The sequence below is a fragment of the Apis mellifera genome, linkage group LG1 (genome assembly GCF_003254395.2).
Source record: "Apis mellifera strain DH4 linkage group LG1, Amel_HAv3.1, whole genome shotgun sequence".
Lineage (NCBI taxonomy): Eukaryota > Metazoa > Arthropoda > Insecta > Hymenoptera > Apidae > Apis > Apis mellifera.
In genome coordinates, this window is record NC_037638.1 from 17,868,424 (window position 1) to 17,939,461 (window position 71,038).

The following is a 71,038-nucleotide window of genomic DNA, read 5'->3' on the forward strand; positions in this document are numbered from 1 at the left end:
ATATCATTTGAAGCTTTACGATTATTTATTCCTCATCGAATATAATAATAATTTCTGTTAATAATAATGAAAAAAAACAAATTCCTTTTCTATTTCTTTCTTCTCTCCAACGTAAAAGTAAAACTCTCACCTGGCCTATCAAAAAACGATATATTGAATCCCCTCTCCTCTCCTCTTTATTTCCCTTTCGATACTCGTCGTAATAAAAAAAAAAGAAAAGAAAAGAAAAGAAAAAACCGCTTTCCAACAGTAGTTTCTCCGGTTGCTGGAGAAATGGAACACGATCGTCGAGGTAGTATCCCCTTACAGCGCAACCGTCTTCTTCCTCGATATCAACTGCTGCCAAATATAAAGAAAAAAGAGACAGAGAGAGAGAGAGAGAGAAAAAGAAAGAGGTAGGGGAAATAAGAAAAGAAAGAAACTGATTAGCCGGCATCTTGGATCCGGTCCTCGGAGTCCTCTGGGATTACCTCTGGTAGCGGTTGTCGGTCCCGGCCACGGGTACGAGAGAGCCGATTAGCCCTGAGATCGTGTTATATTCCTGGTGGGCGAGGGCGGTCGCGGGCAAAACGGACGATCCTGCTCGAGGACATAATTTACGCTGGGAAAGGGCGAGTAGCGACAGCATTAGTAGCTAAGTGGGGTCCTACGTTATCCTATATCCCGAGCGTGGATTGCGCCTGTACGTGTACACACAGTGTGCCCCACGATACGCGGGGATCCTCCAGGTGATTCCTATCTGCCGCTGGCACCCGCCACGCCGGCAACAACACCGAGGCCCATTCAGATTACGATCTTCCTTTCCTAAGCGACCGAGAAAGAGAGAGAGAAGAAGCGGCCGTTTAAGGCACACGGAGAAAAACGAAGCGGCTAAAACGATGCTTATTGTTGCGAGGACTCTTCCTCCAGAGGTACAATCGCGTTGCAAACTCGCCGCGACACCTTCTCCAGCTTTTGCGGTCTACGGGTTATTACCATTTTGCCGGCCGAGCTGAACCCCTTTGTCTCGGGGCGAATCGTGAATCGTCTAGTGAAAGGAAGAAATAAACGTTGTTAATCAGAATTCCAACGAACAGAAAAAGATCGTGGATATTCTTCGTAGGCGAGAGAAATTTTGGGATTGTTCAAAATGGATGGTTGATCAATCCCACGATTTTAAGTTCAAATCGTTGTTGTTCTTCTCCCTGTACGCTGTTCCCCGGGGACAATCGCGATCCAGAGGGAGGAAAGAAGGTGTGAACGGCGAGGTATACTCCCGACACGTATCGCGAAGCGCGAGAACAGGCGTCGACGCGAGAGGCATCAAAGAGTATCGGGGACAAGCGTCTCGCGTGGAGACAAGGGTCGGTGACACGCGATTGCTATGAGCGTGGCGTCTTCCTCCCGGCCGGCAAGGATTTACATTTAAGGGCGGCCGATCGGCAGCGGCATTGAATCGTCAGTCAATGTGAAATTTAAACGTAGGAGCTTGTCCCGGCCAGCGAGGAGGCGACCAAAGAGGCGAGATAGGTATCCGAATACATTAAAGCGGTCGAAGAGGATATCTCGGGAGGCTGGCCGAGGGTTTTTGGTGGCCGATACCCCGAGAGAGAGAGAGAGAGAGAGAGAGAGAGAGGGAGAGAAAGGAATAGCCTCGTCAATTAATTAGAGGCAAAATGGCCACCACGGGGACGGGGACGGTGGACCACCATTTTATCTGTGGCCATGCAGCACCGGCCGGATTCGACGTTAAGCGTCGAACGTAGTCAGTCGTAAAGTAGAGATAAGTCGCCGCCTACCAGAAAGGATAGCCGAAACGGCAGCAGCAGCTGCGCCCGCAGATATTATGGCGCCGAAAGGGGGCTGGAGAGGATAAATCCCGGTAGATTAGATCGTGGACCCTCGACTCTCTCGACTTTCCAGCCTCGTGAAACTTTCGGCTTTAACGTTTAAACTATCACCCCTCCTTGCCCCACCTCCACCTATCGTCGAGGTTTCACGCTGATGGCGGTGGCCACCTGGAAGAACGAGAGGACCTCTTCTCTGCGGTCGCGCCGCGTTTCCGTCGTCTTGCACCTTGCGCCCACAGAATGTCCGCCAGCGATGGCGGACGATAGGCATTAATTTTTCTTCTTTTTTATTAAAAGTTGCCGAGAAATAAAATGTCGAAGGCAGGCGCACGGGTTACCTCGAAATTCGTTTTATTTCGATCGAATTTTTGGAAATTTGTAACCGCGCAAGGTGCGCGAATATAAATGTATAAATTTAAAAGAGTTTAAAAGAGCTTCGACATATGCGTTGAACGCTCGGCTTCCTTGAACGTACGCGCCATTTTAACGTGGTCTGCCGATTACGCCCGTTAAAGGAAAGACGTTTCGCGTTCACGTAATAACGTGAGCAACTATTGCAAAAGGTAACGCGGCAGATTTTCTATGACATGAGCGAATACCGATCGGTTGGCCATCGCCATATTCGCGAGCAATGATGCTTGCCCAATCGGAACGGTAGCAAGAATTTCCCCGTTCGCGGCAGCAATTACGGCCAATTACAGATAAACGAGGATAAAAGATCGATTAAGAGAGATTCTTGATGCAAAGTTGAAAAATTCTTTGTGGAAACGCGTCAGTTTTTTTTTCTCTTTACCTTCTCCGATCCAACTGTTTATAGAATAAAGTGATCATAGAAGTATGATCGGAGAAAAAGAGTAAATTACAAAGTTTCTCTCTCTCTCTCTGTTCTAACGATAAAAAGGAAAACGGAAAAAAAACTCGGATGAATCTTTGCTTTGCTTTCCATTCGTATATAAATGAAATGATTACGTTAAAAGAAAAAGTTAATGACAAGTAAATTACAACAGATTACAAACTGGCGCTTATTGCTCCAATATTAAAAAATGTAAACTTTATCTCAGATAAAGTGATTATAGAATTATAGCGAAGAAAAAGTAAATGACAAGTAAATTGCAACGTTTGATTCGATGATTAATGATTGTATCATTGTTTCTGAGGGTATATACACGCGCCTCATTCACTCTGTTTATATATTACGAGCTCCAACGTTTCTTCAACTTGATCTAATCGCGTTTCCTGCAAAACGGAGATACCATTCAGAAAATACAATATAACACCGTGACGGGCACGAGTTTAGTAAAAAACATTGGAACGAGATTTATTCACATTCGTGCTTGCCCTCGGTTACGGTCTTGTTACTTCTCCACAATCCAAAGAAACCTCGAGTTAAGATGGAATGTTTGCAATTATTGCTGTTAGAATCGATCCAAGGATATTCTTCTTCGTCGCAATGACGTCAATTTGCCAATATCGGAAGTCAACAGATTGCAATTAACAGTGAGTATTTTTAGCTAGAATTACTCTGCTTAAAATACCAATTGTACATTCATCCAATATAATTATTGACATGGATCGATTAATGATAAACCAAGCGTTTCTTCGCCATTAACGCGATCGACACTCGAGGGTAAAAGCATGGATAAATGTGAGGAAAAATCATTCGTGATCTTCTCAGTTATTTTCGAGTTGAAAATGAGGAGAGGGGAGAAAAAAGCGGGAAAAAGGAAGTTGGAGATGGCAGGAAACGGAGAGGGGAGGGAAAAAAAGGAGGGAAGGGATGGTGAGCGAAAAAGGGGCAAAGGAAGAGGAAGAAAGGGGAGAGGGGTGGAAGAAGGCGAGGCGAAGTGAAGCAGCACGCACAGTGGCTGGAATAAAAAGCGACAAAATAATTACCGGCTTAAAGTGGCTCGGGGACTTGCATAATTTCTCACGAAAGCGTCGATATTCGTTGCGCTTGGCCGGGAGGAAAGTCGGAGAAAGAGGAGCAAGGAGGATATAAACGGACGAGGATAAATTGACGACTAGTTGAGATAATTTTTAATTATCACGGTAGACACACACACGTACACACACACATTGTGCAATACGTGCACACGAACGGTCGAATATTATAATATTAATAGGCCGTATGAAAATTTATCGGCCGACCGATCTAAATGCGAAAATAATTACGCACAATGCTCCTTAAAATTCCTATCTTACGCCATCCGTGTCTGGAATCGTTCGCCATCGCGCTCGCGTGAAAAATACACATTTTTGCGGCCATTTTTTTTTTTCTTTTCCAATCTTTCAACAACCTTTCCATCTTTCTCAAAACGTGTAGGCCTCTCCAACATCTTCGAGTAATTTCTCACGAGATCGACGAGCCGTAGAAAAATCGGTGCGAGAGAGAGAGAGAGAGAGAGAAATGAGACGGGAGAGAGAAGGTGGGAGGAGGAGAAAAATCGGTCAGCTTCGCGGTAGAAAGAGGAGGGAGGGGCAATTTGTTCGCTAAAAGGGAGAGCATAATAATGCAATTATGCGTGAGGTACATGCACTGCCGGCGCGATTCTTATTAGCAGGCAATATTTTAATGCCAAATTGAATTTAATGATCCCGTAATTCGGGCCGCGTTGTTGCCGCTCGAGGGTGCCCCGAGATCTCGAACGCCCCGCTTCCGTCGATCGGATCGATCCGCACGCTCGCGAAAAAAAAAAAAAGAAAGAAGGAGAGAGAAAAAGGAAAAAGGATGAAAAAGGGACGGGGACGCCGACAGAGATCTCGGCGCAGGATATCTCGAGTTGGCCGTAATTTACGCGGCCGAGGCGCGCAATTAATCGCGATTATCGCGCCATGGAAATCCGTGATTATTTTAATATCGCGAGAGATGATGGCTTGGCTTCTCGAAGATTTACGAAAACTTGAAATCGTTTACGCAAAAAAAAAAGGAAACGCGTGATTATTGGCCTTAATTCGAGTATCTCTCTCTCTCTCTCGAAGAGAAAAAGATTAAAATGAAATAAAGGAGATGAAATTACCCAAGTATCATTACCGAAATATATGAAATATAAGAATAAACGTTACCTAAATTACATACTACTTTCTCGAGAAGGATTTTCTCTTGGATTGTTCTCTTTGCGAGACAAATATTTCTCCCCCCAACCCCTTAATTACCTCAACTAACTCAGCCTCTCTCTATAAAATCCAACGAATTTCCCGAAAGCAATGGCGCATATATATAGTAAAAATAACGAGAGAGAATCGCTTATTACTCGTAATAAGTCCGTGTGCAGCTGTTGAACAAGCGTTCAACAACCCTCGCCTCCGTCTCCATCCTTGGCTTGTTCATTTCGGGCGAGGATCTCGAGGGCGTGACGGGGGGGATGTGCGGGAGAGGAGGTAGGGGCGCAGCAAGGGGTGGGGAAAAAAACTGATTGCAGGTACCCACGAGCAGCACTCAATTCAGATAATGGAATGACTTGATCGTGGCGGCAGCTTCGTCTTGCCGAGGTCTCAAGGCCCTTTTACCGCGCCGGAATAAATTGGCCGCGCGGGCTGCGTCACTCCCAACGCCTACCAAACACGCTCCGCGAATAAATTTGTATCCCGGCTTCCTCTTCGCCCCCCTCTTTTATCGTTCGCAACGCTTCGCTATTCGATATTAACCCGATCGATTCCCGATTCACCACGCTTCCGTACGCGAGCCGAATCATCTTTCCTTTGTCAATTTTACGTTAGAGAGAGATTGGAAATATATTCGAAGCTCGAACGAACCGGTGTGAGAAATTAAATTGCAATTAGAGAAATTTAGTTCTGTAGAAAGTTTTGCCAGTTTGAGCTAGTTTGTAGAAGAAGATGTTTGAAATAGATTGTGGATTGTACGAATAATTCTATCGATAATTATTTAGCTAATTGGTGTAATGTACATTGAATGTATTAATAGAAAAAAAAAAAATGAAAGGAAATTTCGTTTGGATATTCGTGATATTTCTCAGATGTATAATAGACGCGAGCAAGATCTCCAAGACTCGGATAGGTTTTAATAAATGTAATTAGCTTCCGCTTTTATTGCAAGTTGTTAAACCGATGCAGGTCCGAAGGCTGATTTCTCATGATCGAAAACAACGAGCTCGGTCGTTATTCACGATTACCAATAATAAATTCACCCATCACGAGCCGCGTGTCTTGCGCAAAAGGTTTTTTTAGAGAGGGAAGATAGCGGCGCGCGATACATCGATTTTCGCGAGAGGCTTAACCGTCGATGGTGATTAATTGTGCTAGCGTTTAATCTTTGCGTCGAGTTTTAAGAGATATTACGTTTAACCGGCCGGCCTTGAGTTATTGCCTTGAAAATAATCGTTCCCTTTATTCTTCTGTACACCTCCCCCGGAGAATCCCTCGATCCGTGTTCCGTGGCGTGACTTATCTGCATCTGCGAGAAATGTTCATCTTGCAATTTTCTTTCTTTCTCTTCGCGGGGGAAGAAAAAGAGAAATTGTGGAGAACGATTATCGATTATCTTGTGATTTCTTCAAACTTTATATATATATACAAAAAAGAAAGAAAAATGAATCTTTGAAGCTAAGTAAGACGAATAGAGGTAAGACGGTAAAAGAGGAGAAGAAGAAAAAAAGAACAAGCAATAACCCACGTGTTAAATTTAGGAGTGAAAGGCGTATCAGAGATACGTAGAGGCAAACGTATAGACAGCGATTAGTTAGCTTCATGTTTCTCGCGAAGGCGTTAGAACAAACACGAAGCCGCGGTTGGCATTCGATTACCGGCGAACTTGATGGCTCGTTACCACCTCGGTGTGGGAGTTGGAATTGAAAACGTTACCTCTGACACCTCTGCAGGCTCAATTTCGTCAGTGAAGTGATGCAATCGATACGCCATTACCGCCGTTGTTAATGCAATCTTTGTTGACATATAAACAGATGTGTAAAAAAATATGCGCCTACTATGTAGCGCGTGAAAAATTGCAAAGCAAACAAACAAACAAATTGGCGCGCAACCCGATATGTTACGTAAAAACCTTTTTTATCAAATGAAACGACGAGGCAATTTTAACGTTCGTTCTCTATTGTTGAATCACGTATTGTTATAACCACGGGGAGGGACGTTCATCCCGATTCATCATTCATTGGAAGAGAATGGAAAACGAGGGAAGATAAGTAATCGCACAGTTTAAAAAGTGCGCCACGGCGATGGCGGACGGAATCGTTATCCAACCTCGGCTTAACTACATAAGTATATCTTTCTTTTCGTTCCTCGCGAACAGACCCTGCAGCCTCCTTTTGCTCTGCATTTTTTCTCTCTCTCATCCATTCGATTATGCCTACTTTTATCTCCTTGCGTGGCCCTTCTAGAATTCTTGTTTGCACCATTTTTTTGTTAAACTTGTTTCTTCGATTATTTAAATTATCTAGAATGAAATGAAATGAATTAACATATATAGAAGAATCTTCATCGTTTTTCAACAATTGTCAATAATTTTCCCACGTTCCCCAAAGAAATATATATATATATATATATATCCATTTTCATCGACGCTTTATTCTTTTCCTTTTTATCGGCAACTCGACGCTTTTCCTTTCGAAGCGTGCCTCGGGATCCTGTTCGTCCCTCATTCTCATCTTCCACCCCATTACCCTCGATGAACACCTTCTTCACGTTTCTTCGATTTCTAAATTTCTCTTCGAGTCCATGCTCCATTCTCTTTCTCTCGTTCCCCCCCTTCCTCCTCCCACATTTGCCTCTTTCCTATAAAGAAGCGACCCCCCTTCTTCCACCCCCTTCTTCCTCATCTTCCTCTTCTCTTCCCTCCCGTTCTCTCCAACCTTCCTCCCGATTCTCGTTTTCTCTCCTCGTTCCAGCAATCTCCACCCTGTCCTCCTTTCTCCTCGATCTCCTCTCTCCATCTCTCTCTCTCTCTCTCTCCCTCTCTCTCCCTCTCTCTCTCGACCGTTCGCGCCGCCTTTCTGCGTTACGGTACGATCCGGCAGAGCCGCGCCGCTTGCGGCACGGAAAAAAGGCGGCCCTAAAAGAACTTCATATTTTTTATGCTCTGACAGCGACTTGGGTGGTCCAAAATGGCCGCCAATGATGTAATATAGTGCTCTCGCGCCGGCTATCCCACCACCACGGGGACGTCACGCCAGCCTATATAGAGGTAAACCCTCTCTCCCTTTCTCTCTCTCTGCTTCTCGTCGTCTAACTATCCTCCTTTCTCTCTCTCTCTGTCCCCTTCTCCCTCGCCTTCCTTTCCTCCTCGGTGTTGTTTCTTCCTCTCTGTCTCCCTTCCGCGGCACACCTAAACCCTTAACCACCTACTTCTAACCGCGCGGGTTCCTCGGATCCCATTGCCGGCCTCTCCCGGGGCATGTAATTACTCGACGGACGATGTCTTTCGGCCCTTTTGCTCCTCGACCGTATTACCTTCTTCGGCCGTCTCGCGCTCCACCGCCGTTGTCGCGCGGCCGGATCGCGTGGCCTTTTTCTTTTTTTTTTTTTATTTATTTCTTCCTCCTCCCCTTCGACGAGACCACGATTTTTGCTTTTGATTAAAACGGACTCCTCGGGGTGTTTGAGTTTGGTAAGATCGCGTGGAGTTTTCCATGGGAAAAGGATGTAGGATTCTTTTCTTCTCTTTGATTGAAATGATTTTATTCGGAAATTTTAAATTGCAAGGTATAGGTTCTTTTATTGGGCGATGATTTTCTATGTAGTTTTTATAGAGTAATTGGTAATTTAGGTAAGTTATGGAAATTTATATTTATAAATCAGTATTTGGAGGAAAGAGTAAGTTTATTGTCTCCTTATATTCATTTTCATTCATTCAACATTGAGTTTATTTTAATCCGTATTAATTATTATTACTTGTACGAAGTGTAGTGGCATTGAGAGAGTATCGATTACACGTTCTTTTTATTCTTTTTTTAATTTAAGATATACAGGAGGGAGGAGAGGATAAATTATCGGTGGGTAATCGAATTTATAAACGCTAAAGGTATCGAAGATCGAAGAAATTTGCTTTATTTGCTTCATTTATAATTAATTACGATACAAAAGTGAAAGGAGGATAAACTCTGCTGCTCCATCATCCTTCAACATCCCGCTTTATATTTATGTATGAAAATTTTAAATTAATACGTCGATATCAATCTGAAACGTCGTACAGGCTTCCGTGCTACAATTATCTTCTGTCGCTGGGGGCCAACAAGCGAGCGTCGTAATGGCGGCGAAACCCTCGGGCAAGTTCGACACTTCCATCGCGAATTTATGAACGCATTGTGCCTCCCACGATCGCAACGAGTTTATCGAGTTGTCATCGAACCTAAAAAAAAAAAAAAGAAAAATTATTATCTTCGAAAAAGTATTACAAACAACATTCTCGTTGATCCTTCTTCCCTCTTTCTCTTATTATTTACGATCCTCCTCCGCACACGTGCGCCAAAAGGGCACACGCTTTCGAAACGAGGAGAGCTTTTCCCGTATCTCGAAAGAAAATCTTGCGAACCGCCCTCGAAACGGACAGGTATCCTCGAAACGCCGCAGAGCGGCACGCGATATTTAACGGAGGAAACGTCGAATTTGAAAACCGATGCTCCAACGATTCGTCACACGGCTGAAACGGTTAAAGGAGCCGCGGGTTTCTGCCAGGTAGCATTCGAAAAATTCGACGTTTCGCGATCGGCCTTAAATATTGTGACTTGGCCGACTTAGTCACGCCGAAGAAGGTTTGTTCCGAGGTTTTCTCATCTGAAAATCTCCGGGCAGAAATCGTTACGTGACGAATCCCCCCAGATTTTCCCCCACCTCGTCTCATCCTCCTCCGAGTAACGAATGCACACGGAACAAATGGCGAGAGTTTCAGAAAATCGATTTTCAAGGAGAATCTCGTTGCAGTCGATAATCAGGATAATCACGGAGGAATTTTATACAGTTATAATTTCATCGCGAGCCGTTTTCTGGAACGGACGGGGGTTCACGGGGCGCGTAACGTTCGGCGTGGAAGAAGAGGATAATCGTGGCAATTTTCTTGATTCCAGGATCATCGATCATCCAGTTCGAGGTAAACGAAAAAGGGGGAAAGAAGAAATTCTCGATTGCATTCTCGGTGGACAACTGGTTAATATCTTGGGCGGGGAGGTTCTCTCTCTTCTTTCTTCGCCGCCATATTGGCCGCGGAAACGGCTACTTCCCGGGATAATCCGGGGAAGGAGCCGAGCTGCGCCCGAATCGTGGAAGCACACCACCATTTGCGGCTGTTCGCCAATTCCACGCCCATCCTAAAGTTTTACTGCCCGACCGATGGATCCGGGGATATTTCTTCGGGCCAACGTTTTGGGAAATCTCGAGCGAGCGGAAACCGATATTTCTGAACGGCCGTTTGCGGTTTCAGCGGCTCGTTTCTCGCCAGGAAACGGCTGGTCGCCGGCAGATTTTTGACGGCCGTTCGATCCACGGAAGTCTATTGGCGAGTCCGGCTTTTCAGCCTCCAGCAATTACGGTACGCAGAAACCTTACCTTTTTCTCATTTTGTGGGGGGGAAGCCGAGAGAATCCGTAATTGGTATCCGTATTTTCTAAAGAATTCGCTTTTTTTTCTCTTGTATATATATGTATATGTATATGTGTGTGTGTGTGTGTATACGATATGTATAAGATATAAAACGTCACCGCCTTGTTACGCCATCGTTGTCGTCGTTGGTAAAGCGAAGGAATGAAACAAGTTTTGAGAATGGTCATGTTAGAACGGTTCTGTTTATTGAGAAAGCGAGCAAGGTGGTCGCCGTGAATCGTTGGTAGCCATTTATGAGAAGCCCTACCGATGCTTCTTATACCTCCTTATACCGACCGGTTGTCCTCATTTTCGCAAAGAACTTTATCCAATAATGCAATTAAGACCGCGGCAATGGAACGTTCGCGTGTAACGATCGAATTAACCGCGCACTCATGTATTCTCCTGAAAGTAGCGCCTTTGCAAACGCGTCACAATGCGTCACTTTTGCAAGTTTTTCTAAATAAAGAAGTTCGGCTCGCGTGAAATTGATTTCGAAACTCTCGTTCAATATCGAATTAAAATTTATACATTTACAAGATAACCCGCTGTTCTTTCATTTATATAAATTTCGCGTAAAACAAATAATATCCAGGAAAAATAATTTTCTTTCTACATCTCTCGTAAAAATATCATTCTGTTAAAATAGATATCGCGTGTAAAGATATCGAATATATATTTTTTCGAAAAAGAAAAAAAGTATCTAAAATTACTCTGCTAGATAAATCTAACCACAATCTACGACCAACCTATAACACACATACCTCCACCCTTCCCTCCATGTGAGTGTATAATATAATACACTCTCAACGACACGCCTAACGAAATTATACGCGGATAGAACACGACAATGGAAGAAAGAAGAAAAGAGAAGGGAAGGAGGAGAAACGGATCGAAACGGTTTCAATCTCTGCCCAACCTGTATTAATATTTATCGAGCGTTTTCGGGGCGCAGTAAATAACGGAGCGAGGCCGAGGTTGGCCGGCGTGTACGATAATTTCATTGCTTAATTCAAGCACGCCTCTGTGCCTCTGGCCAAGAGGGTTCGAAACAGCGGTTCGAAGAGGAGAGGAAGGGCCCGCCGTGCACGCGCGCTCCTTCGTTTTTCGTGGGCGCGCGAAATCACAAGAGAGCCCTCGAGATCATCCTCGAGGAGGTGGCCGTAAACGATCGTTTCGTACCGGGTGGAAAAATATTACGTCTTCATGGACACCGAGGTTACGCCGTCGGTATAATTTCGTCGTTAAACTCATCCCTACCCCGTTTTCATCCCTGTATCGTGGCCGGTTATCGTGTGGTAGCGAGGGAGAGATGATTTAAAAGTGAGAGAGAGAGAGTCGTACACGAAGGCTGTCGTTCGATCGATGATAATGATCCCGTTGATGATAGCTTGGAACGCTTATTATACGCGTCTCATCGATGCGAGATAGAAGAGAGCGAAATATTGAGAGAGAGAGGAAGAAAAAGGGGGAGAAAACATGTTGAAGAGGTGCGTTCGTGTTTCAAGAGCTGGAAGCGATTGGTCGACGCCATTACTCACACCGTTCGCGCCTGCCACATGGCTCTCGATGGATCTTTTCTTCTCCGTTCGCGCCCCCTATTCTCCTTTATTCCTTCTTCTTTTCGAGAAGAAACTCGTTGCTTTCGCGGAAGGATCCGTGTTATTTGTCTTATTTATCCTGTAACGAGAGATTGATTTAATAAAATATACGACGATATTCGTCGAAAAAAAGAAAAGATTTCCAATTTCTTTCTCTAAAGTCTTTTACCTTTTGTTTCAATCAATTTATCCAACATCCTCCATTCCCTTTTTTTATATCTTTCATTCTTTTCACAGTTTCCTTTGAAACCTCTGGCAAACGAATCGTCAAGAGGATATCTTTTCAACGTATTTCCGATTCGTTGCGTCACATCCACCGACAAAGGAGCTATGCTGGTTAGATAGGAAACGATCCGTCAAATTGGCCTTATCGCCTGTGTGTCCGTGCGCTTATGCAAACCGACCCATTAGCGGGAAACCGACGCGCGTCAATCCGTTTTAAAAGTGGCGCGTCAAACTCGCACGCCAACACGAGATCCAAAGGTGGTGGAGCGCGTGTGCACGATTCGTCGAAGGGAAACGTGTTCATACGACTCGTCGACGGCTCGTTAAACGCGACGGTGAACACGAACGGAAAGTTCAACGAGAGTTCATCGATTGAAACAATGTTGCGCTTCGAATGTACTCGCGTGCAACGTTTCGAGGATTTAACGATGGGAAGATGTCTATTTATTTCGAACAATGCCCATTGGGAAAAATTCGCGTTTAAGATGATTGTCCCTCGTTTCATTACCAATTTCGGAGGCGAGATTTATAATGAAGATAATTTTAATGTGAGTATTTTATTTTCATTGAAATATAACAATTAACATTAATTCACGAATCACTAAATTTTGATAATTTCAGGTAAATACCAGACATCCAAAAAGAAACGAATTCAAAGTCAGAGGAAGAGGAGATGGAAAGGAAGTGAGTAAAGGAAAATAATTACGACGCAAGTAATGTTAAAAATTTTTCTTTATTAAATTTTCATTACAGTTTCATCGTATCAGAAGTTGGAAATCGGAACGGACGAAGATACGCGCACTGTTCTTCTCGATCAGATAAAAGGTGGAAAAAAGAGTCGGACTCTGAGCGCCACGATTTCTGGATCGTTCGGGAGCCCCGGTCTGTGCTCGCGAGGCATGACGCGACATGACAGTCTCTTTGTCCAGGACGTTATGAAGATGTCGTCGAACAAACGCCGCCACGGAGACGTGCGAAGCGTTTACAAAACGTTTACGCGTACCACGGGTCCGCGTACACATCAACGCCGCTCGCATTATCTGATGGCACCGACATACGTCTTCGCTGTCAGCCGATCGTTAAGGGAACAATCAGACGTGCCGGAGACGGATCGGCTGCCAACCATTTCCACCCCTCTTCCTCTGCATCTTCTTTTTCCTTCTTTCCTATTTCTTTTTATACTCTGCTTCCTCTCTCCATCCTTCCTGCTCCTCCAATCCTCGTCCTTTTATCCTCCCCTCTTTAAAATTGTGAATAAAAGATGAAGAGGACGACGTTTCTCTCTTCGTGATAATTAGTTTTGATTGAGTGCAAAAATAATAATTAAGTGATAAGTAGTTACTTAAGTATATGTAATCTAGATATGAATAAAATAATGCATATAATATATTGTATTGTATTGTATAGTTTTATAATATATTATAAAATTATTTTATCATAGATATACATATTTGTGCATTTTTTTTGCAATATCTAGAATTTAGACATTAGATATTTTTGTTATAGATAGTAAGAATTGTAATATTGTAAATTTATTTTGTAAAAAATTAATTAAATATTATATATTGTATTTATATATTGTAATTTTAACAAAATTGTATACCTTTGTATTCTCTTGTAATAATTATAATTTGTTCTTATCAATAAAAATTTTTAACGCAAAATTCGTTTTATTTTAATTTATTCCTACCTTTCTTCCCAACATCCTTTTTAATTTTCAGCATCACAAATCAAACACCATGGATATTCCATGGAAAGGATTTAAATTTTGAAATTATAAACGGACATAATAATTTTTCATTTCGTACAGTGTGCTTTTCTTATAAAACGATCTACGACCATTTTGGACAGCGGAATGATCGAATAACGGACAGAATGGAAATTCGATTACTCGTGTCCTGCAGGTGTTTCCCTCGCTGTGTCCCTTTATTACGTGACAATATTGCAAACGTTTCTTGCTGGCAATAAAACGTCTTAAGATCCACGCCAGATGTCACAGTGGGAAGTGTCATATACGAGACCGAAATCTCAAATATTAGCGAATTCCTGGTTAGATAGAGAGGGTGGTGCACACCCACGTTCTAATATCGTGGTTTTTTTCCCGGCCCTTCCGACATGTGCGCGAAACGGCTTATAAAACTTTTGTAGAGTATGGCCATCGCGATGAGTATCATCCAGATATCACTTATCGCAATGCGATGAAATCATGTAAACTGAAAAAGTTAAAGAATAGATATATATTTCCTTAATATTTTTAAAGTTTTTAGATGTTTTTGAAGTGAAATTGTTAAAAAATAAGTAAATATATAAAATAAATCAATCCTATAAAATAAAAATTAAACAAAATAAATATATAGAAGATGAATATTCGCAGACTTAAGAACACAATCGAAAAAATTATTTAAAACCATAAATTATTTTACCAAAAAATAAGTAAAGATAAGTACGTACAAATAATAAGAAATAAAGAAAAAATAAAAAAATTATTCGAAACATATAAAAATTACCGTAATAAAAAGTAAATATATGATACCTACTAAAATAAAAAAATAAATACTTTTACAATAAAATAAAATAGAAAGTTAAAATTTTTCGTGCCACCTCTTTACATATCATATTCTCCTGTTCAAAAATCGGAAATTTGGGCGAGAAACTTAGAAATCATTGCCTCTGTCTCGGAATTTTTCGTGCCACTTCTTTACATATCATATTCTCCTGTTCAAAAGTCGGAAATTTGGGCGAGAAACTTAGAAATCTGCGCCTCTGTCTCGGAATTTTTCGTGCCACTTCTTTACATATCATATTCTCCTGTTCAAAAGTCGGAAATTTGGGCGAGAAACTTAGAAATCTGCGCCTCTGTCTCGGAATTTTTCGTGCCACTTCTTTACATATCATATTCTCCTGTTCAAAAGTCGGAAATTTGGGCGAGAAACTTAGAAGCCTGCGCCTCTGTCTCGGAATTTTTCGTGTCACCTCTTTACATGTCATATTCTCCTGTTCAAAAGTCGGAAATTTGGGCGAGAAACTTAGAAATCTGCGCCTCTGTCTCGGAATTTTTCGTGCCACTTCTTTACATATCATATTCTCCTGTTCAAAAGTCGGAAATTTGGGCGAGAAACTTAGAAATCTGCGCCTCTGTCTCGGAATTTTTCGTGCCACTTCTTTACATATCATATTCTCCTGTTCAAAAGTCGGAAATTTGGGCGAGAAACTTAGAAGCCTGCGCCTCTGTCTCGGAATTTTTCGTGTCACCTCTTTACATGTCATATTCTCCTGTTCAAAAGTCGGAAATTTGGGCGAGAAACTTAGAAACCTGCGCCTCTGTCTCGGAATTTTTCGTGCCACCTCTTTACATATCATATTCTCCTGTTCAAAAGTCGGAAATTTGGGCGAGAAACTTAGAAATCTTTGCCTCTGTCTCGGAATTTTTCGTGCCACCTCTTTACATATCATATTCTCCTGTTCAAAAGTCGGAAATTTGGGCGAGAAACTTAGAAACCTGCGCCTCTGTCTCGGAATTTTTCGTGCCACCTCTTTACATATCATATTCTCCTGTTCAAAAGTCGGAAATTTGGGCGAGAAACTTAGAAACCTGCGCCTCTGTCTCGGAATTTTTCGTGCCACCTCTTTACATATCATATTCTCCTGTTCAAAAGTCGGAAATTTGGGCGAGAAACTTAGAAACCTGCGCCTCTGTCTCGGAATTTTTCGTGCCACCTCTTTACATATCATATTCTCCTGTTCAAAAGTCGGAAATTTGGGCGAGAAACTTAGAAATCTTTGCCTCTGTCTCGGAATTTTTCGTGCCACCTCTTTACATATCATATTCTCCTGTTCAAAAGTCGGAAATTTGGGCGAGAAACTTAGAAACCTGCGCCTCTGTCTCGGAATTTTTCGTGCCACCTCTTTACATATCATATTCTCCTGTTCAAAAGTCGGAAATTTGGGCGAGAAACTTAGAAACCTGCGCCTCTGTCTCGGAATTTTTCGGGCCACCTCTTTACATATCATATTCTCCTGTTCAAAAGTCGGAAATTTGGGCGAGAAACTTAGAAACCTGCGCCTCTGTCTCGGAATTTTTCGTGCCACCTCTTTACATATCATATTCTCCTGTTCAAAAGTCGGAAATTTGGGCGAGAAACTTAGAAATCTTTGCCTCTGTCTCGGAATTTTTCGTGCCACCTCTTTACATATCATATTCTCCTGTTCAAAAGTCGGAAATTTGGGCGAGAAACTTAGAAATCTTTGCCTCTGTCTCGGAATTTTTCGTGCCACCTCTTTACATATCATATTCTCCTGTTCAAAAGTCGGAAATTTGGGCGAGAAACTTAGAAATCTTTGCCTCTGTCTCGGAATTTTTCGTGCCACCTCTTTACATATCATATTCTCCTGTTCAAAAGTCGGAAATTTGGGCGAGAAACTTAGAAACCTGCGCCTCTGTCTCGGAATTTTTCGTGCCACCTCTTTACATATCATATTCTCCTGTTCAAAAGTCGGAAATTTGGGCGAGAAACTTAGAAATCTTTGCCTCTGTCTCGGAATTTTTCGTGCCACCTCTTTACATATCATATTCTCCTGTTCAAAAGTCGGAAATTTGGGCGAGAAACTTAGAAACCTGCGCCTCTGTCTCGGAATTTTTATTGCCATATTTTTATATATCATGTTGTTTTTTTAATAAGCGAAAATTTTGCCCAATTATTCATTTATTTTTTTTTTTAATTTTCGCCTTTCTTCGCCTCTTGAATTATATTCCCCAAATCAGAAATCGGAAAATCGGACAAAAATCCTGGCTGGCTATCCGAAAATTTTGAATCTTGGAATTCTTGGAATAATTTGCCGTTTTATCTCTTTATGTTTTATATTCTCCTAATGCAATGTCGAAATTTCAGCAAAAATATTGCCAAATATTTCGATTTTGTGATAGGAGAATATAATCATAAAGGAGATAGCACGAATAATTTTTCCAAGATTTCCCCAATTCATAATTTTGTGCCATTGGCAGAAATTTTCGATTATGTTTTACGATTTATTAAGGGAATATAATTTTATTGGAGGTGTCAGGCCATAATCCTTTCTATATTTTTATACTTACCTTTATGAGTGTACCATATTTTCTGGACCTAGATATATGTAGGTTTTTTTTTTGTTATTTTTTGCAACAGTTTACTTAATTCTAGATTAATTAAATGAAAATAGTGTTTTACTTACCTTTTACATTTTGACTTCTTTATTAAAAAGTCAAATATTTCTTGATTATTTTTTTAAGTTTGTGAAGATGTATAAGATGTTCTCCAATTAATTAATTATATTTTTTGTTACAATTAAAATTTCAATAATAATTTCTAAAAAAAAATGTTACTGTTAACAAATAAAAATTCAAAAATTGAAAAAAAATTCAAGAAAAATATATAAACATCTTCTCACATCTTCTCATATTCTCCAAATAAAGAATCAGAATTTAAATTAAACAGTTTCAATTTTCCGGAAAATTTTAATTACTATATCTTTGAGAATTATATTTTCCTGATCAAAAATCGCAAAATTGATCGAAAAAGCTTGCTGGCTATCCGAAAATTTTAAGTGTTAAAATTCTGAGAATAATTTTATACACTATCTTTTTACATTTTATATTCTCATAATCCATAATCGAAATTTCAGACAATAAAATTTTTGCCCGAATTTACGATTTTGATAACAGAGCAATATAATTGTAAAAGAAGTAGTATGTAAAATTGTTCCAAGATTTTCATAACTCAAAACTTTGTGCCATGAACAAAAATTTTCGACTGTATTTTACGATTTTGTATAAGGAAAAAATAATTTTAAAGGATGTAGAACATGCGTGAATTTTGTAGAATTTCATGTATTTATTTTTTGTATACTTATCTCTTTACAGGAATTATCATTTTGATTAATTTTTAAACATTTCTTTTAATATACTTATCATTTTAATCGATCATTATATTCAATTCTTCTCTTTCATTTAGATTTAGATTTCCCATAAAGTCAAATTGATTAAATTTATTCAGAAAATAGAAATTTTAATCAAATATGTAAACTTATATATAAACTATTCTATAAAGTTTTCTATCTCTTTATCTAGAATTGTATATTGTTTTTATAATATAAAGTCAAAATTTTTAGTCAGAATCTTTTTATTTTTTGGAAAATTCCATCTGTTTATTATTTATTCTTTATTATTATTTATTTTTTCTTTATTTATTTATTGTTTAATATTTATTGCAAATTCAAAATTTTTGCTAGTAAAATTATTTATAATATTTTATATATATATATATATTTATTGAATTCTTAATTTTTCGAATTATTTTACATACTATCTCCTCTGATTTTATTTTCCTACAGAATCAATGTTTTTCCGAAATATTTCTCAATCCTGAATGTTTTCGAAATGTTTCACGTGATTAATTATATTTTTTTAATATAAAATCGAAATTTTAGTTGATAATTTTTGTTCAATTTTAGTTAGAATTTTGTGTATTTGGAGCATAATTTTAGAAAGATGAAAAAAATAAATAACAAGATAAATAGGTATAAAATTAATGTGAAGAGTATTGCAAATGAAACACATAATAAAAATAAAGAAATATTAGATAAAAACAGAGATGAAATAAGAATTGATTATCAGTACCATTTTTTAAATATCAAATATGAATTTTTATATTATTCTTTTTCCCTTATTTGTTTTCTTTGTCTATGTTTACGAATCATGCTTTCATTTTCAATTAATTATTTTTTATATTATGCTAAATGGATAATGTTAAGAATGATACTAAAATTGTAAAATTAATATGGGATAAGAAAATAATTACATGTTATCTATTCTGTACTTCTATATTTATGGCAAAAGTATGTAGATGTTTAAGAATGTACAAAAAAATGATTTTATAATATTTCTGATTTTAGCAACTTCAATAATATGATTGAACTCATCTGTACTATTGCATAATAATTAATCAATATTTATACGCAATATTATCTTGCATATTAATTTTAGTATTATGTTATACTAATGAAACTAATTTGAAATTTATAAACTTTATAATGAATTTATCCACAATAACACGCAAATAGTATCCTTAGTGTATTTATTTTTTTCTCATATGAATTATTTATATACATGTAGATTTTTTGAGACAAGCATCATGGTCTCCATGCGAACTCTGGCCTCTCAATATTTGAGTTTAATTCTTTTAATAAAATGAGACAAAAAAAGATGAAGTTATTCTCGATGACGCAGATGATAAAATAAAATGATGTCGCAGTGCGAGCTATGATGTAGCACAACCTATTCTTAAATAGCTTCATCACATTGTCAACTCCTGAAAAAACAAAAAGTAATTTCTTTAATTTTCCAAACATAAAACTATTTTTATTATATAAAGAATTAATTTGCTAAGATTTTCAATATTTTAATTCGAAAAATAAATGCAAAATCATTTAAATCATTATATAATAATTTTATATATATGTTTAAAATCTTACCATAATAGCATTGACAATATCATTCTGATTATTTTTAAGAGCTTTAATAGCTTTCCCTCGAGACACATTGGCTTGACACATTACTAAATCAATATCTTTTTCTTCAACACCCGTTTCATCAACTTCCTCTTCTGATTCCTCTTGTATTGGTGCAACAACCTTTCAAAATAAAAAATTATACAATAAGTATAAAATTATAAGATATTATTATTATTACATTATCTATTGCAATCAAATATATCTTACTGTTGTACTACCACCAGCTTCAGTTGCTGGAATAACTGGTGGTTCTTTGAACTTCTCAGCTGCTGCAACTTGAGCTTGTTGACTGAGATCTTCAATCTACAAAATGAATAAATAAATCTAATAAACAAAAAATTATAAAATATATATTAAAACAATGTAGAATTATTAAAAACATCAGTCTGCCAAGGAATTTTTCATCAATTGTTCAGCTTAACTATGCGAAACTCTAAACATATCATCATATTTTTTAAACATTATTCTTAATGTATTACTTTAATTTAAATTTTCAATATTTGTTACCTTAGCTTCGCCAAATACTATATAAGTATCTGAAGCTGGATTTTTCAACACATCAGGTTTATTAATTACAAAAAGAATATTTTTTGATTTACGAATAGTCACTCTGTTAACTCCTTGAACCTGCACAAAATAATTAAATAATTAATTTATTATTATTGTAAAAATGTATTAAATCTATTTCACATACAGGTTTTAATCCTAATTTGCTCATAAGCTTCCTAGCCTTTTTCTCTCCTCGACTTTGTTTTGCTTTGGAAACCATATCAATAGGAAGACCAGTGACAGTTGTTCCTGGGAAACCAACTGTACCACCAGCACCTGCATCATCCAATTCTGGAATAGTATCATCTGAATCTGTATCAGTTCCAGATCCAGTTGCTGCAGCTTCAACCTTAGTAGGTTCAGAGCTTGCAGCTTTATCAAGTTCAGTTAATTCTGGCATATTTCTTGATCTGTAATGAATAATTATATCAATTTGTATTTATCATATATTAAAATAGAAATAATTTATAATATATAAATTATAAAATAATTAATATTTCTTGCTTTTACAAAGAATATAATTTTCAATAATGTTAATAAGTTTGTATTTTAATATAATTCATAAATTAAAACAATCATTGTATAAAAATTAATTGCACGTGTTCTATATCAGGTTAACGAAGCTGCCCCACCTAATATACTCTTGATCGTACTATGATTTTCAATGAATATGCATTTTATAAATGGGGATAAAATAATTATGAAATTGATCAATAAGAAAAACGTTATTATATATAGAGTATTATATATATATATTTTTGTCTAATACAATATATATATATATATATATATATATATATAATAATAATAAAAATAATATATATAATAATTAAACAAAGAATAAACACTCATCACATAATGATTGTATCAGACAAATGGATTATTATGGCGCCCACTAAAGTAATCGAAAAATACTTGCAAGAATACAATCGACAATTCCCTTTGTTATTTATATTTAATTATACGACAAACTATGTTGCGTTAATTGTAAGTGATGTTTTTCATTCTTTTTACATTCTTATACAATGTTTTATATTATTATTAAGCACATGAATTTCATGTATAAAAATCGTTGAAGCATAAATATCTCGCACATTCATTGTTAATAATAAATCATTACACGCAAGATGATTTGCACAAAAAGATATGTTTGTTACTTGTCTCTATATATTCACGCTTTTTTAGTATCATTACTGAACGATGCCGAAAAAATCGTTAGATTTACCTCGAATGATAATCCGTCCACGACCGAGCACTATTTTTACCATGTAAACTGAGACCAATTCACACATGTGCGTGAATGAGTACAATTTTGTATTTTTAAGAACACAAAGCGCAAGCAAACAGTTTCTTAAATCAGTATCCGCAATTGGCTACGTAAACCGAGGGAAAAAATATTGTTATTTTATAAAATTCATTTATTAAATAGTTGAAATATGTTTAAAAATTATAAGATATATTAAAAAAAAAAATTAATGAAAATTTTTACGTATATTTTTATTGAAAAGTATATTTCTTTTAACAATTATCCAAACATTTTCTTGTCATATTAATATAAATTTTTAATGAAATTTATTTTATATTAAATACAATAAAATTAAATAAATTAATTTTTAAGTACAATTGTAAATAAAAATTTTTAATAACTAGTTGAAATAAATAGAAATCATTTTTAAAGTTTTTATTATTTATGTAATTATTGTTTGAATAAGAATTATGTACGTTTCACAAAACAGATCTTTCTTCATATAATGTAACTTGAACTATATTCTTGATAAATGTTAGTAAGACACTAAAAATGTATTACAAAATTATTTAATAAACTAAAAAATTTTACTAGGAAAAAATTTAGTGAAAAAAATAAATACTTTTTCCTTTCTCATTTTCATTTCTTACATTTTAGATCATGGATATAAAAAAAAATCCATACCTCCCATAATATATATACATGTGTGTATGTGATGTATGTATGTGTTATATTATATATATATATATATATATATATATATATATATATATATATAATATGTAAAATTTTAAAATATATGTTATACTTTATTGTAAAAAAAGGGGAGAGGGGGAGATGATATTTTCTAATATAAATACTAATGTCCACTATTGATGAGATAAGCAGTCTTGCATAAAATGTATTATTGACTACAATTTTCAACGTGGGCATTTTTGTATATATATAATATTAAAGATAATTTAAAATCTTTAAAAGAATAAATGGTTTCTAAACATTTTTCAATATATTATGAAATTTCATAATTTTGCAATGATAGATGAAGCAAAAACTTTTTAAGAAAATTAAAGATATTGACATAACAATATCTTTCCTAAGTACTTGTGATTATTTTGCTTCATTTTATAGTTATGTTTTTTATAGTTATGTTTTATAGTTTTATAAAATTTCAACAAGAAATAGACAAGAATAATTTGGAATGATTTTTCATTCAAATACGAGAATATAGTATTTATGTAACTTTTGTAAATACTATATTACTACCTATTGTCAAATATGATTTTCTTTATTTTCATAAATTTGTTTGTAAGTAATATAGTATTTACATTTTCAATATACCTATATAATTATATGTATACTACAACGCCAATTGTAGTACATTTGATAAGATTTCATGATGCAAATAATTTCAAAATATATTTTGTTAAGACGAAGATTCGTCAAAATCCATTTTTTCAACGCTTTCTTCATAATTTTGTTCTTCTTTTGTTTCAAGTTTTTCTGGTTCATTTCGCTCATCTATGATAATAATTATATATTTATAATAATAAAAGAATATTACAGATTAAGAAACGTTTTTCTTACCATATGATTTTTTATTTAATTCAGTAATATGTTCAGCCTCTTCCAATGCTTCCATTGGTCGTTCAACTACTTCGATATCTGAATCTAAAAATTATTTTCAATTGATAATTTTTTTCTTAAGTTCAAATTATGTTTTTTTTTTTTTTTTTTTTTTTTTTTTTTTAAATATTCAAACCTGAATCTGATGGAATTGATTCCGTCCGCGTAAGTTTTATCTGTTCTACATTAGCATTATTTGATAATTGTTCAGAAGTAGTTGAAGATGGACTACTAAAACCCACATTACATTCTGGTTTTGGAATAGATGGTTTCTGTTTTCTTGCAGGATTCCAAAAGTTGCAATAACAACATCTGAATCCTACAAAATAAAAATACATATATTTTGAATATTTAATATTTTACTTATTTCTTCATACTTAACTCTTTTTGGCAGATTATGTGACAAATGTTTACCAAAATATTCAAATTCCTCCTTGAGAGCCATTCCATTGTGGGAATCACAATTTCGACAAATTAATGCATATCGATTAGATGGACCATCTCCAACAATATAATCAATTAATCGATCCAAGTGAGTTCTGTGCCGAGGTAATATTGGACGTGGCAAAGGAATTCCTATTATATAATAATATACTTTTTAATTTCTTAATATAATTTCTTAATATATATTATATATATCATAAATTATTCTCTTTCTCTCTCTTTATCATATTTTTTATTACCAAAAAATTGTTTTTAATAAATTAAGAGTAAAAGAAAATAATATATATATATATATTAAATAAAAAAATATAAATTAATAATTTTAATTTTAAAAATACTAACGATAACCTCTAATTGGAGTATTAACTGGTTTAATACCACTTTGAAAGGAGGCATTTGATGGATTTTGAGTGGGAGTTATGCCAACTGGGACAAGGCCAGTGTTAGCAGGTGTACCACTTTGTAGATTTAATGGTTGATTTTGGCTTGTTATTACACGTCTTCTCAACTCTCCAGAAAGAGATACTGGAGATATTATATTGTGTGGAGAACTAGATTGTTGAGGTGTTTCTGTTCGTGATGGTACTTTATAAGTTGGCTATAATAAAAGTTTTTTTTACCAAATATTTTATTTTTTGTTTTTTTTAATTTATTAAGTAGCTTATTAATATACTAATATATTAATAAAAAAATGTTATTATAAATATGATATGTATCTATAGAAATAATTGAAAGATAAAAAAAAAAATTTAAATATTTCTTTTATATATTTACAGGAGATAATTGATCTGGAGCAAACTTTAATAAAATTTCTTTAGCTTTTTTATATGTTTCAGTTTCTGTAACTTCATCTAAAATTTTCTTTTTTTCTAATTGCATAGTACTTAATTTCTCTTCATTTTCAGAAATTTTACGTTTATAGTACCATGTTACCATCTTTTTTGTAAGTAATATTCTATAATAATAAATATATATGAATAATTTTTGAATAATTTTTTAAAGAAAATAAATATAACGTAATATATAATAAAATGGAGACTTACAGAATTGGAAATATTAAAAGTGGAATGATATAGAATATTTGATCATATAGTGATGCAGGGAAAAAATAAAAATAAAAAATGAATGCTGTTATAATATAAAGTATCACACTATATAATATTAGAGTTCCAACAATTTTCTTGTGTTTTTGTTCCGTACTATGTCCATATTTTTCTATTTCTTTAATTTTCTGTTAAACAAAAATATTTGTTATCATTTTGAAATCATTAATATAAATTTAAAAAAAAACATATAAATATTTTACCGCATCAAGATCTTCTAAAATTTCAATTGTTGTTTTCTTTCTCTGAAAAATAAAAAAATAAAAAAATAAATAAATAAATGTGTGTATATATATATATATATTTACATAATATTGACTCTATATGCATTTATTAACATGCAAATATATATTAAATTAAAATGTAATTCAAATATTAAATTCAAATGAATTCAGAATTATAAAGTAAGTATGTTGATAGAATAATAATATGAAAGTTTATAGGAAGTTGCATGTATAGCATATTAAATTATTATTTTTGCTATTACATATATATTATTAATTTTTATCATATTGTATAAGTATACAATAAATTTATAACATTTTTTTTAACATCATTATATAAATATCTAGACATAATGTGTTTTAATTCAGAATTTAAAACAATTAAATAAATTAAACATAATGTCATTGAATGGTAATTTTGTATTGCATGACAATTCTGCTGAATAAATTATAGATCAAATAATTGATGATATTCAGTATTATAACTTTTATTGAATTTTTTTTTTTAGGTTATAAACCTATAAAAATTGAAGATTACTTAAATTGAAAAGTTATAAAATTTATGCTATTTATATAATATAATATGTTATAAAAAATTATAAAAATATTAATATTTAATAAAATTTTCTTATCTAACCTCGAAAATTTAATAACTAATATAATATGTTTAATTTAATTATATTTAATTATAAAAAAAAATTTTAATGCATTCTGTTTAAAAAATTTTGTATTTTTTAAATAAAATAGTATATTAATTTAAATATTCTTAATTATACAACAAAAAAAAAGTATAATATGATAGATTGTTAACCTTAATTGAATAATATTAATATTACATTGTATTAATGTTAACATACTGATAACTAATGTTAACATACTTACACGAAATCTTGATAATATGATTCCCATGATATTAAAATTTTAACAAATTGTTCCACAAAGAGACAAATTTTTTAGTTATCGAATATAAAACTGTTTAAACATAAAATGTCAAAATAAAAGATTCACGCAATTTTAAAATAGTCTAGCCGGGCGATCTATGTGCACTCGACCCAAATTTAAATCCCTCTGCGTTTTGTTTTGATATTTATAGATCGAATCATTTATAAACATTCTTTGAACGGCAACACTGTGTGATTTGTCATCATTTTTAGAAAAAATGAATATTTTATTTTCACGCACGAAATATATATATAAAAATAATGAATGTTATGAATCAACAGATGTCAATAATTCTTTTTTTTCACTTTAAAACGAATAAACCAATTGATCGTAAAAATATTATCTTCGATTCAAATATTTTACTTATACTGTGTTATATTTTTGCATCCATAGTTCGTATTCATGCCAACAAGCATTAACTAGTCGAAATACCGTTCAGTTTGAAACTCCAAATCAAACTGAGGTTTATACGAACTACATATATGTCTTATGTATAAGTTATTGAATATATTTTAAACGAGAAATATCCGTTTCACGCACGAATAAGAAAGAAATATAGATAAATAAAATAAATATTAATGGTAATTTTATTTAGAATTTATTTATAAACATAATTTTTATATCACTTATTATCTTTAAAATAGCCTAAAATAATTTAAAAAAAAAATATATAAATAAAATTGTTATAATATCGAATATATATATATTTATATTATTTTTATTAAATATAAAATATTATAATTAATATTTAAACTATTTATTTATTTATTAAATCATTCATATTAAAGAAGATAATTTATACCTAACAATAAAATTTTTATTAAATAATGTATTTTATGTACAAAATGATTTCTTCTTTGAAAAAATTAATTTATACAGTTTTCAATGTGATATGTCTATTATAATGAACTGCTTTTGTTGCCATTCCAATACATTTATTAATACAAGGAATTGCCTGTTCGACAAGCATTATTTCCGTAGATGACATTTTCGGCAATCCAAAATTTTTTTGTATACCGCCTGGACCGAATTGCAATTCACTCGTAAAATATCGACAAACTGGCAAAACATTTGATCGTACATAAGCAGAAGAAGTAATATTTTTAAAACCACTAAGTCCTCCAGCAAGAGCTAGAATTAATTTGGCAGCTGCTGCTCCATCAGATAATGTTGGACTTTTCAATTCAATATTTGCCATTTCTTTGTCCGCACTACGTAATGATTGTAACAACATATCTTGTTGTGCCTACATGAATTTTTAATATTCATATTAAAAAATAAAGTAAAAATTTTTTTTAATACAATGGTAGATGACTATACTTTCATACATTAGTAAACCGATTGATTGGAGTAGCACATGATAAAAGAGGAACAATAGTATTTAAATCTGCACCACCAACCAATGGGACCGATAAAAAGGCAGGATTTAAATCCAAAAGATTCGCGGTTAATGCTTCCATTCGCATACGATCAAGCGCTGTAGAACCAATAATTCTATCCGGATCCCACCATCCAGCAAGTTTATAAATTTCTGATACTGTAGGAAGCGTAGCTGTAACTGGTCGAACGAAAACAGCTACCAAAGATTCTGAATTAAATTGTGCCATTTGTTCAGCCATTTCACATACATATGGGGAGACAGCCTCAAATTGAGAAGTGAGATTTAAATTTATATTGGGATTTATCTCATCCATTAATGCAATAATGTTTATCTGGAAATAATATCGAATTCTATGAATTTTAATCTTAATGGTAATAATATCATATCAACAATACAACATTGTTCATTATTCATTTATAATTGTTTAAATGATTATGATTTTCGAAACATTATGTTATAAAAATAGAATGATAAAGATATACTTCTTTAAGAGCTTGTTTCAAATGTTTTCTCTTAAAGCATTTTATACGAGTTGACGTATCAATGTGATTAATATCTAAAATTGCATTAGAAAGTGAATTTTTTGTGTCTACCACATGTATCTGTTTTATAAGACGAAATTGTTTCAAAAGAAGAGCCGCATACATCAATGATTCGCTGCCTCCTATCATACAAACTTTTATATCACCTTTGTGATCTGGTAGAAAGGAATCATAATCTTTGAATTGAGTTTTAATGTTAACATTCATTTCTTCTTTCGATTTTTGCTCATTTCCTTTATCCTTTACACATTTTGCTTTTTCATCGTCAATCGGCATGTTTGAAATATTTCGATAAAAACGATGTAAAATACATTTCTTGAGAGATTTCAAAAGATATTGTTGTGTTCCAATCATATTTAAATATTTGTCTTATATGAATCATTGACGATAATTTTTTATTACTTTCAAAATAGTAGGATGCGGGAATGAAGAAAATTCGAAGAATAGGTTACTGACTTGAAAATATTGATCGATTAAAATGTATAAAAAACAATCGAGCGATTTTATACAAATCAAATGGTTTATAAATCTATATGCTAAAAATATAATTTTATCTTGTTTTATTTTTCATTATTGATTCTTCAAATGAATTGATTTAGATTTTTCAATAATTTTTATATTTATTACTTATTTAAGATTTCAATTTTCATAAAAATTATAGTTACAAATATAAAAATTTCGATGCATATTACATATCGTATCTTATAGTATTAACGAAAAATAATGACAGAAAGCATATAAGAAAAAATAGAAATTAATAAAATTCTTGAATACGTAAAAAAGACTTATTTACATGTATAAAATTAATTTGTTTCTATAAGAAGGTCAGACATATCTGGGAGAGATTGTATTTTTAATGTCTTTTCATTTGCTAAATGTAACAAGGATACAAAAGAAATAGGAAAACTTAAAGCTTCTATATTAGTTTTTGTTAATATATTAGGTAATGTTTTATAAATTTCACTAAAAGATTTATTTCCTTTAATTTTATCTTCTTCTTGATTTTCTCTATTTTCTTTATTATTAGTCACAGTTAGACTTTTCCAAATAGATTTTTTTAATTGTCTCATATCTATTCTTTTGGCAAATATACTATATGCAATAGATATTTTATTTGTTAATTTAGGAGCAGCTACTAAATTATCTCCAGCAAAAGCCATTTGTGTTTCAACTTCATCGTTTTCAATTTCATGATTATGTTCATTTTTATTATTGTCTTCATTTATTTCATAATCATTTTTAAGAACATAAGGACAATAATTTGACATATCATTTTCATTATCATAATTATAATTCTCTATATCAGATATATGAGTTACATTTAAATCATCCTTATTTTTAATATTTATATGTATTAATTTATGTAGATATAATTTAACTGCATTTGCAATATTATAATGCATATCTCGTGGCAATGTTAGTCTTCCTTCTGACCAATCTAATTTGTTACTATCAAATTTTATAGCTTTACTTATTACAAATTTTGCTATTACTGATTTTTTAATATTATCATCATAGCATATCTCTATTTCTTTTCTTTTTTTAACTGGCTCTTGTGCACAGGCTGCTATAATTTTTCCTTCTTTAGAATATTTTGTGAAATTACTCATTCTCCAATGAGAAGGACCAGCCCAATGTAAATTAGAACTTTTCTGAAGAAAAGAATATTCGGATGTTTTATTTGTACTAATATTAGATAAAACTTTACATAAGTCTACAATTTTTTCCACTGGTTTTTGTATCTCAGTACATATGTTTGTATTTTCCATTCCATCTTGAATATCTAAATAATTTATATTATCATGGATTATTTCATCATCAGATTGTACAGAAGCATTTAAATTAAATTGAAATTGATTTTCATTAATTTCATTTGTATTTTCATTTTCATTTTCATTTTCATTTTCTTCTTCATCATTATCATTCTGAAATTTAAAATTAGTCAGAGGTGGACATATTTCTAAGTTAGAAAAATCTTCTATCTTTGAAATAGCTATTTTTGTGTTTTCAGTACTTGTTTCATGTTCTACAATATCCACAATAACATCATTGTATAAATGTAAATAATATTTTGAATTTGCATGATTTGACAATATTACTTGATATAATCCATCTGTAGTTTGTAAATCTTTATCTTCCATCATCCACAATGAAGGTTTCATAATTTCTACAGTTCCTTTTAAACTATCTGCTGTACTAAAAATCTGTCTGTTTTTTTTTTTTGTTCTTTTTTTTTGTCTTTGGAAATTATTTATTTGATTTTCTTGCTCATTACTTAAATATTCATTCGTATTATCAATTGAATTATCTTGTTTATCTGATGCTCCTAGCATCTTCATGATTTCTGTATGAATACCATCTACACGAAACCCATAGATTTTTGTGCTTACATCTAAAGATGTACTCGCTGTTTGTAGATTAGACATATTGTCATCTTCTTTTTTTATCATATAAGACATAAAGTTAATCATTTCAAGGCTAAATGCATTTTTTATATTAATTTTATTTTCAGTACTAAGTTTTATACATTCACTTATATGATTTTTTACTTGAACTGATGACATTTGAGCTATAAAACCAAGTCCCAAAGACTTTCGTTTATTACTTGTATTTATATTTTCTGTTGATGTTGTAGAAGCATTTATTTCAAGACGTCTAGCCAATTTTTCAGCCTCATCATTATTTTCTGGCAAATTAAGGGATAATTCATTATGTACTTGAAAAGATTTTCTTCGTAAAGATGATGAAGAATTTAAAGATAATACTTCCATTGGCTCATCTTTTTCCATTTTGCAAATTTATTAAAATAGAGATATGTATATTCAATATATTCATATATGTATATTCAAAATATTTTTATATATTCATTTAGAAGAAATATTATTTATATATTTCTCCAAAATATTAATAAACGTATTAATATTATAAATAAGTAAATTATGAATAATATTGAAAATATGAAATATAAAAATTATTTATCACTTAACGAAGTGAAGTTGTTTATAATTTTTTCTAAATCAACTCTCATTAATCGTAACAAAGTATAAAGTTGTTGCAATTCAAGTTGCATTTGTCGAAGTACTTTCAATTCGTCTAAAAGTTCCTGAAAATGATACATTAATACTCATATAAATTTTGAAATTGTAAACAAATATTTTTATAAAAATACAGTGAAATTTTATTTTCACGTACCTTATCTGCCATTTGAAATACAAATTTTTTAAAGTAAATATAAGAGAAATGTTTAAAAACATTACATTAACATTACATATTCAATTCTTTGGATTTTCTTTTGAACAACCGAAAATATATACATTCAAAATAAGTTTGAATATAAATGTGTTCTTAAAACTATTTTATTTATACAATAATATAATAATCAAATTTTGTTTTTATTTTATATATACATTTTTGTAAATATATTTTATTTAATAAATAAAAGAATAATATATATGTATATATATGATTTTACACTTGAATAATAAAGAAAGCTATGTAAATATATAATTTTTAAGAAGCTAATCGAAGTTATCTTTTGATAGGAGAATAACGTATTTTTATATTGTTGGCAGTGCTGTTAAATGTGACAGGTCAATCTGTAAGAATGGCGACTATGGTGGAAGAACAGAATTCGGTTGATATGGGCGAAGATAAAGAATCACAGTAAGTTAAAATATATTAATTGTAATGAAAAAATTATCTACAGTTGATATAAGATTATATGAAAATATTGAAAAATAAATATTATGATTATAATTAGGCTAAAGAAAAATAACCTAGCGCATAACATTATTTATGATTCTTGCGATATTTTTTAATTTTTACATCTATTTACATTGCAGATTCGATCAAGTTACTTACAATTGGGTGGATATTACCCAAGAATTTTTCGATGCCATTACAGGTGCTTATTTAGAAACTTATTTTCTTTATAAATTATAAATACTTGCTTTATAATTTTTATTTCGTTTCCTTTCTTTATATATTTCTTTATTTTATCATTTTCATATTCATCAAAACGATTTAGTTTTAATTTATACATTTATTTTGTACAAATATTATAATTTTATTTAATAAAATGTTGGCATTTAAATATTATTACTCATTAAGATTTTTATTTATACTTATTAATAATATAAATTAACAAATAATATTTTATATAATACAAAATATTTTTTTTTTATTATTATAGAGTTGGAATTGGGTGAACTGTTACGTGATGAGTTATTTGGATTATTTGAGGCCATGTCTGCAATTGAAATGATGGATCCAAAAATGGATGTTGGCATGCTATGCAATAGAGGCAACAGCAAACCTTGTACTTTTACACAAGCCGTTGATTCTGGTGCATTGAAATTGGACAATTTAACACCATCAGAAGTTATAGGAATAATAGATTCAACTTATGCGTGTATAGTGTCTTGGCTTGAAGGCCATAGTTTGGCTCAAACAGTTTTCACAAATCTATACCTTCATCAACCAAGTCAAATAGTGGATAAACCTTTGAAAACTTTTTGTTATGCTGTATATAAAATAATTGAAATAATTAAAGATTGCATTAATAAAGCATTAGTTTTTGAAGAAGAAGATTTCCAGAGTGTTACTTATGGTTATAGATTACAACAAGATATTACAGAACAAAAAATCATATCTATGCTCAGAGAAGTAGAAGATGAATTACCTAGGAAAAGTAGAATAAAACCAATTCATGTAATATCCGAGAAAGAAGTAAGTGTATATTTCAAAACATATTTAATTCTTTGGAATGATTAAAAATATAAATGATTGTTTAAAAAATATTATTTTTTTCAGTATAGTGATAGATTAGCACTATATGCCAGAATTAGATTTACTAAATTATTTTATCAGATTTTATCATTAATGGGGAAAAAGGAACAGTTGCAACAAAATCTAAATGATTGTCATACATTGTTATCAAGATGTTCTTATATGATTCAAATTATGATTAAAACAGTAACCAGTGGAGAAAAAGCTGATGAAATATGTAAGTTTCAAAGTTCATAGTTTATCTGAATATATATATATATATATAAATTACATGTTATGTAAAAATTGTAGCAAATTATCCAAATATTATGGGATTTGATCCTATGGTAAATCAAAGATTATTACCGCCAACATTTCCAAGATATACAAAAATAAAACCAAGATTAGAAGCATTAAAATATTTGGATGAATTATTAAATAGGTTTCGAACAGTTACTATGATCACTAATCAGAATGGTTTTCATGCAGCTTTGGTAAGAAAAGATTTATAGTTCATTAGAAATTTTTGGCATAAATTCCAAGTACACTGATTTTTTTTTAGGACTTTTTTTTAGAATTTTCACGACAAAGTCCCTGTATATTATCCAGATCAATGCTACAAATAGTTTATTTGCCTACAACAAATCGGGTATTTGGTGTGCAAAATTTTGCTGATGTTTTGAAAGATGCAGCACGAAGTTTTATAGCTCCTCCAGTACTAATGCCAAAGAGTACACTACTTCAAAATCATCAAGCAAAAGAATATGTCGATAGTTTTATGTCTCATTGTGTAGGCCTTTTTGGCAGTTTATTGCAACTTACTGGTCATAATAGGGCAAGACAAAGAGATAAATTAGCACATTTATTGGATGATTTTGCAATATTGCAAGATGAAGTAAGAAAGAAGAATGAATTTATGTTATATAATATTTAAGATATTTTTTATTATAATTTCTAAATTTTAATAGGCTGAAAGAGTTGATGGATTTCTACACACTTTGTCATGGAAAAGTGATACACCTAGATCACATTTAGCCTGTTTTGGAACGTGGATTTTGTATCATACATTACGAGTTATGGTCATGTATTTGTTAAGTGGTTTTGAATTGGAATTATATTCAGTACATGAATATCATTATATATTTTGGTATCTATATGAATTTCTTTATGGATGGCTTGTATCTGCTATCACAAGGGCCAATACATTCTTAATGGAACAGGATGTACATAATGATGCGCACAAAGGCAGAGGTGGTAAAAAAAGTGCAAAAAACAAAAAGAAAAAATCGACATCGAGACCATATAACTTAGAGATATTGATGTATCAAGCTATGCAAAATATATGTGGAGGATATTATAAAGTAAATATATGTTTGTTTTTAAAATATTATTACCGTATTTACTGTATAATTTAATTCAATCTATAAAATTTACTTTATAGGCTTTAGTTGGTTTTCGAATGGATGGTAAAATACCTCTTCCCGAGTCGCCATTTGATTCAGAACGAGTTCGATATGAACATAGGTTATTACCTTTTTCTTCCTTATTGACGCCACCTCCAGTACATTATCAAGAATTCTTAGATATGACAAATGCACAAATGCATAAAAGAAACGTGAGTATAATGATCCTTTTTATATTTTTTTTTTAACTTAGAATTTCTTTTCTTAACTTCTATTTTCCTAGGAAAAGGTTACTAGTGAAATGCTGTACTTAGCCGGTTGTCGTCATTTTCATCAAGCCAGAAATATGTTGGAACGAGCGTTGTCTCTTTATCCACCAAATGCTAGTACTGTAAATGAGGTAAATAGTTTCCAATTTTTTTATATTTTTATTTAACTTGTTTTATTTATTATTTGTTGCTTTGATTTGCAGATTAATGATCTGTTAAAAGTGGCAAAGACAAATTTTGTGGTTCTAAAGTTACTTGCAGATGGACATAAAAAGGATTCTAAAGAACCTCCAGTATTTGATTTCTCGTGTCATCAACACTTTCCATTGATAAAACTGATCTAAATCATTTATAACGGCCATCATTTCATATAAATTATATACTATTTATTTTAGCTTTAATCGTGCAAAAATATTTTTGTGTTGTTGACTTTGGATGCCTTTTTTTTTGTCTAATACAATCTTTAAAGCCTTCCCCCCGCCTCCCCCTTTTTTGTTTTATTAACGATACATCCTTCATTGTACAAAATGTATTATTTATCGTGCATATTTTGTGGATAAATTTCTATGAAAAAATGAAAATGATATTTGTATATAGTTTATTATAAATCGTATGTTTTAAGTGAATTCATGTGAAGATTAAGAATGAATGCGTCGATTGTTTGAAGATAAGGTTCGTGAAATTTACAGATCGTTATGAAATGTAAATAACAAAAGTATAGAATGTATACTCTCGAAATGTTGTATAGTAACACATCAATGAAATTGTTAACAGTTCTTGTTACCGATATCTGCAACATTTTGAATATATCAGCTATACACATTCTGATAACAATCTTTTTTATAATAATATTCGATTAATCAAAACGTGATTTAAGTTGTTTGCGTATATGAGTATTATATTCCCTATATTTTAGGAAAACATGGTTTATATGTTATTAAACTCTGTATTGTACAGAAACAAATATTGTAACACTAAATCCAATGTAAACATTAAATTTCAATGTAAAATTAACAACTGAAAGATTAAAATACTTGTAAATCACAAAATTCATGTGAAAGAGTGATGTATGTCTAATAAAAATGATAATCTAATGATTGTATTTAAATAACTTTACCCAATAATTATATATTATATTGTATTTTATTACATATGTATTAACATATGTAAACACATAAGTATTGATTTAAAAAAAAAAATGAATAGCATTTCTTTTGAACAAAAGCTATGTTCAACATTGAATTCATTATTTTCTAATATCACAATCGTTTCAATTAAACGAATACTTTTCATTTATATAACATTTTGGACAATATTTAAAGAATTTCAAAATGGTACGTTATGATTCTGTAGAAATAGAGGATCGTAGAGTAAAAAAACCTTATTTGGGAGGATGGAAACATAAAATTACCCAAGTAGAATATTTAAATGCCGAGTCGCAAACAGGTCCATTAATAAGGAAACCACTAAAAGAAAAATGCAGCAAAGAAGTACAATATATTTCTTGGACGGAAATATCCACGCAAACACCATATCATCATTCGACCCAGATGGCACGGTGCATATTTTTATATTATATTCTTAATATAGATAAAAAAAAGTTAGAAAAATTGACATTAAAATAATATAACATCTTTAGTTTTAATTATTAAATTTTATTAGAATATTAAAATTATTATATACATACGTTTGCTTTTCTTTTATTTTTAATCCTAAAATTTCTTTCTATTCTTTATTAATTCATATCTCTTTCTTTTCGTTCAGACCAGATTGTTTTATATCGAGTGAAACAGATACATATATAACATCAAAACCGTACGAAACGTACGAAGAAATGATGAAACGATTGGACTACGACGGAAAGGCACGAATTATTCAAAAAAATTACAAAATATACAAATTGTGGAAATACGTTAAACAATACGCGAGAGAATATCGAGAGCTTGCCAAGCAATGTAGATTTTACGAAGCAGAAAATATATTATTGTACAGGTGTGTAATTTCTAAAAATCTATAAATCCGCGCTTCAATCGAAATGCAATAATACCATTTTCCCATCTCAAGGAAAAGGCATCAGGGTGAAATTATTCGGCGAATCGATCCGAAAACGCGACTCGATTTCGATCTGTTGTACGATTTGGTCGAAAAATGGAGGCGCGATCACATCGAGTGCACGAAACAACTTTTCTTCAGACCCGGAAGATGCGCAGAAAATTATATGATATTGGAAAAAATGGTGGAGATGTTGAACGTGATCGATCAGAAGAGACAGGCGGTGAGAAAACGTTACAGGAATAAAAAACGCGTGAAATTCGTCACGGCGAATTGCAAGCCTATTCAGTGGAACGGCTACAAGAATATATTGTTGGAAATGGATACAATGAGAAACCAGAAGGCGAGGGAATTGAAGACAATATACGATTCGTTGACGAATTATCATATTACTCACGGTGAACGTATGGAGATACTTACGATGCTGAAGAAATCGTTGGAAGTGCACGATTGCGTGCCTGCGTTCAATTTGATACGACTCTTGGACGAAGAGTTGATTTACCTGGCAAAGGGAATGAAAAACATGCCGCTCGACTACTTTCGGGAGAAAATAATTTGTAAGAAGAAAAAAAAAATAAATATTCTTGTCTTCAAATTTGAAAATCGTCAATAAAATTTTCTTTCTTCCTTTCTTTCTCTTTGACGATATAGACAGTTACTTGAACTTTTTACGCTCGTCACACTCGTGTTGTTGCGCGAGAAACGACGAAAACTTTTGCAAGAGCGTAGACGATGAGAAACTTCGCGAACCAATTGAACCCAAGACGAGATTATGCTCCGGTTGTTTAAAATTATTTCCCAAGCACAAGTTCACTGTCCATGGAAGAATGAAAAGGATATATACTTGCGTTGGTACTCATCTCATAACACATGATTGATACAACATTTTACCAAAGGATATATCTTACACATATATATATTTTTTCAATATATTATTTCAAGGATGCACTTGGCTACGTGAACGGAATATTAAACACATAAATTATGATCATTACGTATTCCTCTTAAATTGTGTGCGTTCAGAGGAGAGAAAAAGAGGATCAAGCTCTGCTATCTCATTCATTATGCAAAAGCACGACATGTACCATTTGGTGAATAATATTTGGCACGGGCACTCGGCAGTTAGCGAAAATGCAGATCTCTTCTTATTACGAATCGTTCGATACAATATGAACGAGGAATGGTCACCGTGGAATTGCATTCTTTTGACGGAGGAGGAGGCCGCTGTTCACTCCAGGATCGAAAATCTAGCGGACGTATACTCGAAACCACTTATCGAACGTGTCTTGTTGGCTCATCAGTTGGCGAAAAACCAATTCAAGTACGTGCGCACACATAGTTTCGTAGAAGATCGGAGAGAAATAATATATATCGATTCAACTCGTTGCAGGCACTTGAGACAGTTCGAGAAGGATTTCCGAGAAAAGTTTCATAAGATCAGCAGAGAGGTGATATATAAGCCGGCTATCAAAGTGGACGATTACCTCTACTCGTGATGTATTTCCCTGCGTCTAATTGCCCGTGTATTTTCACTCGAATGTGAATTTCCCATAACGATTTTTCATTGTAACATTTTCCCCCGATATAATCGGATTAAAACATCGATTTTCTCGAATGCATTTAGTTGTGGAACAAGTTCACGTGAACGACAAAACTTTTTTTCCGTTAACAAGATGGATGATCCTCGTTTGGATTTCGTTTGTTGCGTTTGGCACAACGAAGAGGGGGGGGGGGAAACGATTAGCGGAAAAGTTCGTGGAAGTTCTTTTTCTTTTCTTTTCTTTTTTTTCCCAACAAAGGATATAATAAAATCGAAAAATAATGGAGTAGAAAGTGCTTTCGACCGATCGACCAAACAGGTTGCCATTGGCAACGATGGATTTAAGGTGGTTCCGAGTTTTCAGACGGTGTAGAAGTCTCTTGTATGGATTGCGTCGCATTAAAAGTTCCGTCAGTCTTCTTTGTTCGGAGTTGGCGATTTGTTTCTTCCTTCCTTCCTTCCTTCCCCCTTGTTATACGATGTTATTTCAATAAATCTAATAGCGGATTGTTTCGAGGCACGACATCGATATCGTTCTGTAATCGTGATCCTGTTTGTCAATTTGGAATGGAACGAGATAAATTTCAGTGACAAATCGCGATGAAACAAGCGATAAATAATGATGGTTGGATCAACGGAATAAACAGAGCAGAAAAAATAACTTGTGATGATGGTGTTATGGGACACGAAAAACAGAAGTGATTTCGGAACTGAGGGTGAGTTGGAATATAAATTATATTTGTGATTATCAATCGAGAAAGAACATTTCCCATATGTTGCATTAATTTACATTCGACAACCTTCGCGTCTTTATGGATTCGCTTTGATGAATTTTCCACGGGTAACGGGTTACCAGTTAATTCCTTCGGGTCTATCTACGTGCGCAGCGAGACTTAATTTTAAAAATAAATTAATCATTTATCACGTGCATTTTAACGAGAAGAATCATTTGTTATTCTCGTGCTCGAGATAATTGCAATGTATCGTAATCAACGTATAATCGATTTCTCTAGTTTTCGACGATCGATGATGTATATTATCAACTCGAAACTCGATCCTTAATTATCATTTCTACTAATTATTTGCCTCGATTCCAACGTGTTACGCGTGGTACTTCCTCTTTCGCTTCGATATCGAAATATTTCGTAATATTTTCTCGAATTATCTTTTTTCTTCAAATATTTACAAAATATTTTTACTTAACTTCTTTATGTTGTTTTATTGCGGAAGTTTTTCGAATGTAAATTTTAAAGTGAAATTTCACTCGCGGTTTCGAAATATTGAAAGAATATTATTCTAGATTATTTATGTTTGATTTCGAAAAGAAGAAAGGAACGTTAATCCCGATAGAGGAATGAAAAATCATTCCGCCTGCTATTCCTCTGCGTATGTGTGTGTGTGTGTGTGTGTGTTTGTGTGAGTATGCTCGCAGGTAGGAGTTACATTGGCGATTCTCTTTTTGCATTTTTTCCCCACTCTGGTCTATTTATTTCAATATTTTTACATTCGTGTCGTATATCTTAGCAATACTTATTTTCGTTTTCATTTTAAATTATTCAGAACGTCTTTCGCGCGTTCCCAGTAAATTTTTAAAAATACCCAGTAATAATTCACGAGAATTTCCTCTCGAGAAACCTCTCAATCTTGAAATAACTCGAGTCTTTTATAAAAAGAGATAAATAATTTTTTAATTATTTCCTCATTAAGTATAATTTCTCGAAGATGGAGTACGAGATATTTTTCTCTCGTTATTTCGTTAAATATTAATATTAATAATTAACGAACGAAAAAAAGAGAATGACATTCGTTTAATTCGCAAGAGACGAAATAACACGCGAAAAAATTACTCAAAGAAGAAGATATTTAGATTCGATTGTCACGAATTTTTGATTTTTCCTTGTCTTCTCGCCAGAATCATGAATGTTTCATGCGCTACCGATCCAATTAAACAGAAATTAAATTTCAATGTTCAGTCAGCCACAAACATTTAATAAGCAAAATGTAAATACTTAGCTCGCGGGAAAGAGGGGCCCGGTTTACATGTGCAAAATGAATTCTCTGTTTATCCTACGTTTCGCGAATTCTAATTAAATTACAAGCACGTCCAATCGAAAATCTGTATCATATTGAAACAAACTTCAAATAAAATCTTATCTTTTCCAGAGACATACCTCGAAACCTGTTTTCCCCAGGATTTGCAATTTATTCAAAAGCAAGCAATATAGAAGAAAAACAATTGACGTTGAAAAAAAAAGAAGAAGAAGAAATATCCATTTTTTTAATTAAAAGAAAATACTAAATACGAAATAACCGGTTGAAAACGTACAAATAAACAACGGGAATATTTGTATGTATTTCTTACATAAATAAACGTATTACGCGCGATGCATTTGTTGCATCGACTGTGCAATGCATGCGCCCAAGTTTTAACGATTCTCGACGGTTCTCGTTGTTGCACTGCCGTTCATACCGCGGAATTATCGAATGGATTTCCATCAGCCATAAAACCTTGAAGAGTTGTATTCACCGCAGATGCTAAGCTCTGACTGAATTAAACACCGAGGTAACAAAGATATTGACTGAGGTAACAGGTCTCTATGACTCGAAATCCTGTCAAGGAGAGGATTATAAATTTTCTCTAATAATTCATAACATTCCATCTATTCCTATTAAAACTGGTTTTTCGAATAAAGATCATCGACCGATTGATTTTTATCGATATGATTTTTGATAGCCAACTTATTTATGAATTTATATTGGCAATGCACTCAACTCATGAATTTCTGCCGATCTATGATCGTTTATGTTATAAGATTTACGCTGTGCTAAGATACACAGCATTTATAGCCGAATTTATGGCGATAGCACGATGATTGACGTTATAATATTTACTCGGTGGTAATATAGAAGTTTACAACGCTTATGATTCTTTGATCGGCCATTACGAGAATTAACGGCAAGAAAACATAATATATACTGGATCACGTTGTTCGAAACTTGATAATAGCATGAAAGCTGCTCGCCTTGTGGAATATTATATTTTCATCACTTAATGGAGAATGGAATGTTTCCTTTTTTTTTTAAAGAAACTACTTTAGAACATTAATCATCTTTTCGAAAATCGATATGTTGAAATTTTTCTGGATCTGAAAATGAAATAAGTGAAAATAAGGATAAAGTAGATTAGTGATAAATTGATATTTGAAGAGGTACGTACCTTGCTTTTAATAGAGCGAAGACCGTTTGCGAGACAGTTTACGAGGTTCACCAGAACATTTGTGCATCGTGATTTCTAACGTTACACTGGTGCATTTACGTTACGTTATAGGCTTGCTAATGGCACGTGGTTATGTTTACAATGCAGCACGTGGCTCCTAATGTCACTGTGCGTTGTATTATACGCTCTGTCACGTGATCTCTGAATTTGCAATGCACCGGATCCTGCTTACCCTTAATTTATGAATTTCACGTATACTCTCCTATTATACCGTTCATTTGGAACGCTGAAAATGTAAAATGAATTTTAATCTTAAAAAGGAAAAGATTATTCTTCTCCTGCATCTCTCTTTCAGATATGTTCTCATAATGTTTCTGTCCACCGTGAACCGAAGAGAAGAAAACCAATCTATTCCTCCTCGCTCGACTTTCGACAATTGATTGATTTCAAAAAGAAGAGAAAGGAAAAATGATTCGATAAAAAGGATAGATTCAACCGAGAAGAGATGATCCAGTGTGTGGTACAGGTAAATATACGTTCAGATTTCATAAAAAATAATTTTACTATTATTCAAATTATTCTAAAATCCCCGTGCTTAATTTTCATGTCGCGTTTTCCCTTCCGTTATCCGACAACGCTCGTTTGGAATTGTAAAACGGCTGATGCGCTCCTCTGGGCGAATCTTTTTTAAACCGTGGCATAGTAATTTCCTTTACTGCCCGCATTACCATTATCCCCGGTTAACTTTCAGCCGCCGGTTATCCTTTCTCTCTTCTCTTTTTCCCCCCCTCCCCCTCCGCTCCGATCGACCGTGTTACCAAGCCACCGAACTTGCCTGAACCGAACTTCCAAATGGAGAGCCCAAGAACGAAACCACCACCTCTGGTTGGGTGGAGGAGGAAAGCAAGCGGGATCGTTCATCGCAACGCGTGTACGCAGGCGGGTCTCGCGACGGATAAATTTACGAACACGGAACGGGACGTGGGTGTGCAGGCGTACTTCTTCCCCGACATCCACGACAAAATCGTGACGTCCAACCCTTGCAGGAAGGCGGATCTCGATGATGTCCGGAACGAGAAGACGTTAGAGAGCGTCGTAAAGATACAGAGGTTTTACAGGTGAGATGGCGAGGTCTCGAGATAAAGATAGTAAAATTTTTTAGAGCCAAGTTCTCCCTCCGTATCTTCATTGGAATCCGTCCGATTAGAATCAGTTTTAATTTCGCGACCCGAGTTATGGAGAAGAAGAAGCAAGTTAAAACCGAAGTAGCGGAAAATTTGTCCGTGCTTCGCTTCAAGTAGGTCGAAGGGAAGTGGTTTAAAACTTTCCCGTACAATAATTTAACATAATATAGATCAATTAAAATTCTCTCCCTTCGAATTATTACTTCGATCAACTTAAATAATTTTATTAATCCTCCCCCAAACTCGCATATACTTAAGTACTTAAGCGCTCAACTTCCGTTCAAGCGAAATATTTCCATCCTCTTCCTTCCACCGGATTCGACCTCTTTCTCGACGAAAAATCAATCTCTAAACGAAACAGAGATCACAACGAGAACACGATGCCCGCAGAGCTTATCGCGCTCGGCGAACCGCGCTCGTCTCGTCGGATGGCCGCGCTTCACCCCTCCTAGCCAAGGACACGACCGACGAATTGGTGGCGAGCCACCCCTATCGCAGCCAAGATTTCGTGATACTAAACCGCGCGTCGCCGAGCACGAGGGCCGACTTCGAGCTGTTGCACAATCTGCTCGATCGTTGGCGCGTCCACGAGACGAGGAGGGCGAGTGAGCTTCTGTACAAGTCGGCCAGGATCGCCTACGGCGGTCTGATCCTGTCCAAGGAGGTGGAGTTGCTGCGCGCGATAGACTCGATGAAAACGAAGGCGATATCCGAGAGAAGAAGGAAATCTTATAGAAAGTTTCTCGACGAGATGTGCGAGCCCGTCGTTTGGAAAAGTAACCGCGGAGTACCGATCTCCGTGGACACTGTCCTCGCGCAGAGGGCCAGATCCTTTCGGGACACGTTCGAACGTTTGTCGAGGGAGAACTCGAACGTCGACGAGCGATTGAACACGCTTGCCGTGTTGAGGAAGGACGTCGAGGCTCACACGTGCAAGGAATCGGACGAGTTGGTGCGTTTGCTGGATCAGGAGATGTACTTTCTCACCCGCAGAGTGGAGGGGAGCAAGTTGAACTGGTTGAGGAGCTCGCTTAAGATGGCCTTTCTGAGGCTGGCCAGGGAGTGTCTGAGAAAGGCGCAGCAGGATTCGATACGAGATTGGTACCGATCTTGTTGTAGAAATTGCGGCAGATTATTGGAAAAATTTCCGCGTCGCTCCTCCACGTGCGAGCATTGTTTGCACGCGGGCCAACAACTCGTGCACTTCCAACCTTATCGCAGGTTGCTTCGTGATGTGAGACGGCAAGAAATTAAAATGGCTTGCTACGGCAGCCTTGCTTTCGCCGTCGACGCGAAGATCGTTTACCATTTGGTGAACGAGATCTGGGACGGGAGATCGGCGATTTCCGGCAACGATTGTTTGGAACAGTTGAAGTTGGTTAGATTTAGAAAGGGGGACGAGTGGACACCGTGGAATTCCCTTTTGCTAACTGGCAGGGAAGCCTCGTTGCATCGAACGGTCGACGATCTCGAGAAGTTTTACGGGGCGATGATGCTGCAAAAGTTTCGCGCCAAGAATCTTCAGGCTAAACTTCGTTTCGAGTCTGTGACTGAATTCAAGAGTCTTTGCGGGAGCAAACGTTATTAAAGGATTCCTCTTATCGTTGTCAAGTTAATTGATTGACGAATAGTCTTCTTAAAATAAAAAAAAAAAATAAAAAAGGAAGAGGAATATATGAGAGTGGAATATTTGGCGTGTTAGATACATAAGAATGTGTAATTTGCAAGATGTAAAAATATGTCTCGAATAAAACGAATTATATCAATTATTGTCTAAATTCATTTAATATTAAATACCCGCCATTGTGGATTTTCATAATTAGATTAACCAAGTTGTTTAGACATAGTTATTTTCATTCAATTATTCATTCATCGTGTCTAGAGATTGTAACGTATTCCTTGATATTAATATTGGAACAACAAGTATCGTACAATTTAAAAGGAACGTTCGACAAACAATTATTGCAATTTTCACGCGAAGAAGAGAATTTGTTTCACCAGTTTTATTCCCAATTACAAACTCGCGGAAATCCAGACGCTTTGTTAGGTGCTGAAATGCTAGGTATTAAACGTTAGAAGTTGGTACCTCGTTTTCCATTTACCTGGCTTCTGCCAGTCGCCTTTGCACGCGTTGATTGTGCGAGTTAATCGCGCCACAGTTTATAAACTAAGTTTCCACCGGGCAAGAAAAGAGCCGGTGACAGTTAACCCTTTATAATCCCTCGTATCTTCCTATACTTAACGCGAAATTGACATCATGGTTCCGAATATCGAGGCAGAATTGTATTTACGATCGTATAATGAGATCTGATGAAGATAAATCGAAACGATGAATCGATTTTCTCGCGATGAGAATAAAATAATTTAATTCCTAAAAAGGAGAATTAGAATTAGAATTTTTATTGTATCTATGTATACAAAAATTGAATTAAATTTTCAGAAATTTTAGAGCATCATCCAACGTTCTCTCCGGCTGTTAAACTTAGATCTCTTTTTATGAAGGTAAAAAAAGAAAGGAAATAATAATAAAATGAAACGGTCGCCTTGTACTTTATTGTAGATTACGTAAAACGTAAAGATGCTAATTTTTATTTCGTCAACGTGTCGCAATGCGAAAGTACTCACGCGATACACGATTTAAAATTGCAATTCTCTTATGAAAATTTCTCATTCAAGATTTCAATTGGCAACACAGTAAGTATAAATACAAATTTCAGAATTGTTTACCTTTTAATATATATCCTTCTGGAAATGTAAATTTTTACAAGCGTTCAATTACTTCTCATTAATGGAATCGTATGCAGAAAATTAATCGAATCGAAAATAGGACACGAGGGAAATTTTTATTGGATCGTAATCTTTTTTTCAATATTGGACGAGAAACGATGTCGCGCGCGATTTACTTGACAAATATATTCACCGAGGACGCTTTGAGTCTCCAAGATCTGATGAAATCAACCACTGCTTATCATTGGTCAAATACTCGCCGAAGCCGATGTCATAAATTTCAAATACGCGGTCCAGTCAAAGGGTTTCGCATCAAAGCGGCCAAATCGACTATAACATCATCTCTCGTATCGTCTCAAGCGTTCAACATCTCTTAAACATCTCTCCAATATCTATATATATCCTGTACTTAATCTCCTCTTTACAATTTTTCATCACCATTTTTCTTCACCGTTCCAATCTTAATTTCGAATCGAATTTTTACTTACAGAATAAATTAATCCAATTGCCCGATTTTAGCAAATGTTTCGTCGAATTTGATAACAGGTAATAACAGAAACGTTAGAATAACTATCTGTTCGTAGATTATATAGACGTTTACTATAGACAGGCGGTTAAGTAATTCAGGATCGCATATGGTCAGACGTCTACGCTCAATGCAATGTACATACGTTATATATATACCGTGACATCTATGTATTATATTGAATGCTCAAAATTAAAGAAATTATAGTAAAAATGATCCTTGTTTAAAATTCAATATCATAAAGTACATAAACTTCGATTATGATATTCCTAAAATGTAATTGAAATAACAATTGATATGCAATATTCTATAGAAATTATACGCTAATGTGTACTACAAATAATTTAGATCAAATAAACATTTTTCTGCTTTTCAGTCATCAAATCGAAACTGCATACGTAAATTTCGAATTATCTCCTAAGAAGGGAATGCATTATTCCGCGAATCCCCATTAAACCAGCTTTTCAACATTGTTGGGGACCAACGCATTATTATTCGAGAACTCTCGAATACATCGGAAATGAGATATTCCGAGAGCGATCTGTAGCAATGTTTCAAACTATCAAATTACTTCCCGCCATTTTGCAATAATGTTGGCCCGGGATTTAACACGTGGTAATTGCGAACGACAGTTTTTCCTTTCCTCAAACGTCGTCCCTCGAACCACGATTAAATCGTACCACGTGGATTCGTAACGGATGCCGCGCAGACAAGCCAGTATCCGGAATGGATGCATAAATAAGCAGGAAGAAGGAAGCCGGCCATTCGGGAAAGAATTCGTCGAACCGCCTCCCCAGGCCAAGTTTTCGATTATATTCGAAATTATGGCGTTCTTCCAGGAGTTGGGGGTGGTTGAAAGGAATTTTGTCCCTATGGAAACTCGTTCCAATCGTATTCGGGGGAATATTATCGTCGATTCGTTTAATAAAATATTAATCCTCCATCGATTCTGATCCCCCCCCCTCCCCCGATGGATTTATCGCGATAAACGTGGCATTTTAAATGCCCGGAATCGCATTACCGATACTTCGACGAACTAATTATCGGCGAGAAGAGAGAAAAGTTGGCCTGGCAAGAAGCCGTTTCGCAATTAATTCTAACGTAAACTCCAATCTGCTCGCGATTTAATCAACTGCCGGCGCGTTTTCAATTCCTATATCTTCGATCGAATCGTTAACATTTATCGTTACTTTTCATTATTTCTCGTTTCTCTTCTCGAACCAAAAGAGAGAGATAGAACAGTAACGAAATAGGAACCGTCCAACTTATAACAACGATCCCCGTGTTATACGGATTTAACGATGAGATATGACGTCGATGGATTCAAGTTTTCAATTAATTAACCCATCGAATGGGCGACGACGATTAATCATTTTATTACGAAAGGAAACTAATAAACCGAAATGGGGTTGCGGTAACGATTAATTTTAATCTTTTTTCTTTTTTTTTTTTCTATTCCTCCCATCTTTCCTCCCTACTTATTCCGGTTCGAACCGAGAGGACCAGAACCGTGACTAATAACGCGACAAATCGATATATATATATATTCCAACGCACAGATTCGATTATACGCTTCCTTCTCTCAGTGGAGGGAAAGAGGCGGAGGAGGGAGGCGGGTAACACGGTTAAATTTCAACTTTCTATACCGATACCGATGTGTACAACGTCGAAAAACGTTTACCATCGATTAATCATTTCTTTCGATTGAACAACCGACCAAAGTTAATAAACCGAAAAATCGGCGCTCCTCCCAATCATCAATTTAAATTTGTCACGGGTTCACTGACCGTTTTAATGTCCCGTCAACGTGGATGATGGGCAGGATCGCGGATCGATTATCGCAAATAAATTGAAATAAATTAACGACGCGGCGGAAATTACATAGCAAGACTTGATTATTCGTAATTTAATTATATAGAAATAATAATCGCTTGTAATAATCGCGACAATAATAATAATAACGAGGGAGGAAGCGAGGACGCCCGATAATTATACGAGATAACGATACGATTATTAATTTCTAAAACTGCGCAATTAAAATTATCGATGCGCCGGTTGGATAGCATCGCGTTAGATCAAAACGCCGGCATTGCGTCGCCCGGTTTTATAACGAGAAACGATTAACGGATCGGGAAAGGATCGATCGAATTTCTTTTTTTCTCTCTCCCCGCCCGGAATTGGTATTCGATAGGCCAATAACGAGGCAACAAACGGATATACTTGATATTATCGAGGCCGCAAATTTGGCCGCGTGGCATCCTCACTCTCGATGCATCGTTAATGAGTTTTATAGCCGTGGACAAAGCTTGGTCGGTACAAAATCAACGCCTATTAAAGAGGAGCCGCGTTAATAGACCGATGACACCTTCCTGACAGTTTTTAGCTGATCGAGCGATTAATTTATCCGTTTCGAAATATCAATACGACTTTAACTTCACACACGTTATTACATATATTCTTCTACTATTACGAATTATAGAAAAACGAATAATCGATGGTAATCTTTCATCGAAATTCCATTTTATCGCAAGGTTATTTCATTTTCAATTTATTTATTCCTTATAATTAAATCTACTTTCTTATATACTTAATATAATTTCTCCACGATATTTCGAGGATATCCTCAACATCTTCAATCAACCTTTCATCTTTCTATATCTACTATTTCTATTATATTCTATCTACTATTTCTATTTCTATTCTATATCTACTATTTCTACTTATCTACTTTATTTATTCCTTACTTGTATAATTAAACCTACTTTCTTATATACTTAATATAATTTCTCCACGATATTTCGAGGATATCCTCAACATCTTCAATCATCCTTTCATCTTTCTATATCTACTATTTCTATTATATTCTATCTACTATTTCTATTTCTATTCTATATCTACTATTTCTACTTATCTACTTTATTTATTCCTTACTTGTATAATTAAACCTACTTTCTTATATACTTAATATAATTTCTCCACGATATTTCGAGGATATTCTCAACATCTTCAATCATCCTTTCATCTTTTTCTATACCTACTATTTCTATTATATTCTACTATTTCTATTTCTATTCTATATCTACTATTTCTACTTATCGAACGTGAGCCACACAATACTCAACTCATTCCGCGCACAAACCCTCCACCACTTTCACCAACCTCTGATCACTCTCGAAATCACGGAGAACGAAATCACGGAGGACGAAATCACGGAGGACGAACTCACGGATTTGGCGACTATTCGAAACGGTCGAGCATTAATCGAACCTCTCCCTTCCCCCCTCTCTCGTAGAGATTTCGCGAACGCGATAGGTCACGATCGTCGCGACAAGTATGGAAATTAATACGAGGCAGAAAGGAGGTTTGGTAACGCAGGTAACGCGTGGGCGGTGGCCGGCAACGAAAACACGGGCGGGCGGGTAATTCATAACACGGGCGTCGCATAAATTGCGGGTGATATGTTGGCGCGCAATTAGGGTTTGCTAAATCGGCATTACTAATTAGATTCGGTGTACCGAGGTTGGCTTGGCCCCGACCGCCTCCTCCTGCGTCCCTACTGCGTATAATTGATTCGAGTTTCGAACTAATCTATATACCCTTGGTCGCCTCTCGATGGTGATCGATAATCGTTCGCGTCGAGGAAGCGTCGGGAGGAATCGGGGGAGGGAGAGGGGAAGAACTTTGTCGCTGGTCGCGGCAAGAGCTCTCGGGGGGAATCAGCGTCAAAAATCACGCGAAATGGGAACACCTCCAGTGTGGAAATCGAGGGTAAGCCCCTGTGTGTCTGGATCTAAGAGCGGCTGATTGTGCAGGAAGTAGGGAAAAGTACCGATACCGGATCTTATATACCAAGACTTTCGACTTCAACTCGTTCACTTTAACGATCGAATATTCTTCGGATATTTGTACTTTTTTCTCCCCTCTTTATTACTTGAAAAAATGACAACTTCAAAACTTCTCTCCAATATCCAAATAAAAATTCAATGAATTCTCTGATCCTCGAGGTTTTTTCTTCATTTCCATTGTATTTACGATTTTATCGCCTGATAAATGCTCAACAGCTCAAAGGTGTCTCACGAGGCAAGCCTCGATTAGAAATTCACCCTCGCAAAAGACTCGGTTTACTAAATATTCGATGGGGCGGTTCGATAATCGATGTATCGTTATCATCGATTAATTTCGCGGGTAATCGAGGGGAGCGTCTACTACTCTTAACGACAGGGACTGTCCTCGCGGGGCCGACGAGTTCCGGGATACTTTGTCAAATCTCGCCTCCAAGAGGGGTTAAATTGCACCCTTCGTTTCATCAGCCCCTTTCACCGCCGCTCTTACGAGGAGGGTGGAGTGGCACCGTTTAACCCTTCTCCTCCTCCTCCTCCTCGTGGAAAGGGACGTTGGAAAATTGAATAAACCAGGACGACAAGGAGAGTAAAGTCGTACGATTACGTCAACCGGCTCTGTTCACTCTCTGATAATAAATCTGTATCTGCCGGATCTAGGCATAAATAATTCTGACAGGAATTTTCCCGGTTAATGAATAAGCTTCCCGGAACAAGCGCGTTGTTCATTGTTCATTCGGATATCTCGCATCCGTTTTTGCACCTCCGCGCCCCTCCGTCCTTGCAATTAGCCGCCCCCTACCTCGAGGAAACACTTTATCAAACCATTAACCTTCTTCCCCTCAAGAAGAAAATTAATTTACCCGATATCCCCGTGGAAACATCTTCCTCCTTCTCGTATACTTTGAGAATATGAATCTCGAGAATGTATGACGAATCCGTGCGATGATTAACATCCTCTCGAATTGCAACTAGAGATGATGCCTCTTCGAGTTCGTAACCCTTTCGAGGCGGGGACAAAGGAAGACAAGGATGTGGGTGGAGAGAGATCCGGTGTTAAAAATGGGCGTCGTTACGGTACAAGGGGAGGTAAACAGATTATACGTACGGAAGCGGTGATAATTTATGTGGGCAGAGAGCGTGCCTCGCCGCAGCCGCGGAATAAAAATTGTTCTCCGGGGCAATCGCCGGGCGGAAAGTTCAAAACCTCCCTTCCCAACCTTATGCATTTCACCGGTGGCGAGACTTTCCCGGATGGAATCGCGACGACGCGACGCATCACCACGGGCTATCTCGAAATTTTATTATTAAGCGTTTCGCGCCAAGTTCAATCGGATATTACAGCCGACACGAGGGGAAGAATCCTCGTTTAAATCTCATTGAAATTTTTTCACACTTGCATCGTCGTAGCCGTGATCATTTTCATCGAGAAATGTTTCTCTTCAAATGTATTCGAAATTGTTTTTTTTTTAAAAATGGGTTCGAGGAAATATCGAAAAATTTCTGATATTTTTTGAGAATTTTCCATTCCACGTTTTCGCAGTTTTAATCCTAGAGATAGACTGACGTTGTAATTCCTCGAGGCGAAGTTTTCATACTTCTTTCAAGTCTTTCGTTCGAGATCGTCTTAACTTCTCCGAGTTGTCCGATTGCTTTAACTTGGCCGTTTTTCACTTTACAACTGTCCGACTTCCGACGTCTTCCTTTCCTTCCTACTTTTTTTCAATAATTCCTTCTCGATAATGATTCTTCCTCCAATAATTCCGTTAAGTTGCAGAAGTTGGATATTAAGTTATCCAAATCCTGATTTAATTTTCTGTCGCAAAGATCTGTTGCGAGACCAACTTTCTACTACATCCATCTATATCCAATATTTTTCACCCTCCCTCCAATATCACACATATTTTTCGATACAACTTCCATCGAAAATATATACGCAATTATATCAAGTCGCACATCGAATCGATTTAACTCGATCACAATTATGTATCGTGAAAAAAAAAAGAGAGAGATCGCAAAGTAAATTAAAATCGAAAACTATCCATCTTCAAACTCGTTTCCATTCAAAGCAACCCCCGATAAATAATTTTTCCTTCGTAAACGATATAATATAACGCGATATAATATAACGATAAAGCGATCCCTCGTTTTATTTACAATTTCCTCGACAATCGGGGATATTCGGTCGGATCGGTTGGAAAATCGCATTCCCATCCGTCCATGCATTTTTCACGCGGGGCGTTAGAGTTAAAAGCTTCCCCTCCTATAAACGCGAGTGTCTCTTCGCAGCATCATAAATTCGGCTATTATCGAAAATCCCTTCGGCGCGGGGTAGTGAAAGTATCACGGACCGTATGCGACCCCCGAAAAAGGAACGCTTTATGCCGTTTGACGTTTATAACCCGGCTTGTAATCGTGTTAAACGGCTACGACAGCTTTGTACGTTTTCAGGCCTCGAAATTGATATATTATTGCGAGCGATACTCTCTCTTTTTTTTTTTTTGCGTTCTATTCGCTCTGCGAGATAATAATTGAACGTTCGATGGAATTTGTAGAAATGTTTTGCAATTGAGCGATACAGTTTTGTCTTGTTTATTCGATCAATCGATTAGAATTCGATGTCTATATAAAAATTAATTTATAACTTGTCTCTCGTGATTTTTATTAATCAATATCCTTGTTAGAACTTGAAAGGAGCCACTCTTTTTGAAAACAGAAAAAAGGGAATCGTGAAAGAAAACCGTATCGGACACGGTTTGTGACTAAGCAAGGGATAATGAACGAAAAATTTCAAAGCGAGACGTAATGAAATATTGGAGAAATGTGGAAGACGCTTGTTCCATTCGATGAAAATAGGATAGTTTGGACGAGAAACTCTCTCACTTCGAGAAAGAAAAAGAGTAAACGGGAAAAAGATCTGTTTCAGAAGGGAAATCCTCGTACTCGTAATTACGTTTGATCGTGTTTGAGCGACTGACAGATGCTTGACGAGCAGAACCAATAAAATCTTCAAGGGTTTTCTATCCTGGGGAACGACGTTGCGGGTTCTGGATTCTTTTCTCCACCATTTTCCTATCCCCGATCTTTTTCCCCCCGACCTTTCCAGGATTCAAGATAGATAGATCCCTTTGTACGCGAAAAGAGCGAATGGAGTTTATTAAAAAGTCGATCAGAGCAGGGATGATCAAGTGATTAAGGACTAATTTATTTCGTATGGCCATTTTTTTCAACTTTTTCCACTCTTCATCGCTTCAAACGTTCTGGTTCTTCTTTCGAACCACGAGATCGATACATTTAAATTCATCATCAGGGGGAATTAATATCTCTTGGCGAAAGATCGAGACGAGGACGTATCTTGGATAAGATGGCGAGGAAAGAGCAAAGTGTGCTGGCTTTTACGAAAATCTGGGGAATAAAAAGAACCTCCCCTGCCTGGAGAAGGTTTCCCTGTAATCACGGGCGTGTTCACGCGGAATGATGATCGGTTGACGGGTTCAAGTGGCAATAAAACTACGACCGCGCCACGATTTTACCGTAGAATTTTCCATTCACCCAAAAAGCCTGCTTTTCTTCCTTCTCCTCCTTTTCCTCTTCTTCTTCTCTCGCTCGATATTCGCTCGATGGAAGTTCGAAAAGTTTGAAAAGATCGGGCGACTTTTCAAACAACTTTCGACAAACGTCTATTTTTAAGTATCCACCTCTCTTATTATCCACCTTCTTATTTATGAAACTATCGAAACTCATCCATCGGTGAATTGCCAAGGACCGATTTATCTTCGCCACGACTCTCCACAGACAATGAGTATGCGGAAAGTTGACGCGAGCCGATAAATATTTAAACCACGCCGTTCGGCGCGTGGTTCAGACTACGAACTTAATATCCGTTTCCCTTCTTAAGAAAACGTTCGTTACCAAGGCAAGATGAATTTCTTGGAAATTCTTTTGACAACCTCGCGCGTCGAGTTCATTTTTTTTCCCCACCATTTTCGTTGTATTATTGTACACAGACTACTGCCAGCTATACAACCAGCTAATTGTTATCCTACGACTGATTAATCGACCAAAGAGCCACTCCCGTGCCCGACTAAGCACCGTCTACGCTACTTGGAGGAGCTCTAGCCAGCGACATCATTAGTACGCATCTTGCCGAGGTGTCTGGCCAAGTATATTGTCCATTACCACTCCTTGTTCCCCATCAATCGAGCAAGATTTATCGCCATTAACATCCTCTCACGTATCGCAGTCCAAATAATTTTTAAAATAAACAGCTATAAGGAGAAACAAATTATTGTTCTTATTCGTTTAAGGTGATAATTGACGCTTCCATAATTGAATTCTTGATATAATTTTTATCCAACGAAACAAAATACGAATCCCTATCTCTATTTCCATTCCCTTCCAGAGAGGGAAGGGACGAAATCCGCCGTCAAATTCTCTTCTCCCTCATCGATCTCATTTCTGGAATGATAGCCAGATTATCCGGCTGGATGGCCAGACACATCATCATCGGCGGCTTCTTTGTCTTCGATGATTCGCCCGATGAGAATTAGGTACCCGCTGTCTTTCACCGGGTTGCCGAGGTGGGAATAAAGGGGATGGATAAGAACAAAGGGGCTTCCCTCCGTTGGGATTAGTCGAGGGGAAGAAGGGTGGCGGAAGAAAGACAGCGTCTTCGAGCGGAAGCGTACGACATTTCGAGTAATTATAATTCCTTTCTTTCAAGTGGAGGGGGGGAAAGAAGTCCATTATTTTTCGAATCGAGTATTTTCGCTTCCTTTCGAGATATCGTCAAGTTTGTTCCCTCTCCTTTTCGTTTCGAGATAGTTGAATTATTTTCGAAAGGAAGGAATTGCTTTAAATACGCCTCTGAATCGCACGTATCAATTGCTCGACTCTTGATACCCCTTCACTCGTTCATACGAGGTATTCTGATCCCTCTCCCCTTTTAAGGGTTACCTTTCATTCACCGTAGAAAGAGCTACAAAGAGCATAAGGGAAATTGAGTTTCGAGTAGCTGCACAAGGAATGCACGCTTCTTAGGGAGCATTCTTCTTCTCGTCCTTCTTCCTTCATTTCTGTTAAGGTCTTAGCCTTTCCTTTTTTCCCATCCTCCCTTCTCTTCTCTCTCTGTCTGTCTCCCTTCGATAAACTCGTTCGAGACGGACCAAGTTTCGAACGAACTTAAAGGAGTTACCGACCCAGTGTAAAAAGTTTGGATTTTAGGGTTCTCGCGGATTTTAAGGTTCAGTTTATCGGTATTAATACAAATTGTCTCCAGGATTGTCTCAACAAGTGTTTGTCTCTGAAGAAGATCGAGTGTAACGATATTATTCTTTTTCTTTTTTTATGTATATATATATAAATATATTTTATTGTAAAACGTTTTCAGAAGAAATCGTAGTTTGTTAAGTTTCTCGAGTTTCTCGAGAAACTTGATAATTCCGTAATGAACAAGGTAGAAGGAAAAGAAGAGAATGTATATAAGGTTGCTTTTGATGCATCGAGCTGTTCAGGTACGGAGACAGAAAGAAGAAGGGGGAGGAACAAAAGTTTTTAATTAGTGGCTAGTAACCAAGCAATTAATTAACATGGTAATGCGCACATTAAGGGATCCCTCTGGTTGAAAGAAGAATCTTCCTTTATATTACAGCGATTTCGAAGAAAAAAAACCCAAGCATTTGCATCCATTTTTCTTTTTTCCTCGTCGCTTTCTCTCGCTCAATGCCCCTATTTTCATAACTATTTCCATAACTTTCTCGCATATTTCGCGTTACGTAATGGAAAGAAACGTAATGGAAGGAAAAGGAAGATCCTCATCCACGCCGCTGGACGAGCCAGTTCAACTTTTCCGCTTAAAAGGCCGCTTAATCACAATTTATTTGGACCAAGTTTTCATTGCATCTCCTTAAAGATGATATATGCACTGTTCGTAGCCGAGAACTTTCGTAGCGAGATTGCTTCAGAGAGAGTTCTCGCGAATCCAGCGTCGAAAACAGAGGCGCTGAAAACCGAATACGCATCAAAATTTCCCCCACAAATTCTCGAATTTTTCTATCTTCGTCCAATTTCACTCGAATTTCCTTTGAAAACGGAAACACGCGCAAAACTCTCGAATTTTTCTCAAATTTGTTTTCGATTTACCATGAAACAAAAAAAAAAAGAAGAATAATAAAAATAAAAACAAGAGAAATATTTATACATAAAAATATTTACGTCAAAATATTCCTTTTTTCGAATTTTCGTGTTATCGAATTTCTTTCCAATTTCCTTCGAAAATAAAAGCGATATCGATCGACATGTTTGACTACGTTTTTTCGAATCCCTCCCTCCCCGATATACGAGATCAAAAACGAGAATCGATGAGGATTAATCGATATTCATCGCACAGTAAAAATACTGTTTTCCCGTACGAGGTGGGATATACATCGAGAGGAATTGCCGGGATAAGAAATTTTATATCCCCTCTGTCGAGGGGCATTGTGGGAGTTACATTTTTATACCCGATACAATTTTCTGGCGCGACGTAAACGCGTACCGACTGTACAGAACGTCTCTGTGGCGCGTTATAATGGCCCCTCACAATTGTGTCCTTTCTTTCGGCCGCTAAAGTCGATCGTTTTGGACTACGAAGTAGTTTTGATTACGAAGGGATGGAAAATTTAAATTTTCGCCTCGCACGCGTGTTATCTCCTTCAGATTCCGATCGCGTTAAATCCCGTCTCGTTCGGAGATAAGGAAAAATGGGTAACGGCCGAGATCTCTTGACAGCCGGGAGGAATGCAAATTGGCAAAGCTCTCCCCTCCCACGCTCTTTTGCCCCACCGTGTTCCTCGTTTTCCTCGAGCTTCCTTCTTATTTCTACGTGCATTTCCTTCAACGTAATCCTTCTTTTTAAGACGGGGCGGTGCACTTTGGAAAAGTGATGCGGAAACTCGGTACAATGATTCGCAATTTAGCAACTTCTCCTCACTTTCTTTCATCCCCACCCGTGTCGTCAGACTTTTATACATTTCTTTTGTTTTTGCCGTGGCGAGCAACATAATTTTTCATCCCAATCGCGAGATTCATCGGCTAAAAATTAACGTTCAGGTTAGATCGTTGCGTGTGAAATTTTATAAATCTGCGTGTAAAAAAACATTCGAAGACGATATAACGACGTTTGAATACATCTTGAATATTAATTATCTTATTATAATGAATAGCACGAATGAAATTCTTGTTAAAAAAATTGCAGCAATTATTAATAACAATCAATTAACTTTAATCTCGCCATTTGATAGATTGCAATTTATCCATTTCAATTCAATTTTATTTTTAACAAATTTAAATAAAAAAAAAACCTCCAAACTCTCATTCCATCTCAATTTTCATCCGAATTTATTCGTTCGATCAATCCTTCATTCATTTATTTCTCCAATTTTAATTTTAACCATCAAACATAAAAATCATATTTACATTCAACGGCAGCATACATTTCTACGAAATCGAAAGAAAGAAATCGAGAAATCACGATTTTTCTCAGAATTAATAGATTATCGATCAGCGTCTGCACGCGTCACGGAACGGTGCATAATAAACGCGAACGAGCCGCGATTCCGAGGGGATCTCGCGTCCAAACAAAACGTTGATCGATGACACCGTCACGTGGCGGCCGACCGCCGGAAGCGGCCGTGGTTTCACGTTGCAACGTTATCCTTTCCTGTGCGGGGTCGCGGCCGCATAAAGCGCGCGCTCGACCGTGATTCCCTCGCGCGTGGGAGGCGCAGGGTCTGATAAGCGATGCGCGAATCACAACGTGGCGCGTTTGACTTTATTCCATTCGATCCTAATACGGATTGGATCATTCGTGCTTGCACTCTCGTCACGAAGATTCAATGTGTTAATCGTTGGTTTTAACATTTTTTTCTCGAGTTCCAGTATTTCCATTTCTAGAGATTAATATTTTTCTCAACGTTGTTTAGATTTTGCAGAATAAATGATGGACGAACTTGAGGAAATTTTGTTAAAAAATGATTTTCTTTTTTTCATTCGATATCGAATTTAACGCTTGGTTATTTGTCAGTGAAAGAAGAATCGAAGGATGGTAAATTAATTTCTTAAGGAAATTTTGTTAAAAAATGATTTTCTTTTTTTTCATTCGATATCCGAATTTAACGCTTGGTTATTTGTCAGCGAAAGAAGAATCGAAGGATGGTAAATTAATTTCTGATCGAGATAAGTTTACCACTTGCAACTCAGGGATATTCCAAGTTTAAATTCCCCTTTCTTCGCGATTCTCTTTGATCCAAACATCGGAACAATTTACAATTCGTCTTACATTGGAGAGGATGGAAGGATGGTTAAACAGTCGATTCAGAAGATTCATCTCAGGATGGATTGCCACGAATCTTCTGGCAAACTTGGCGCCTCGATTTCAAGTTCGACTAATTCGAACGTGGATTCCTTGACAAACTTAAACGTTCGAGAAATTTAATACGCGCCGCTCGCGTGACGGGATTTTGATTATCCCGTGAATGATTATTGGCGGAGAATTGAACATCGGTATGCACGCGTGACAAAGCTAATGAATTTCGGCGTGGACCGTCGATTAACTCGCAGCGGAATGTTGAAATCGTGTCGAGGGATGCATGTTAAAGCCAACTCGCGACGGAATCTTGAAATTTTCGATCGATCGTTATGTAAGATTGTTTTCGTTAAATCGCGATTATCAATTGATTACAAACAATAGATAGAATCGAAAATTTAAACAAATCGAATGGGAGCATTTTTCTAAAAATTTTCCAAACTTGGTTAACAAATCCTCTTCGATAAGTTCCATTTATTTTTGAATATTTTTAGATTTATTTTACGATTCATCAAGTTCATCAGGTACAAGGAAAATCAGAAATTCAGAACTTGCCATTCATGCAGTGAAAAAATATTTCATTGATCCACTCGAATCTCTGAATCCTTCCTCAGAATTTTTCTTCGAAAGGAAAATCTAAACTCTCAACGAAAAAAAATTTCCACATAAAACTAATTCCCTCTTCAAAATACTCGACAGCTTTTTGGATACACTCGAAGAGGTTTCTTCTTCGGTTAAAGATAATCCTGAAGATTCCTTGAAAAATATTCGCCACGAGTCGATGAGCATTCTCGTTGAAGCGAGAACGTGCCGAAAATGGCGAAACGATCTTCCTTTCACTCAGAGAAATTATTCTCATTCTTTTTTAGTTACCACACGTTCATTCTCCAATATTCTAAATATTCTTTTTGTTTCAATATCAAAATTACTTGAATAAATTTCACTCGATATCTGAAACACAGAGTTAATCATTTCGTTAACCCGAGGATTTTTTCGAGGATCGAGCTGTCATTGCACGGGAAAATGAAGTATCGACGTTATTCGACGACTCGTTTCCTCCTATGTTATACGATCGAGCAAATAAAACTTCCCTTCATCCTATCTTTATCCCAGAATCGTACGATGATGATGTAAGATATACGTTTAATGGAATCGTGGCATTCATTCAGAAATCTCGTGCTCTTTCTCTCCCGGATACAAGTCTCGTTGATGATTTATGATACTTTTGCACGTTCACGGAATTCTCAAAATTAACATTTATTATTACGACAACGAGATGGAATATTGGAATATTGTAATTCAAAAAACGCTTGAAACAGAATTTAATCGGCGTTACGATACGCATTAGAAGCTTTCACGATCCGTAAAATTAATGCGAGCGAAATGTATGTTTTGACGTCTCTTGCTGGCACTGCAATTTGATAATAAACCGAACGATATAGCGACACGATACTGGTTCCACGATATTATGCGTTAAAATAAGTGTAACTTCGATGAAATAACGAATTAAAAAGGATTTATTTCATTCGAATAAATCTTCCTCTGTCCAAATACGCTTGCATCTATTCGTTTACTCGTTAAGCAAAGCATATGTATATACATCTCTTCCTAGATGTTTCTCTTCACAGAGATCCTCCAGAGAGGTTAAAAAGATTTCACAAAGAAGCAGGCGAAGCCGCGATAATCTCAATTTTCCGGGAGATCGGTCGTTCGTTCGAGGGTATTCAAGACGATCGAAATCAAAAGCCACGCGGAGTCGCTTTTTCGTTCGGGACGATCCTTTAACGAACACCGGATACGTGCCAACTGGCCCTTGGCCGACTTTCGACTCGACGATCCAACGTGGAGCAAAAGGTTCGATAAGGGAAGGAAGGTGGTTAACAATGGTAACCGAGTTGTGGTTCGTTTAAAATTTCGTCCAACTCTAACAAGAAACGTTTCTACATTTGTACTATTATTCCATCTCTATTATCGATCCTCCAATAACGAAATACATTGTTCTTCCATTCTTTATTTTTCGTGGAAAGAAAATTTCGTACGATTCAACCGAATTTCTTCGATTCGACTAGATGGTTTTTGCGATAGATTGATAAATAGTTTGTAGTTGTGGTTGTGTTCGAGAATTCGAGAAACTTGCAAGGATGACGAGAGATGCGATTGGGTGGAGGATTAAATTACGACGAAATGATTGGACAATTCTCGAGAATCGAGACCTTCGAACGAGTTATCGTTTGCTGGGGAGGGGGAATATTTTTGATATTTTAAAAAAGGATATTTTGCGAGAGTATCTGTATATATAGATACTTGGTCAATTTGCTAATGAACAACAACGCTGTTTGTTGTATTTGTTCGTGGAATAACGATTTTAGAGTGGGAGCTCTGTTTGTTAATATCCCCCGGGCCGGAACAGATTTCATTGTTCTGTCAATATGTTTCACATGAATATTGACGTGCAAATATTTGACCAACGGTTTTCCAACTTGTTCAACCTTTTCGTCTATCAATTTTGGTAATTAAATACCGTCTTATAAAAGCTTGTAAAAGCCCGAGAGCCCGGGAGTGTTTGTTAATTAATCGGATCGAAGTTAAAAGACCGGTTTCATACACCATTATAAATGAACATACGCACACGAGATAATAAAATTTACTCGTTTCGTTTAATTTGATATCAACCTCACGCGAAATTCATCGATCGACCGTTTTTAATCCCGATTAAAATCAACGAAACTTTTTTTACTCAAATTGTAAACTCTCGAACTTTTTCTCTCAAATTTTTCTATCCAATCAACTACAATTATCTTATCATCTTATCAGAATCTTAACATCTTTCAATTCGAATATTCTTCCCTCTTGTGATAATTAACTATTCACTTTTCACAATTAAAGAAAAATAAAAACTCTCTCTTTCTCTCTCGAGAAAAAAATGATTGCACTGATCAACTACAATTATCTTATCAGATTGTTCTTAACATCTTTCGAATATTCTTCCCTTTTGTGATAATTAACCATTCACAATTAACGCAAACAATTAAAGAAAAATAAAAACTCTCTCTTTCTTTCTCTCTCGAGAAAAGAATGATCGCACTGATCAACTACAATTATCTTATCAGATTGTTCTTGACATCTTTCGAATATTCTTCCCTTTTGTGATAATTAACCATTCACAATTAATACAAAGAAAAATAAAAACTCTCTCTTTCTCTTTCGAGAAAAGAATAGCCATACTGAATCGAGAGAGTAAGGCATTGGAGTCATCAACTACAATTATCTTATCAGATTGTTCTTAACATCTTTCAATTTAAATATTCTTCCCTCTTGTGATAATTAACCATTCATTTTTCACAATTAACGCAAAGAAAAATAAAAACTCTCTCTTTCTCTCTCTCGAAAAAAGAATGATCGCACTCGATCGAGAAAGTAAGGCATTGGAGTGGAGTCCGGGACATGCGTGCCGCGGGAGGGTTCGTTTAACACGCGCGTGCCGGGTTAACGCGCATTACAACGATTAAACTTGCCGCTTTATCGGCCCGTGTCGCCAAGTGTCGCCAGCGAGAAAATTGAATCGTCGCCCTCCTCTCCCTCCTCCCTCATCGACGTCCACCATGTTCCACCCCGGATCGATAGGCTTTGAAATCGGCGTGTGCCGTTTTAACGTCGCCGCCCGAAATTGGATCTCTGTTGTCGAACAACCTCCCGCCGAGTTGTTCGCGCCAACTTGCCGTTCGTCCATATTGCCTTTTGCCAAACGAAGGAAGAATCAAATTTTCTAACTGTTCCAACGCTTCCAGTGATCTTCCAATTCCTTTTTTTCTTTCGCCTTTAATTAATCCTTCTGCTTTCCCTCGTTCGAATTTCGCGAGAATCCTTTGATTCGTGGTGGTAGAGGAAGTCGATAGTGATGGAATTTCTTAGTGAATTCGTAGGTGTTTGTATCGTATAATCAATAGAGTGTGATCACGAAAATTGGAAAATTGAAATTGTATCGAATAATATTTGGTTTCTTTTTTTTCTTCTTCTTTCTAGAGAGGCTTGCTTCTAATGAATTTTAATGAACGATACATTAATCAAGTTGGACAGGCTCTCTTTTGTCCATTACCTTGAATGCTCGACCTCTTTGCCAATTATATATGACACGTCCCCATCGAACCAAAGCTTGGTATTATCCTTGGACGTACATTCTTCTTCGCGTCAAGATTGTTCCGAGGGACGTGGAATTCTTTTACGATGTTTGCGTCGAAGTTATATAAACTGTTTGTCTCCCCACTGCTCGAAAGAATTTGCACAGAAAGGATACTTTTCGAACATTGCGTAAAGTAGAAAGGATCCTTTTCGTCGAGCAATTGGAAAAAATCTCCATAAACTCTCAGAATTTAAAAAAACTCTCACAACTGCTCTTTTATCCTTATTTTTATGCTCCCCTCCCTGGACTTTCGAATTTCTCTTCCAAACTACGAATGATTCCTAACTATCTCCCACAATCGAAAAGTTTACCTTTCTTTCCACCAGTCATTAAAAATAAAGAACAAATATCAATTTTCATCTCTAAAAGAAAAAAAGATTAAAGAGACGTCAAACACTATTGTGAAATTTATTTCTCAAATTGTTTATTTCGAGCAATGACCGTAGAATTAATCGTCCAATTAATAACGTAAGTTTCGCGTTTCGAAATGTAACTACTGGATAGATATTTCCAGCGGATGATACACGATGTCTAAAAAGTAGTCTTGGCCCGGCCATAAGTCATAGGGTCCGCCTCCATTCCAATATCGCGGCGCAAAACCGTTTCGACGTCTTCTGCACGATTCCACGCACGTACGTTATAACATCCGGTCGATCCGCCGCAAAATGGACGCGCTTTTGCCTCGACGACAGGCACGGTACGTCGCGCGGTGAACGCTTTAACAAAGTTTCGCGGCCGAGATTTCGCGCTGCGACAATACGGCCAATAACTTATTCCATTACGATTACCCTCCGCCGTTTCTGCGAGGAATCGCGAGCCAACGCTGTTTTATTAATGCCGTTTGAATAATGCATCCGCCTCCGCCGATCGCCTCCGACTCCGCCAAGCTTTAACGCGGCGTACAATGGCCACGAAATCGGATGCTTCGATGGATCAACGTTTCAAGGGATCCTCTTCCAATCTCGCCGCGAAATCTCGCCGATTTGGGATTAATGGATAGTTTCCAAGGTAATTTTTACAACAGTTATAAGCTTATTATCAACTTTTATCGAACGAAGATTCTTGGAAGTTTCTAAGGTTCCATTCGTGAAATGGGATTTTAAAAATTAAACCAGCCTATTCTTTTTTTCTCTTTTATTCCTGGAAATTATCCAAAAATCTTTATATTCGATATATAACGATGTATAATTGATTTGTTATACGAGATTCATTCGTTGAAACTCCATCGATTCAAGGGTTCAAAAGAGAATTAACCAACTCGAAGAATTTCAGATACGATGATTGATTAACACCAACTTACTTATACTTTGCTCCCGACTTTTCGCCCCGTGACTATGATGGAAGAGTTTCCAACAGCACACGTTCATCCTATGTATATCGATGTATATCGACAGGATGATCCCAGAATTTCTTAGAAGCGCGCTGCTCGATCTCGGCACAGCCCGAAGAGGAAGATCCACGGTGACGGGTCGCGCGTAAATCCTGCCTGTTATCGAGCTACTCAAATATTTCTGCGGGGAAATCCTCCATCTTCTTTCGTGGCGCAAAGATTTATCAGTAAGAAATCGCGGATCAAAATCGTCCGACGATACGTTGTCGGTTGGAATTTGTCGGATCTTGATACAGATGAATCTTCGATGCGTGAAATGTCGATATCGCGTGGATAAATATTTCTTACGTAATATTATGCATCGTCTTTGATAAATTCCATTAAATTTCCTTTCAATCGTCTTCTGATCGCGTCGTTTTTAAAAATTATTTTAATTTTTCGTATTAAATCAAAGATATCTTGGATCAGTTAATTTACCATAGTTTCCATGTAAAAATTACGATTGTATTCGAGGCAAAAATTCTTCTATTTAGGTATTTGCATATATATTTGAATCGCGATAGTGATCCGTGTCGAACGTAACGCGAATTCATGTTGCACGGAATGTGAATTCATGGTACACAGTAGCATGAGTAGATATAAGAATCTACAAGATTTTATCCTAAAACACGTACGTACTTAACGATCGAGTTTTACTACTTTTTTCAACATTTTCAGACCAACAATCTATTTTATCGAGAAGGAAAATGTATCTGCGCATCTATATTCGCGATATTTGCGGTAATACTTAACCGTAATTTTTCATAGTTATTCATATATAACAGATATACGTAGGAGGTGGACTTAACGATCGAGTTTTACTACTGAAAATTTTTCAATCGAATCCTTTTTTTATCCAGAAACGAAACGAGGCGCGTTTTCCAATTACAGATTATTTTTAACACACACGAGAGAAAATCTTCTATTTCCTTAATGGAAAAGATTTTTATCCTCGAATGAAGAATATCGATTCCAATCCCCTCCTTTCAACTCTTTGGCGGATCATTCGGCTTCATTACGAAAAATCCAAAAACTCTTTTTCCCTCCCCTCCATCTTCAAATCGATTCCCAAAAACTGCCAAGGATCCCATGAACGTATATTTTGCATTCAATTTCCTAGGCTTGCTTCGCTCTTCTTTTTTCACGTCACCTTCGTTTCTCTCTCTCTCTCTATCCTCCCCAATCGAATCATTCCATCGTCACGCGAACGCGATGGCGTTACACCTCGCACAGTTTCACGTAAATTTCGCGCGAAACACTTCGGGGACACACCCGGCGACAACGATATGACGCCCGCTTATATGACGTTCGATGGTAACATGTGGCGCTGTTTGACTGATGCTCGGCAAATCGTTATTTCGGCGCATCAGATGCACGTGCACGGGTTTAAAGATCGGATTAAAACGAGCCGATCGAGAGGCTTATTCGTCTGTTCATTCTTCGTTGGATAAGGAGAAGGCGAAAAGGCGTTTTAAAAAAATTTCATCTCTCAACTTTTAACACACCGTTTATCTTCTTTTTTCATTGTTACAGGGGATTTATATTTTCTTTCAATATGGTCGAGTAATCTTGTTCGTCCGAATCCAAAGTTTAATTTTAACGATAATAATAATCGCGTCTCGATAAAAAGGAAACGATGAAAATAAAATTTGCATTAAAGAAATATTGTATTGCGAGATATCTCACAGTTTATAAGAATGAAAAGGTTAAATGGACTATGGAGGATATTGTGTATTTGTCAGAGGATGTTCAATCTTCGACTCTCTTCGTTGAAAAAGACTTTCAATAATTTTTCTCCAGACCGCCCAAGCATCTCGAGCAGATTCTAAGTGAACTGTGAATGCTTGAATGAACGCGGCCGATTAAACGTTCCCGTGCTCGTAATAATTTTACCGTCGCTAACAGACCGCCGCTTCTCAACTTATACGTTCAGCATTTTATATGGGCGTAATATAATAGCACGATGGGATGATCGGTTTATCATTTTTTTTTTTTTTTACTCCTCTTTTGGAACAATATAAATAATAATATAAATTCGTCGATGATGCGACGGGGATGGAAAGGTAATATTTTAACGGTGAATTTAATTTTTTTTCCATTTTCCAATATGTGAAATATAATGATATATTTTAAAAATTTTTTAAGGTAAGTTTTGAAGGACGTATACCAACGTATGCAACACGGAGAGACCTGAAAAAGAAAAATTTATCGCCCATAAAATATTTTCAATATTTCTGAACGGTTGATTCAAACATAAACCGTCCAAAGCTTCCTTTTCATTCCGGATCTCGGAATCTCGTATCGAAATCGTAAGAATTTTTGTAATAATACATTTCAATTTTTTACGATCAGCGTACTTTTTTTTTTTTTTTATGATCAGCGTAGCTTTTTATGATCGTAAATTTTTTTTCTTATTTATATATCACAATAGATAACAAAGATGGCTGACACCTTGATACGATTAACGTTTTATTGTGGAAAATCCAATCTGATCTCATCGTAAAATCCTCGTAAAGAGGAACAAATTCTCATCGTAGAAACGTAAGGACCGCTTACGAGAGCACTTGGATGCTGGATTTTCTTCTCCCCTACAACATACGAAATATTAATACGATTAATTAAACTACAATTACTTGTCCAAGTTACTTTTTATTTTATTAAACTCTGCATCGCGACAAAAAAATGTGAAAAGAAATAAACATTTTTTGATCATCAAAGTAAGTTCAAAAAATAGAGGAAGCCGTGCCATTAATATCGCTTTTTGTTTTATCCCGATATCTCAATTGGTTGTCGAGATATAACGATTCAAAGTTTCCGTCAGCGTTTAACACAGCGAGGAGATTATGAATGGATCCGCGCGACCCACTGACCTACATTTTTTCCTGGAAGTGCGTACTACTTCCAGGAATCGCGCCTGTCGCTTGTTTGAAGTTTGGGATAGGTCAGCGAGGCGAGGTGCGAGCGAGAGGTCCGAGTGGGGAACAAGGACGGCGACAGTAAACGATTAAAAAATTACATTTTCCTTTACACGACGATATCTCGGCAACCGGAAGTCGTATCGGGATAAATCAAAATGCGTTTTAAAGAGGAAGCTTTCCCGCTTCTAACCATCTTTCACCCGTTGTTCCCAAGTTATTATCCTCGGAGTTATAGCGGTTTAAAGTTTTGCTAATTTTAATACGGTTTAATACGAATTTTAAGGTACAAACTGTACGACAGATATGCTTCTCCTTGGAAATGTATCACTTATAGGGATATTATTAACGCGCGTTGAAGTTCCCCAGTTGATTCAAAAGTTGATCTTTACTCGAAAATTCTTTACTCGAACTTGGACCTTCGTTCAATCGATCTGATCCGAATTTAAATAAACGAATTTAATTAAACGAAGGAGTGATGAAGTATCGAGGTTGAAACTGAATAAACGAATTAACACGAGCTAAGTTAAGTTTATTGCGCAGAAATCATAAAAATTTCAAGTGGCACGACGTTGTTTAAACGCTCTCTATGGATTTCGCTTCTCGATGAGATTAAGTTACAACGGGGGCTTGCATTATTCGGAATAACGCGCGAGGTTAATTGCGAAACGCGTGACCACGAGATTCAAGATTATAAGACACGATACCCGCAATAATTACGTTTCTCTCGTTATATCTCTCGGGCGTAATTGAATTCCCGATAACATCGACGATTCAGGACAATTCTTCACGTTCCAATCGATTTACCCTCGATTTCGCGCCATCTTGCTCTCAATTTGTTCCTCGCTCTCAACGTATTAAAAAAATAAATGGAAATTGATCCAGACGCTATTGCTACACTTAACCACACTTACTTCGTAGCTTGATATTTTAAAATATTTTAAAATATTCCCTCGTATTTTTCCCTCTTCGTTCCGCCACGCGTTCCAACATTCTGACTTTGAAATTTATCAAAAGGAAAAAAAAAAAGAAAAGAAAAAGATTAAAGCGATCGAACAAAATAACCAAAAGTAAAATATGAACGTTGCGCGAGGTCGATTTATCTTCTTATCCATTCGCCAACACCTCCTTTTCTTCTCTCGAATATTCGCCTTCTTATTTCCGCGAACATACACGATCCCACGGTTTTATTATGATCGTTCTTCGGCATCGATCCAGCTTTTACTCGCCACCGTTCCTTCTCGCTTTCCATCCATGATAGATTCTTGTGAAACTCGTGTCTTCCGTGCACCGATGATGATTCTTTATCGCATTAAAAAATGAGAAAGATTCCTAAGTTAAACGATCGGAGAATAAAAAGAAGAAAAAGGGGTCTCGCAATTTTATATCTCACGATTCACGACTTTTCTTCGACTCGTCTTTGCGCGATCGTACACCGCAATCATGCTAAGTGGATCTCTTATTTGGTGGATTTTTCGAAACGAATCGAAATTTCATTCTCGCGAATCTTGTCCAAATTCTTTTTCCTCTCGAAATGAAATTTTCTGAAAATACAAATATTTCGGTGAAATATCGTCGTAGATACTCAAAGCGTTAATTGAAAATAATCAGATGGAGCGAGCAACTTTTCTTTCCTTTTCTCTTTTTTTTTGTTGCAAGTAAAAGAGAAAAGAAAGCGTCCAAACGAAACGAGATACGAGGCACAATTTACAACAAAGCGTGTCCCTTTTATTCATTGTATCTCGCTATAAAGTAACGTACGCGGATCTCCTCGTGGAGCGCGAAAATCTCTCACGTTACAATTAATTTCTTTTGACCCCTTTTCCAGCCTTCCTCCATTCGTCTGCTATGCGCACGACGAGCTCTTATATAAAGGTTCTAAATTGCAACGATTATCACGCGCTTGATAAATAATAAGCGATCTCCTCACCCCTGTAACCGTAAATTGTTTCTAAACTACTGATGGACGATGCAACGAAATCGGATGGATTAATTAATAAAAGAGAGTACTGAAATGAATTTCATCCGAAAAGCTTCTTTTTTTCCTTTTTTTTTTTTTTTGATTGATTTTATTATTAATTAATTCGATCAGTATCCGTCTATATTTATACAATCAACGATGGGCCATTTACGAATCGATGGTTATCTTTTTCTTTTTTTCCTTTTTTTTTTTCTCTATTGTTCGATTACACCATTTCAACGGCTCAATGTTTTTCCATTCCAATAGCCCGTATCAGTGGGGTATTTTTTTTTCTTCTCGTACCATTTCGACACATATCGTTAAATATTTGCTTTTCATTTATTGAACGAGTTAACGCGACTGCGTGCATTGAAATAAGCAAACAGATATCTCATATTTATTTGCACCAATTGAACATGCGCAAACGTTTAGATATAATAATGATTTATTAATTCGCCAGCGTATAATGCAATTCTTTTTCTCACCAATTATATTCATTATTATTAGTTTCCTAATACTTATCGATGCATCGATCCGAAAGCGCGAAGCGTTTCATTTTTTTGAAATTTTCGAAGATCCGACGAGACGAAGAATTATTAAAATAAATAAATAAATAATAAAGATCACGATCTATTTTCCAGCTGTTTGATCTAATCCATCCACGCATGCAATAAATCGAGAATTCATATCTATTCATCCTAGTTTAATTTATTTATTTCCCGTTTCATCATTCACGTATGAATGAGAAATCGGACACTATCAAATATCTATTCTAATCGTTAATTAAGATTGTGTATCAATCGTGCAAAAATTAAATCAATAATTCAATGTAATATCTACGAATAAAATAAGATAAGCGAAATATTTCAAAAGATCTTACGAAATTCCAGATATTATATTCCCGATCCTTTCTTTTTATATATATAGAAATATAAATCATGAACGTATCGAAGCGAACACGATCAAATATCTATTCTAATCGCTAATTAAGATTGTATATTAATCAAAAATTAAATCGTTAAATCAATAATTCAACGTAAAATGGAATATCTACGAATAAAATAAGATAAGTGAAATATTTCGAAGGATCTCTTACCTTTCTTTTTATATATATATATATATAAGTATAAATCACGTATGCTATCGAAGCGAACACAATCAAATATCTATTCTAATCGCTAATTAAGATTGTATATCAATCGTGCAAAAATTAAATAAAATGGAATATCTACGAATAAAATAAAATAAACGAAATATTTCGAAAGATTTCTTACCTTTCTTTTTATATACATAAATCATGATGAACGTATCGAAGAGAACACGATCAAATATCTATTCTAATCGCTAATCAAGATTGTGTATCAATCATGCAAAAATTAAATCAATAATTCAATCTAAAATGGAATATCTACAAATAAAATAAGATAAGTGAAATATTTCGAAGGATCTCTTACCTTTCTTTTTATATATATAAATATAAATCACGATGAACGTATGATATCGAAGCGAACATAATCAAATATCTATTCTAATCGCTAATTAAGATTGTATATCAATCAATAATTCAACGTAAAATGGAATATCTACGAATAAAATAAGATAAGTGAAATATTTCGAAGGATCTCTTACCTTTCTTTTTATATATATATATATATATATATAAGTATAAATCACGATGAACGTATGCTATCGAAGCGAACTTTACAAGCGATCTTGGTCGCCGTTTGGTGGAGAAAAGGCAGAACGCGACGACTACCCATTCAATTTGCGTTTAACAAAGCCTCCACCAACCTTTCCTCCTATTTTCTTTTACAGCCAGTTGGCCGTCCATGTATGAAAGGAGCGGCTTTCCTCTTAATCCTCGTCACTTGCTCGTTCTCGAGAGAATAATAGTCGTGTAGCCAATCTCTCGATACGAAAATATCTAAGCCTCGCTCGCTTTGAACTCGAGAATCTTCGAATTCGATCGACAATTCGATGAATTGATCGATGACATATTCCACGCAATTTGAAAGGAATCCGTTAAAATTGTGCTACATCGACGTCGATTTTTGACTGACTCGTAAAAGGTATTCTATCACGACAAAAAAATTCCCAAACAAGATTAAAGTCGCCAAGCTTTTAACCGTTTGGAGAAATAAGTTTGGAAGGGAGGCCAAGGGGGATGGATGCATTTACGAATCTGGGGCAGATTTTTTTAAAAGGTCGCAAGGAGAGGACAAAGGGGAATGCAGATGGTCAAAAGAGTCGAGATAAGACGCGGGAAACGCGACCAGTCACGCAATTAAGGTGGAACAAAAGGGGCGTGTGCCTCTCCTCGTCGCGAAAATGCCTCCTCCCTGTTTCTCTTAATTCCATTTCCTTTTATCTTCGTGTCCACGTCCCGGCTGCATACACGGCTGTATATATGCCTTTCACAAATCATGATTAACTCTTCTTGCTTAATCTTTTGTGCTTCGAGTTGCATCTTAAAAAAAAAGAGGAGGGCGGAAAAAAAGAGAGAAAAAATTCCTCGCTTTTGCCTCGTTCATTTCTCGCGATCTCACATCCGTTCCAGCGAGGAATTAAAGTCGATGCGAAAAGACACGAGAGGATTTCCTCCTCCCCTTTTCTTAATCCCCTCCTCGATAAGTATTTCTTTTGCTCTGTCTCTCTCTCTCTCTCTCTCTTTCGCAACGGAAAGATTTTTAGAAATCCTTTCCTCGGATTAATTTCTATCAATCCACCAATGTTGAGAAGTCGAGAAAATTCTGGAAATTTAATTTGAAACAACAATTTTTAATCAACTCTATAAAAAAATATCCGGAAGAATTAATAAAAAATCAGTTTCTTATTCTTTTAATTTCCACGTTTCCAGAAGAATATTTTAAACGATAAATCGATAGATAATTCAAGGATCGAAGGAGCAAACGATTTATCGATTCGCTTCCACGCATTGTGTTTCCAATCCA

General features: G+C 35.6%; 7 protein-coding genes and 1 long non-coding RNA gene across 16 annotated transcripts in view; 3 read left to right on the top strand and 5 right to left on the bottom strand.

Moving 5' to 3' along the window:
• Window positions 1-19,288: 19,288 nt before the first annotated feature.
• Window positions 19,289-21,649, bottom strand: LOC551157 (nascent polypeptide-associated complex subunit alpha). 4 transcript variants are annotated; one of them, XM_006571091.3, is made up of 6 exons: window positions 21,516-21,649; window positions 20,436-20,700; window positions 20,249-20,368; window positions 19,949-20,044; window positions 19,703-19,861; window positions 19,289-19,539 (listed from the first exon to the last, which is right to left on the bottom strand). In XM_006571091.3, exons 2-6 carry the CDS (start codon window positions 20,688-20,690, stop codon window positions 19,525-19,527), a joined length of 645 nt encoding a protein of 214 aa, XP_006571154.1. In that variant the 5' UTR covers window positions 20,691-20,700; window positions 21,516-21,649; the 3' UTR covers window positions 19,289-19,524. The 4 variants fall into 4 exon arrangements, with proteins under 4 accessions (XP_006571154.1, XP_016772832.1, XP_006571155.1 ...); XM_016917343.2 differs by lacking the exon at window positions 21,516-21,649 and adding an exon at window positions 21,411-21,514; XM_006571092.2 differs by lacking the exon at window positions 21,516-21,649 and adding an exon at window positions 21,210-21,490.
• Window positions 21,650-22,722: 1,073 nt separating this feature from the next.
• Window positions 22,723-26,332, bottom strand: LOC410702 (endoplasmic reticulum junction formation protein lunapark-B). 2 transcript variants are annotated; one of them, XM_394179.7, is made up of 9 exons: window positions 25,813-26,330; window positions 24,910-24,951; window positions 24,647-24,834; window positions 24,378-24,558; window positions 23,946-24,201; window positions 23,574-23,735; window positions 23,296-23,478; window positions 23,121-23,204; window positions 22,723-23,054 (listed from the first exon to the last, which is right to left on the bottom strand). In XM_394179.7, the coding sequence occupies exons 1-9, from the start codon at window positions 25,837-25,839 to the stop codon at window positions 22,960-22,962; spliced, it is 1,218 nt and encodes a 405-aa protein (XP_394179.4). In that variant the 5' UTR covers window positions 25,840-26,330; the 3' UTR covers window positions 22,723-22,959. The 2 variants fall into 2 exon arrangements, 1 of the variants encoding a protein (XP_394179.4); XR_412124.3 differs by having other exon boundaries at window positions 23,025-23,054; window positions 23,542-23,735; window positions 25,813-26,332.
• Window positions 26,333-26,677: 345 nt separating this feature from the next.
• Window positions 26,678-28,228, bottom strand: LOC725281 (probable malate dehydrogenase, mitochondrial). The gene is made up of 3 exons (XM_016917341.2): window positions 27,736-28,228; window positions 27,201-27,584; window positions 26,678-27,118 (listed from the first exon to the last, which is right to left on the bottom strand). The coding sequence occupies exons 1-3, from the start codon at window positions 28,147-28,149 to the stop codon at window positions 26,744-26,746; spliced, it is 1,173 nt and encodes a 390-aa protein (XP_016772830.1). The 5' UTR covers window positions 28,150-28,228; the 3' UTR covers window positions 26,678-26,743.
• On the top strand, window positions 27,403-35,329 carry LOC725320 (N-alpha-acetyltransferase 35, NatC auxiliary subunit). Of its 3 annotated transcripts, none has more exons than XM_001121180.4 (11): window positions 27,403-27,528; window positions 31,368-31,458; window positions 31,638-31,699; window positions 31,988-32,523; window positions 32,608-32,800; window positions 32,875-33,056; window positions 33,125-33,457; window positions 33,531-33,923; window positions 34,004-34,177; window positions 34,249-34,365; window positions 34,438-35,329. In XM_001121180.4, coding segments are annotated over exons 1-11 (2,223 nt in total). In that variant the 5' UTR covers window positions 27,403-27,527; the 3' UTR covers window positions 34,579-35,329. The 3 variants fall into 3 exon arrangements, with proteins under 3 accessions (XP_001121180.1, XP_006571158.1, XP_006571159.1); XM_006571095.3 differs by having other exon boundaries at window positions 27,494-27,624; XM_006571096.3 differs by having other exon boundaries at window positions 27,494-27,624; window positions 34,255-34,365.
• On the bottom strand, window positions 28,402-31,127 carry LOC107963961 (condensin complex subunit 2-like). The gene is made up of 2 exons (XM_016917335.2): window positions 30,988-31,127; window positions 28,402-30,898 (listed from the first exon to the last, which is right to left on the bottom strand). Exon 2 carries the CDS (start codon window positions 30,582-30,584, stop codon window positions 28,599-28,601), a length of 1,986 nt encoding a protein of 661 aa, XP_016772824.1. The 5' UTR covers window positions 30,585-30,898; window positions 30,988-31,127; the 3' UTR covers window positions 28,402-28,598.
• Window positions 35,330-35,457: 128 nt separating the features above from the next.
• On the top strand, window positions 35,458-40,791 carry LOC107966047 (IQ and ubiquitin-like domain-containing protein). Of its 3 annotated transcripts, XM_026446343.1 has the most exons (7): window positions 35,458-35,792; window positions 35,999-36,226; window positions 36,299-36,843; window positions 36,938-37,138; window positions 37,229-37,607; window positions 37,677-38,542; window positions 39,990-40,791. In XM_026446343.1, the coding sequence occupies exons 1-6, from the start codon at window positions 35,566-35,568 to the stop codon at window positions 37,780-37,782; spliced, it is 1,686 nt and encodes a 561-aa protein (XP_026302128.1). In that variant the 5' UTR covers window positions 35,458-35,565; the 3' UTR covers window positions 37,783-38,542; window positions 39,990-40,791. The 3 variants fall into 3 exon arrangements, with proteins under 3 accessions (XP_026302128.1, XP_016773331.2, XP_026302129.1); XM_016917842.2 differs by having other exon boundaries at window positions 37,229-38,542; XM_026446344.1 differs by having other exon boundaries at window positions 35,659-35,792; window positions 36,004-36,226; window positions 37,229-38,542.
• Window positions 40,792-41,895: 1,104 nt separating this feature from the next.
• Window positions 41,896-43,869, top strand: LOC725386 (IQ and ubiquitin-like domain-containing protein). Its single transcript, XM_026446302.1, has 2 exons — window positions 41,896-42,161; window positions 42,582-43,869. Exons 1-2 carry the CDS (start codon window positions 41,896-41,898, stop codon window positions 43,813-43,815), a joined length of 1,500 nt encoding a protein of 499 aa, XP_026302087.1. The 3' UTR covers window positions 43,816-43,869.
• A 20,832-nt stretch (window positions 43,870-64,701) lies between these two features.
• The window catches only part of LOC100577260, a 10,062-nt gene continuing 3,725 nt past the window's right edge, over window positions 64,702-71,038 (bottom strand). Inside the window, exon 4 of the long non-coding RNA XR_003306547.1 lies at window positions 64,702-65,800. This is a non-coding gene — a long non-coding RNA (uncharacterized LOC100577260). The remainder of the gene's footprint in view (window positions 65,801-71,038) is intronic.

Coding starts and splice junctions, on each gene's coding strand:
- LOC551157 (XM_016917343.2), bottom strand. CDS start 21,481: ATGATACTAAAAAAGCGTGAATATATAGAGACAAGTAACAAACATATC. Junction 20,701..21,410: donor TTGTGCAAATCATCTTGCGT/GTAATGATTTAT, acceptor TATTCATTACAG/ATCAAGAAATATGCCAGAAT. Junction 20,369..20,435: donor GCAAATTAGGATTAAAACCT/GTATGTGAAATA, acceptor TATTTTGTGCAG/GTTCAAGGAGTTAACAGAGT.
- LOC410702 (XM_394179.7), bottom strand. CDS start 25,839: ATGGGAATCATATTATCAAGATTTCGT. Junction 24,952..25,812: donor TCATATTATCAAGATTTCGT/GTAAGTATGTTA, acceptor TTTATTTTTCAG/AGAAAGAAAACAACAATTGA. Junction 23,055..23,120: donor ATTAAATAAAAAATCATATG/GTAAGAAAAACG, acceptor TTATTATCATAG/ATGAGCGAAATGAACCAGAA.
- LOC725320 (XM_006571095.3), top strand. Junction 31,700..31,987: donor ATTTTTCGATGCCATTACAG/GTGCTTATTTAG, acceptor TTATTATTATAG/AGTTGGAATTGGGTGAACTG. Junction 34,178..34,248: donor CACAAATGCATAAAAGAAAC/GTGAGTATAATG, acceptor CTATTTTCCTAG/GAAAAGGTTACTAGTGAAAT.
- LOC725281 (XM_016917341.2), bottom strand. CDS start 28,149: ATGATTGGAACACAACAATATCTTTTGAAATCTCTCAAGAAATGTATT. Junction 27,585..27,735: donor TGAAACAAGCTCTTAAAGAA/GTATATCTTTAT, acceptor TATTATTTCCAG/ATAAACATTATTGCATTAAT. Junction 27,119..27,200: donor CAATCAATCGGTTTACTAAT/GTATGAAAGTAT, acceptor AAATTCATGTAG/GCACAACAAGATATGTTGTT.
- LOC107963961 (XM_016917335.2), bottom strand. CDS start 30,584: ATGGAAAAAGATGAGCCAATGGAAGTATTATCTTTAAATTCTTCATCA.
- LOC107966047 (XM_016917842.2), top strand. CDS start 35,566: ATGGTACGTTATGATTCTGTAGAAATAGAGGATCGTAGAGTAAAAAAA. Junction 36,227..36,298: donor GAAAATATATTATTGTACAG/GTGTGTAATTTC, acceptor TCCCATCTCAAG/GAAAAGGCATCAGGGTGAAA. Junction 37,139..37,228: donor AAGGATATATACTTGCGTTG/GTACTCATCTCA, acceptor TATTATTTCAAG/GATGCACTTGGCTACGTGAA.
- LOC725386 (XM_026446302.1), top strand. CDS start 41,896: ATGGAGAGCCCAAGAACGAAACCACCACCTCTGGTTGGGTGGAGGAGG. Junction 42,162..42,581: donor AAGATACAGAGGTTTTACAG/GTGAGATGGCGA, acceptor CAATCTCTAAAC/GAAACAGAGATCACAACGAG.